The sequence below is a fragment of the Mus musculus genome, chromosome 11, assembly GCF_000001635.26.
Source record: "Mus musculus strain C57BL/6J chromosome 11, GRCm38.p6 C57BL/6J".
In the NCBI taxonomy this organism is placed as follows: Eukaryota; Metazoa; Chordata; class Mammalia; order Rodentia; family Muridae; genus Mus; species Mus musculus.
Window position 1 is genome coordinate 8,164,826 of NC_000077.6, and position 72,089 is coordinate 8,236,914.

Below are 72,089 nucleotides of genomic sequence, written 5' to 3' on the forward strand. Positions count from 1 at the left end.
CAAACAACATTGTGAATTAAAACTATTCAGAAAGAAGTAGTTGTCTCTGCACTGAATTGTTGTAGATATTTTCCTGTCACCATTCTCTGAGCAACCTATTTGTGTAGCATTACACCAAATTAGTATGACCAATAGTCTAGAGATGGTTTAGTGCATAATGGGATTATGTAGGTTCTATATAAACAGCTATTGTATACATAGGATTTGAGCAACCACAAATATTATTGTCCTATGGCAATGAGCTGCCTTATAATTGATTCCCAGAAAATACAACTCTATGAAAGAGGTGCACGAATATAAATCTATGGATACACTAGCATAAAAAAAAATCAGAAATGCCATGAGCCATGGAATCTTTTTTCCCTTTTATTGAAATTAGATTTATTTTCTTCTATAATGTATCCTAATTATGGTTTCCCCTTCTTCTCCTCTACCCAGCTTTCCCCAACTCCCCTCCCTGGATCCACCCTCCTTTCTGTCTCTTATTAGAAAACAAATAGGTTTATGAAGAATAATGATAAAATAAGATAGAACAAAAAATGACAAACAAAAGGAAAAGAGCCCAAGTAAAGGCACAAGAAACCAATTCTGATACAGAGACCACTTGAACACATACTCAGGATTTCCATAAAGAACAATAAACTGGAAACTATCATATAGGAGAGATATATGTCAAATATTTTAAACCTTTATTCTTCTCTCATACATTATATTCCAACCTCATTTTCCCTCCCTCTACTTCTCCCAGTCCCTGTTCCCACATTCTGCCTATTCTCCCTCTGCGCCAGACCCACTCCTCTTCTGTTTCTTTCTTTAAAAGAAAATAGAGCAGGCCACCCAGGAATATCCACCAAACATGGCCTAACACGGTACAGTAAGACTGGGTACAAACCCTCATATCAAGGCTGGACAAGGCAACCCAATAGGAGGGAAAGAGTCCTTTTTCATTTGCAGTGATTGTCAATTGAAGATAGCTAGGTTACGGTGTGTGTGCCCACTTCTCCTTTCAGCTGTAGGAGCCAATCTGGTGCAGACCCATTCAGGCCCAGTGCACACTGCATCAGGCTCTATGAGTTCATATGTGCTTTGATGATGTTGATTTTGAAGGACTTATTTTCTTGGTGTCCTGCACCACTTCTGGCCCTTAAACTCTCTGTCCTCTTCTGCAAGGTTCCCTGAGCCTTCAGGGGAGAGATTCGATGTATACATTCAGCTTAGGACTCAGTGTTTTATGATATCTCACTCTTTGCATATTTTCTAACTTTGGGTCTCTGCATTTGTTCCTGTTTACTGCAGGAGGAGAACTCTCTGGTGATGAGCTATGTGACTTTAACATATTATTTATCTTCTGCTAAAACTTAGCTTCCCCATTTAGATGGTGGGCAGGTGAGATAAGGATAGAGTCCATGTCGTATTCTAAACATTTGGTTTTCAGTACTTTCTGTCACTGTGACAGAATATCTGAAATTAACAATGAAGGTAGGAGAAATTTATTTTGGTACATGGTTTCAGAGGTTTCATAATGTCCCCATCATGGCAGGGAAGCCATGGAAGTCTTCATTTATAGCAGTATCAGGTGGCTACTACTTCTTCCATCATAGCAAACCAGGAAAGTCTGATCTTAGGCTGAAACAATAAGTGAGTCTAACACTCAAGGCCTGCCCCCCAGTGAGATACTTCAGCTATTCTGGCCCCACATTGCAGAGTTCTCATGACCTCCAAAAACACCACCACTGGCTGGAGGCCATGAAGTCACATACTGGATGATAATTCACATTTGAACCCCAGCATTCTAGGACTCACCTCCAGGGACTCACAGCTACCTCAGAACATAAATGTTTTAAATCTGATTTTAAGCATCCCCATAGTTTTAACAGTTTCAAGACTGCAAGAATCCAGTGGCCATAATCTTTTCTAAGGCTGAGGTAAATTCTGGAGGAAGTCGTGAAGGAAAGGCTGTGGCAAACAAGTCAACTTTTTAGAGATGATCCATCATTTTGTATGACTATAATTGATATGCTCTGAAGAAGTACATACCCCAGCGATTTTGTTCCAGGATTGTTTCTTGCAATCCTTGCCATGCTTGCTGCCATTTCTGTATTCCTTATTTTTTCTGACATGGTCTGATTGGGCAAAGAAAGACACTTTCTGCCTATAGTCAGTTATGATTGACTCCTGGAAATTAGCCCACTCTATTGGACAACTTTCCTGCAGATCAACATCATGATGAACACTCATGTATTAATGCTGTTTAGATTAATTAATGATCTTATAGAATTCATGATTTGATTCAAATAATTTTAGGACATTAAAATAATTGATAAAAAGTTCAAAGAGATGCTTTTAGTTGCTTTGCTAGAAAGATATAATAAAGCTAGAATCAAGAATAGAATGTGATCCCTCCTCATAGAATAGTAAATAAAAGCTGTGCAAAAATGAGTACAGTGATCTTTCTTGCACTACAAGCATATGAATTGCACTAGGAAGAGAAATAGGCTTGGGACTGATTTATGATCAAGGAAAAACATTCATTTTAGATCAGGTCCAAGAATGAGACCACAGGTGTACACCAGGATAAAGTAAGTCTGTGAACATATAAAACTATTGCTTTGAAGTTATAATGAGCTTATAAAAATGAAACAGATAAAATGACTGCTTTGAATTTATAATCAACATCCTGCTATAACTCCCTCTTTTGTAACATTTTATCTGTGAGGTAAATTTTTCTTACCTAGAACACATTTGTCTGAGAAGGTATAAAAATATTAGAACAAAAATAAAGGTCATTGAACACATACACCCTCTTTGCTTCATCCAGTGTGTGTGTGTGCGTGTGATGTTCTGCCCTTTTTTTCTTTCTTAATGTATCATTAAGAGCTAAGAGTTCAGATTTTCTTACCATACCGGCCCCAGCCCCAGATAATTAAGTTTGGCTCCCATCAGTACTACCTGTACTGATCCCATAAATTTCCTGCTGCTGCCAGCACCTTCTAGCCCCATCAGCTGCTATCAGCACCAACCCCAATTGTCAACTCCACACCTTGCTGCCTTCTTCAGTGTTCCTGTGGCCTACAACAGAACTCTAAGCTGTCAGCCCTTGTAAACCAAGTAATATATATATATATATATTTCCAATGAAGGAAAGGAAGTCTGACAACAATCAGGTAAGTGTTAATGTCTCCCCAACTCAGAATTTATGAAGAAAACAACTTATATAGTGGCTGAGGGTGTCTTGGACATGGGATCATTGTTTTCTGCTCTAAGACAGGTGTACTATGTACATAGGATAAATCCAATGTATTGTGACCTGGACAAGACATCAGTCACAACTCATCACACTGTTTTCTATAACTTTAGTAACCAAGAAACTCTGTACCTTAAAGTGTGCAGGAAGAAGATTGAGATTCTAACAGCTCATTGCACATACCCATAGAGAGATGGTAGAGGTGATGCTGGGTTAAAGAGTTGATAGGGAGAGACCAGATGGGACTCTGTGTTTGGACTTCAGCCACTAGTACTTTGCACTAGACTTGATAATGAAGTCTGGAATTTGGTATATTTTGTGTGTCAATTTCAAAGACAAACACAAAGTCAGGGAGCAGTGGCTTGTGGAACAGCAGAGTTTGCAGAATAACTGAGAGCTATGGATGCAAATTTGAGACACAATCAAACAGTGGTGCAGTGCTGGTTTTAAAACCTTTCTGTGGAAGGCCTGCTGAGGAAAAGAGGCTGATTTTAAGAGATTATACTCAAAAATAGAAGACTGTTACCGAGGAGCCAACTGAAAAACAAAAGTGTCGAAAAAGAAGAGAGTGGGAATCTCTCTTGCTGAGTAATGGAACTGACCAAAGATTGAGATGTGAAGTCCAACAACTTTGGGCAAATTATGCTAATTGGCAGAAAAAATCAGGATTGTTTTTCATCTTTTCTATTGCTTTTCTTGACTTTCAAATATTTTGAGTTGGAACTGGTAACTTTTCCTGTTTTGACTTTATGGCCCCGTTTAATTTTCAGAACATTTTCTAAATTTCAAAATATGCTAACCATTGATGGATCTTAACACTGAGCAATGAGAAAATAAGATGAAAAAATCATATACTCACTCTCTTAAATACATTATTTCACTGAGACAATTGTTTTGTTTTGTTTTTCCCCTACATGTGTAATGCATATCTGGATTAAAAGAACTTTGGTTAAGAATCTATTTGGTATTCCACAATTAGAATTCAGTTTTATACTGCATTCTGGAAACTCCTCATTGGCATTGCATGGATCATCATTCCCCAATGCCTTACTGGAGACTTACTCTAGGACTGTCTGTCCTTCCATCGGCTGACCTAACAGGATGCCTCAAGTCAGTTTTCCTTGGTGTTCCTGGATGTTGTTTCCTGCATTGTGACCTCCCCCAAAGCCATAAGGTGAAGATCTGAACTTCAAAACAATTATACCTGCTGACAGATTCAATGACAAAAGGCTATGATTGAAAAGGCTATGAGGTAGAGGTTGGACAAATGCCCATGTTAGAGTCACTGGGAATCCTACTCAACACTTACTCCTCACATTTATGTGCTATAAATCTCTGGCTGTCCTATCAAATCAGCCAACAGACATATAAATATCTATTTATTGTGCACATGCTTACATTTTAGAACATAACCAATGGGTTAGAAATAGAGAAGACACACAGTGACTTTCTCTAGAAACAGAATCCCAAACAAGGAGTGCAATTGCTAGTCCAGGCCACTTTCTCCCTCTCCCCCCATTCTGTGACTGGGGAATATATTTTTGCAAATATTTGCACTAAACTCCATCAGCAGAACCATATTTCATCATCTGTGACCCTCTGGCTACTTCTATTTTGCTTCTCAAATTTGGGCTACTCCCTTCCTACAGCCTGTGCCTTTTCAGAAAGAAAGCTGACAAGCAATGTGGTCTTGCATCCTCCTTCCAGTCCCTTGTAGCCAAAAGCAAGTGTAGCTCCCAGAGTACCAGATCAACAGCATCCTTTACTCTTTTGTCTCCTGCCTTCTGGACTTTGCGCTCCCTGAAAACAGGGGCATGGGACATACCCCTTGTCCAACTAAAACACAAAGAACTATAAAGGCAAGGGATCGCCATCTTGGCTATCTGTGGAAAGATGCTGTGACTTTCTACTTAAATTCAGCTGAAGAGGAATTTTTTCCAAGTCCTTTCTGCCAAGTACAAGATATCTCACTAATTACTGTTTTAAATACACACTTTTTACTCCCCTGTATTATCATCTGTAGCCTAATAAAAATCATTTCATGTTTTCTTTGGAACTAGTGTATAGAAAACTAAGGGGCAAACTGTTGTCACTAATCTAGATGACTATAAACATAAATATATGTGCACACATATACATATATATTTACATATATAGAGATGGATACATATGCATCATATATACATACACATATACATATGTTTGTGCATGTGTGTGTATCCATGTCTGAGAGTTTTTATTGTTGATGTTTTGTTTTTCTTTTAGATAATCAGAGAACTCAATGCTAAGTTTTAGAGTCATTTCTAGCAGGCTCCGTTTCATTATTCTCATTTTGCCTTAATTCTCTGTTTGGGTTTTAGCTTTCTGTGGTTAAGGTCTCCATTTCTACATATTGAAAGCAGCTGCATGTAGAACTTTGGATCCAGTAGTGTGACATCCATCTCAAGCAATGACAGTTAAGGAATAATCAGAGTGTTGGGTTGATAGAGTTGAAATATTCAGAATATTTTCTACATTATATTGTCTACCAATACTGATCATAAGGTGAAGAGAGCCAGGCTACACTATTATCTTCAGGCAACAGATAACAGCAGTATCCCTCATACTTTCAGATAGGCAGCAGATGAGAAATCATGCATTTCCACAGAGGAAGACAAAGAAAACAATCTCTCAAATAACCCATCCAATCTTCCTGATGGTTGGAAAAGCAGACTAATTTTTATTTGTCTCACTAGAGTCTTACCAACAAACTCAGCTGAACTACAGAAGTTGACAGGTATTAGGAAGTAGAGGGACCGAAGATAATGAAGAAATTTTAACTGGGAAGGGTCTTACTTTCTGGTTCAGAACTTTCAGAAGTTTTCTTCTTTGCTAAAGAGGCAGCAGCCAAGGCTCTAGTTTGACAGAAGCCAGCCAAGCATCACAGCAGCAGTAACTAAGGCTCCAACACTCATTGAAACAGTGCAACCCCAAGTTTATTGAAGTTGCCCTAGGGCAATGGTAAAGAAGGCTTCACCATGATCATGACTGAACCGGTTCTCTGTTGAATTACTAAGCCTGCCTATGCATGGCTGGTATGTCAGGGTAATATTAAGGATATTTCAAAAGGGTGATACTTGCTCCATTGGAATTGGTCTTTTCCCTTTTTAGAGACCCTTTGTTTGCTTTCCCAAGAGCCTTTTCTCTTGCCCAGAAGAGATATCCCACCAGTTAAGAGCAGTCAATAAAAGCTGACCTGCTAATAACTGTCTTTACAGAGGAAGGAACATATTTAGCTCCTTAAATTATAATAAAGGTAATGGTGGACAGCAAATCAGGTCAGGTCAATGTCTACAAGAGAATCCCTGATTGATTGTAGGTTGTGAACCATAAATGTGGATTATAAACTCAATAGTCTCTTCCTTTTACAATCCAAGTCTACTTGTAAGCTAGAGCTTGCAAACTAAGTTCTGGGCTCAAGGCTTCAGGTAAACTAGAATTGTGGAAGAGCATCTGAGAAAAGCAGACTTCCCCCTGCAAACCAGCTTCTCCTTTAGACCAAAACAATCCCTTTATTTCTGCAGACTGCACACACAGACATAGACACAGTAGGCTGAGCTGATCTGTGCCCGTGGCACCAACACATCTCTAAACAGTGGCATTTATTGTACTCCAATTTATAAAGAAAAATAGAGGTTTTCTTATTTTAGTTACTGAAGAGGGAAACAACTTTTTACCTCTTGAAAGTTCTCTGGGGCCCACTGGGGACTCTTGTGTGGGTGTGCTAGCTGCCTGCAGAAGATGTCTCCATTTCACAACCTATGCCTGAAGGGAAGCAGAAACTAGCAAAAATATTAAAAGCCTTTATGTGGTTTTTAGGCTCTACATTTTGTCCTTGGCTTTTCAGATCCACTTTAGGTATTGTAACCCATTATAAACTTTTGGGAGAATGGCCAATACAATTAAAATTGGGAAAGAGTTTCCACTATACGCTTCAATTTGAGCACACTTGAATTTTATAAATAATTCTTTTTTTGGTTGAAATTTTCCATCTTTAGTTTTTACCCAAAGGTGATTTCTGGTTTTGTTTGTTTTAGGAAAAAAATGAGGGTACTTAATTGTTTAAAGACCTGAACACACTTATTTTTGACTAATTTTGTGGCAAACTTTACTTAAATCACCCAAATTAAAAAATAGAGGTTCCTAAAATGAACCAATCATTAATGAGGAATGTTAAAATCTAAAGTAATGCCTGTGATGAACATTTTGTCTAAGAGTTAGAGAAGAGAAAATAAATGCAGGAAGAAATTAGCACAAATGAATTCCACTCCAGTCTCAGATTTGTAGCTTCAAAAACGGGAAAAACACGCCCCCTGGAGCTGCCTCAAACTTCTGAAGTAAAACACCCAATGATCAATCCTCCCCCACCAGTTCTAAGACCTGTTTATATTCAAGGAAAGAGCAATTCTGCCTCTGAGCAAAGGGAATCTAGCCAACCTGAGCATGGCAAATATGGCTCTGGCAGGCCTTGCCATACTCCCCCTGCCTTGTTAAAAGCCATTAGATTACATTCCTGAAGCTAGCCACCAAGGTCTAGTCCCTTATTTGGCCACTTCCTCCTCCTGAGGCTCACTACAAGGGTTCAACTATCAAAGAATTGAAGTCCAGCAGTCAAAAATCTCCTTGGTTCACCTAATTGACATGCCTAGTTCAAATTAAACACCTCATCCTAACACAGGGTTTTCCCTTTTCCCTTTATAAACTGCCATTTGCCTATGGACCACAGCTTTCTCATCTCTTTTCAGAGGCAGTCCTTTGTCTGGCTTCAAGGCAAATACTCCTCTTTTTCTTCCTTGTTCCCCCATTCTCACTCCTGTCTTCCTTATCCTCTCTCTCCTTCTGTCTTTACCTCTAATTCCCTTTCCTTTGTCCCTCTGGGGCAAATAAATCTTAGTGTTGAAACCTGGTCTTGGAGTGTTCTGAGCTGACACCAGGCCCTACACTTGGTGCATTAAACACTTAGTTTTAAAAGAAGAAAGCATTGGAGTGCTATACACCTGGACTCTTAGCACTCAGGAGGATGACAAAAGATCTTTGTCAGGCTCCAAATCCTAACAAACATTTGTTAGGACCTGTAATCCTAACCCTGGTGTTCTTATGGCCAATATTCAAGAAAGATCCCCTCATGGTTCTGAAAAGATAGATAGATAGATAGATAGATAGATAGATAGATAGATAGATAGAGATAGAGATAGAGATAGAGATAGAGATAGAGATAGAGATAGAGATAGAGATAGAGATAGAGATAGAGATAGAGATATATTGGTAAATAACCATATAGTGTCCTCCATAACAGCTTCCTCTCCAAGGTAAAAATAAAATAAAATGAACTTTGTGAGAGCCTCCTTGGAGGTACACAAGGAGTATCACCCCAAGCTAGAACTTGTGACCATCCCTGCCTCATTTAAATGGGAAAAAAGTATAAAGGTCACAGTCCAAGCATGTGGACAGATTAGAACACTATGACTTAGTTATGAGATACAGATCTTTTCCACCTCACTGACAGTGTTCTATCATGCTGAAAGGAGGGGCTGCTTAAAAGCTGATCTAGACTCTGAGTAGGAATGTGCCGGAAAGGTCACACACAAGAGTCAAAATAAGGATCAAGGAACTTACTGGCTTCTCCAGCTATTCTAGGGATTAAGCACATCCACAGCCAAGGCAAATCCATAGAAAGCTTCATCCGCTCTGCTAGGTACTAATTTCCCCTGTTATCATTCAAACAGAGGGGATGGCGTGAGGAAATACAGAGAGGCACACACACATGAGGAGACAGGTCAGAGCCAGATCCAAATATGTCAACAGTAATAGCACCAGTGGAAAAAGTCAGAGGATATGTGAGAGCATAGTACACTACAGACATAGAGATGAAAATGGTACAAAAATAAAAACTACTTAAAATATTAATCAAAATATCTTTGATGATTTCATTAATAAAGCAGATATGGTAAAGAAGTGAATAAATAACATTGAGTGTATAGTAGTTAATTTTCTGATCACGGTGGCAGAACCCATGACAGACCAACTTATGGGAGAAAGGATTTCTTTTGTCTCAATGTGTGGAGGAGAAGGTATTATGGCTTGGGTGGCTCTGTCCATGTCAGATGTCTTGTCAGATCAGAAAGCCAAAAGATCTAGGCTATCAAAACCAGCAAAGTGTATCACCTAAAAGGCCCGTACCCCATGGGAAGTTGACTTGTTAAGCCACACTCCCACAGCTTCCCAAATGTCCCAAAATATCACCAAGTGTTCAAACACACAAGCCTGTGGGGGACATTTCATATTCAAACCATAATAATACCTATTAATAGAAATTTCCCAAAACATAATTAAAAGAGGGAAGCTAATAAAAATAAAAAGAACACAAAGGGATAATTTGAAAATGTACAATCTGGGCATAATTAGAATACCAGAAGAAGGAAAAAGAGGAGAAACCATCAGGAAAAAATATTGAGACTACAACCTTCAAGAATATGCCAAGGTTAACAGTAGACACCAAACAGAGGCATACTTAACACACAAAGCTTCACCACAGTTAAGTACTGCTGGAATACCTTTGTCCCACTGTAACAACACATGGTAGAAGCAAGGCAAGGGTTGAAAGCCCAGCCTGACCCATAGTTTCAAAGGGTTTCAGTACACAGTGGTAGAGAATGCATGGCAGAGGGAGCAACTATCACTGAGGGCAGGCATATGAAACAACTGGTTGTTTGGGGGCAGGAGGGAACAGAGAGAACCCTGCTCAGTCATTAGCCTATTTATTAATTGGATGAGTAGGGTCTATTTATTTTCACAACTTTGAATATACTTTTAGGTATTAAATGTGGAATTAATTAGGTATTAATTCTGGAAAATGTTGCTTATGCCCCTTTTACTAATGAAAGGGCAACATAAACCCCATTTGTCTCCATTTAAGGACCAGGCCTGATTTTCAAAAGAATTCCGAAGGCACCAGCTCCAGGAACAAACCATAAGTCCCAGAAACTAGGCCATAAGACACCAGCTCTGGGAACAGACCATAAAATCCAGAACATGATCATAAAAAATCCTCCCAAAGAACAGCCTGGGGATAATCACAAAAATGGGGAAATATCTTATCTCAGCAGGGGTCATCTGTACTAGACAGCCTTATTTCATCCTATGGTTAAACCTTCAGACATAGGAATGCATACCACTGACCACCTGAGACCCCCTAGCACCCCACAATGAAATTTTAGATGACCTAATCCTTCTAGAGAGTTCCCTTGGTTCCCTATAAGGTGTGGGTGCCTTTGTCTAGGGTTACAATTTCAAAAATATGCTTGACCCCCTGCATGCTGGTTGTTTCTGCAGAATAAACGCTCTTTGTCTTCATATACTGAGTCTATCGTATTCCTTCAGTGATTTTTGGAACATTACACACCAAAATAACTGCAAGGAGTTTCTGTGCCTACTCTAGCCAATTTTAGCTCCCAAATAAAGACCTGAAGACCTGGTGCTTTTATTAAGAAGATACAAGCACTAAGATGAGCAGGTTCTGAGCATTCTAACCTGACTAGGCTGTTCCTACCCACCGATATGCCCCATTACTTTCCATCTGGTCTATCTGTCTCCTCATGGCTGCTCTCTCATTTCAACCTCATGGTGACTTTTCCTGGTTCATCTCCCTTTCTTTCTTCTCTCCTTCTCTGTTCACTTGACTCTCTTTTTGGGGCCCCTCACTGGGATCTGATCTTAGAAGTCCTGCCCTATTCTCTTCAGCTCAGCTAATTGACTGATCAGCACTTTATTAACCAATCAGAGGTAGTGGTAAATTTTTTTTTACATAACATTGAGACCGGAGGTGCTTGACCGTGCCGACATCCAGATTGCAACCAGATGTCTGGGCATAGAAATCAGCGTCTTTTTTTTTTTTAATTTTTTATTATTAGGTATTTTCCTCGTTTACATTTTCAATGCTATCCCAAAAGTCCCCCATACCCACCCCTCCAAACCCCTACCCACCCACTCCCCCTTTTTGGTCCTGGGGTTCCCCTGTACTGGGGCATATAAAGTTTGTAAGTCCAATGGGCCTCTCTTTGCAGTGATGGCCAACTAGGCCATCGTTTGATACATATGCAGCTAGAGACAAGAGCTCCAGGGTATTAGTTAGTTCATATTGTTGTTCCATCTATACGGTTGCAGTTCCCTTTAGCTCCTTGGGTAATTTTTCTAGCTCCTCCATTGGGGGCCGTGTGACCCATCCAATAGCTGACTGTGAGCATCCACTTCTGTGTTTGCTAGGCCCTGGCATAGTCTCACAAGAGACAGCTATATCTGGGTCCTTTCAGCAAAATCTTGCTAGTGTATGTAATGGTGTCAGCGTTTGGAAGCTGATTATGGGATGGATCCCTGCATATGGCAATGGTCCATCCTTTCGTCACAGCTCCAAATTTTGTCTCTGTAACTCCTTCCATGGGTGTTTTGTTCCCATTTCTAAGAAGGGGCAAAGTGTCCACACTTTGGTCTTCGTTCTTCTTGAATTTCATGCGTTTAGCAAATTGTATCTTATTATCTTGGGTATCCTAAGTTTCTGGGCTAATATCCACTTATCAGTGAGTACATATTGTGTGAGTTCCTTTGTGATTGGGTTACCTCACTCAGGATGATGTCCTCCAGATCCATCCATTTGCCTAGGAATTTCATAAATTCATTTTTTTAATAGCTGAGTAGTATTCCATTGTGTAAATGTACCACACTTTCTGTATCCATTCCTCTGTTGAGGGGCATCTGGGTTCTTTCCAGCTTCTGGCTATTATAAACAAGGCTGCTATGAACATAGTGGAGCATGTGTCCTTCTTACCGGTTGGGATATCTTCTGGATATATGCCCAGGAGAGGTATTGCGGGATCCTCCGGTAGTACTATGTCCAATTTTCTGAGGAACTGCCAGACTGATTTCCAGAGTGGTTGTACAAGCTTGCAATCCCACCAACAATGGAGGAGTGTTCCTCTTTCTCCACATCCTCGCCAGCATCTGCTGTCACCTGAATTTTTGATCTTAGACATTCTGACTGGAGTGAGGTGGAATCTCAGGGTTGTTTTGATTTGCATTTCCCTGATGATTAAGGATGTTGAACATTTTTTTAGGTGCTTCTCAGCCATTCGGTATTCCTCAGGTAAGAATTCTTTGTTCAGCTCTGAGCCCCATTTTTTAATGGGGTTATTCAAGGCCCATACCTAAACATGATAAAAGCAGTCTACAGTAAACCAGTAGCCAACATCAAAGTAAATGGTGAGAAGCTGGAAGCAATCCCACTAAAATCAGGGACTAGACAAGGCTATCCACTCTCACCCTACCTATTCAACATTGTACTTGAAGTCCTAGACAGAGCAATTAGACAACAAAAGGAGAGCAAGGGGATACAAATTGGAAAGGAAGAGGTCAAAATATCACTTTTTGCAGATGATATGATAGTATATATAAGTGACCCTAAAAATTCCACCAGAGAACTCCTAAGCCTGATAAACAGCTTCAATCAAGTAGCTGGATATAAAATTAACTCAAACAAGTCAATGACCTTTCTGTACACAAAGGATAAACAGGCTGAGAAAGAAATTAGGGAAACAACACCCTTCTCAATAGTCACAAATAATATAAAATACCTTGGCGTGACTCTCACTAAGGAAGTGAAAGATCTGTATGATAAGAACTTCAAGTCTCTAAAGAAAGAAATTAAAGAAGATCTCAGAAGATGGAAAGATCTCCCATGCTCATGGATTGGCAGGATCAACATTGTAAAAATGGCTATCTTGCCAAAAGCAATCTACAGATTAAATGCAATCCCCATCAAAATTCCAACTCAATTCTTCAACGAATTAGAAAGGGCAATTGGCAGATTCATCTGGAATAACAAAAAAACTAGGATAGCAAAAACTCTTCTCAAGGATAAAAGAACCTCTGGTGGAATCACCATGCCGGACCTAAAACTGTACTACAGAGCAATTGTGATAAAAACTGCATGGTACTGGTATAGTGACAGACAAGTAGACCAATGGAACAGAATTGAAGACCTAGAGATGAACCCACACACCTATGGTCACTTGATCTTTGATAAGGGAGCTAAAACCATCCAGTGGAAAAAAGACAGCATTTTCAACAAATGGTGCTGGCACAACTGGCGGTTATCATGTAGAAAAATGCGAATTGATCCATTCCTATCTCCTTGTACTAAGGTCAAATCTAAGTGGATTAAGAATCTCCACATAAAACCAGAGACACTGAAACTTATAGAGGAGAAAGTAGGGAAAAGCCTCGAAAATATGGGTACAGGGGAAAAATTCCTGAATAGATCAGCAATGGCTTGTGCTGTAAGATCGAGAATCGATAAATGGGACCTCATAAAATTGCAAAGCTTCTGCAAAGCAAAAGACACCGTCAATAAGACAAAAAGGCCACCAACAGATTGGGAAAGGATCTTTACCTATCCCAAATCGGATAGGGGACTAATATCCAATATATATAAAGAATTCAAGAAGCTGGACTCCAGAAATCAGCGTCTTAATGCACAGTACACAAAACCATCCCCCAACAATTAAGTTCTGTGTCTGAAGCATAGTTAGTAATATCTCCCTCCTCTGCAGGCTGTCTCTCCACCCTGCTGATTATTCCCTATGTTTTGCTAACGCTTTGAACTTTATGCATATGCTATTGGAGTAGTGTTCATAAAGTTCTTGCCTACGCTTCTGTATTGCAGCCCCTTACTCATGTTTTCTTCTGCGTGTTTTAGAGTCTCAGATGTCACATTGCAGTCCATAATCCAGGTTAAACTGATTTTTGTTCAGGGTTAGATGGACCTTTCTTCTCTCTACATGTGTGGATCCAGTTTGTATTTGTTGTCTTTCCCCCAATGTCAAAAGTTCGGTGCTAAAGCTGTATGAGTTTCTTTCTGGGTCTTTTATTCTATTCCATTGATTCATGTGTCTGTTTCTAATGTCAATTCCTGTGCTGTCTGTGTCACTATGGTTCTATGATATAATTTGAGATCAGATATCATGGTGCCTCCAGCATCGCTCCTTCTGCTAAAGACTGCTTTGACTATCTAGGGCCTTTTGTGCTTCTACAGAAATTTTGAGACTATATTTTTGTTTGTGAAAAGGATCTCATTGGGATTTTAATGTGGATTGTGTTGAACAGTAGTTGTTCTCTGTAGACAACTTTTGGTGAAATAACCATTTTCACAGTAATTTTTTTATAGCATGAAAAGTATTTCCACGACCTAGTACTTCTTCCTTTTCTTTTAAGGATGTCTATTACTTTTCTTCTCATAAACCTGAGTGGGATTTTTTTTTCTTATTTTGTTGTTGTTGTTGTTGTTGTTGTTGTTGTTGTTGTTCTTCTTCTTCTTCTTCTTCTTCTTCTTCTTCTTCTTCTTCTTCTTCTTCTTCTTCTTTTATCTCAGTGAGTTTGTGATTATTATAGAGAAATGCTACTGAATTTTGTATGTTTATTAGTATTATGCTATTTTGATGAAAGTGTTTATCTATTCTAAGACTTTTATGATAGAGCTTTTAGGGTCTTTCGTTGTCTGCAAATTGGGATACTTTGACATCTTTCCTTCATATTTATATCCCTTCCATTGTTTTATTTTTCTAGCTAAAATTTTGAGTACTATACTGAATAAGTGAAGTGAGTGAGATAAAACATTATATTAAAGGATTTGTAAGGAATCTTTCAGAGAGAAGGAAAATAACATGGATAATTAACTCTGACTTACATGAAGAAATGAAGAGCATTGACATAAAGAAGTAGAAAAAAGTTAAATTAATTAACCTGATAAACAATAATGCAGCATTGCATTTGATAAGGATAATTAAATGATATTTAAATATTCAAAAGCAGGACAGAATAGGAAAGCTTTGCTGCAAGCTTCTTACATCACTCATGAAGTAGGGCAGTACAATCTGAAGATGGGTTTGGTGTCTATGTACAAAATTATTGAACATACAAGGGGGGCACTAGAGGACTGTGGGGGATGAAGGACTGTAACCAATATAAAAACAGAGGGGAAACTAGACTAGTATAAAGTGCATAATTAATACTGCAGAAGGGGCTGAGGGGTGTGGCTTAGCCACAGGAAAAAATGTTCAATATACATGAAGCCCTAGTTTTGACTTGCAGCCAAACAAGCAAGGTAAATACATAAATAATATCAAAAAATTAGAAAGCAAATATAGAAACAAATAAAGAAGTAAAGAAGAATAATAGAAGGGGTAGCTTGTACTTGAAACAAATCAGTTGAGAACTAGTGATCAATGATATATATATAAGCCAATTAAAAGACATATCATTGGCCTTCTAGTTTCTGTCTGGCCCCAAACTGATCCTCTGCTACAGGACCCAATACCCAAATAGCACCAGGAGAGAGCTAGTCTCCTAGGAGTGCAGAAAAGCCTGTGAGCACAGGCAAGACCACCACTTCTGCTCAGAGGGACCTGCCCAGAACCCTAAATGCACAGGAACCTAGGAACAGTCTGGGACAGGAGACTTCTGGTTTCCATCTGTGCCTGGAGCTGATCTTGTGCCACAGCACTAAATATATAAATACCACCAGGGGAGAGCTAGTTTCCCAGGAGAGCCAACACACCTTCAAGCACAGGTAAGACCACCACTTCTGTTCAAATTCCTGGCCCAAAAGGGACCCTCCAGACCCACCAGGACACAGGAACAAGGAACAGCTGGGGACAGGATCCTTCTGGTTTCTTTCTGCACCCCAGAGCTGGCCCTGTACCATAGTACTTCATACCCGAGAACTGGTATCCCAGTAGTACTGACACAAAGGCTTGAAGCAGGGACAAGTCACAGTCAGAGACACCAAGAACAGATAACATCAGATATAACCAGATTGAGAAAGTCAAGGGCAGGAACATGAGCAATAAAAACCAAGGCTACTTAGCATCTTGAGAACTAGTTCTCCCAACACAGCAAGCCCTAGATACCCTAACACACCAGAAAAGCAAGACTCTGATTTAAAAATCATATCTCATGATGACTCTAGAGGACTTTAAGAAGAACATAACTCCCATAAAGAAATATAAGAGAACACAGAAAAATAGGTAAAAGCCCTTAAAGAGGAAACACAAAAATCCCTTTAAAAATTATATGATAATACAACCAAATAGGTGAAGGAATTGAATAAAACCTTCCAAGATCTAAAAATGGAAATAGAAACAATAAAGAAATCACAAAGAAAGACAACACTGGAGATAGAAAACCTAGGAAAGAAGTCAGGTGTCATAGATGCAAGCATAACCAACAGAACACAAGAGAGAGAAGAGAGAGAGTCTCAGGTACAGAATATACCATAAAAAAAGAAAATAGACACAAAAGTCAAAGAAAATGCAAAAAACTCCTAACCCAAAACATCCCGGAAATGCAGGACAATGAGAAGACCAAACCTAAGGATAATAGGTATAGAAGAGAGTGAAGATACCCAAATTAAAGGGCCAGTAAATATCTTCAACAAAATTATAGAAGAAAACTTCCCTAGGCTAAAGAAACAGATGACCAAAAACATACAAGAAGCCTATAGAACTCCAAACAAATTGAACCAGAAATAAAATTCATCCTGTCAAATAATAGTCAAAACACCAAATGCACAAAAGAAAGAAAGAATATTAAAAGCACTCCTGGAAAATGATCAAGTAACATATAAAGGCAGACCAGTTAGAATTACACCAGACTTCTCACCAGAGACTATGAAAGCCAGAAGATCCTCTCATACAGACCCTAATAGAACACAAATGCTGACCCAAACTGCTATACCTAGCAAAACTCTCAATTACCACAGATGGAGAAATCAAAATATTCCATGACAAAAGCAAATTTACACAATATCTTTTCACAAATCCAGCCCTATAAAAAATAAGAGATAGAAAACTCCAACATAAGGAGGGAAACCATACCTTAGAAAAGGCAAGAAAGTAATCTTCTTTCAACAACCCCAAAAGAAGATAGTCACACAAATATAAAAATGACATCAAAAATAACTGGAAGCAAAAATCACTATTACTTAATATCTCTTAATATCAATGAACTCAGACCCCTCCCCCCCCCCAAAAAAAAAAGACATAGACTAACAGATTGGATACATAAACAGGACCCAGCCCTGGAAATGAACTTCAGTGTCAAAGACAAACACTACCTCAGAGTAAAAGACTGGAAAACAATTTTCCAAGCAAATAGTCCCAAGAAACAAGCTGGAGGAGCCATTCTAATATTGAATAAAATTGACTTTCAACCAAAAGTCATCAAAAAAGATACTTCATACACATCAAAGGAAAAATCTATCAAGAAGAACTCTCAATTCTGAACATCTACACTCCAAATGCAAAGGCACCCACATTCATAAAAGAAACTTTACAAAAGCTCAAAGGACACATTGCACCTCACACAATAACAGTGGGAGACTTCAAAACCCCACTCTCATCCATGGGCAGACAATGGAAACCCAAACTAAACAGAGACACATTGAAACTAACAAGTTATGGACCAAATGGATTTAACAGATATCTATAGAACATTTTATCCTAAGTCAAAAGAATATAACTTCTTCTCAGAACCTCATCGTACCTTCTCCAAAACTGACCATATAATTTGGTCACAAATCAGACCTCAACAGATATAAGAAGAATGACATAATCCCATACCTCCTAACAGATCACTATGGATTAAGGCTGGTCTTCAATAGCAATGAAAACAGCAGAAAACCGACATATACATAGAAGCTGAACAATGCTCTGCTCAATGATAATTTGGTCAAGGAAGAAATAAGAAATTAAAGACTTTTTAGAATTTAATGAAAATGAAGGTACAACATACCCAAACTTATGGGATACAATGAAAGCAATACTAAGAAGAAAACACATAGCTCTGAGTGACTCCATAAAGAAACTGGAGAGAGCATACACTAGCAGCTTAAGAGCACACCTGAACGCTCTAGAACAAAAGGAAGCAAATTCACCCAAGAGGAGTAGACAGCAGGAAATCAAACTCAGGGCTGAAATCAATCAAGTGGAAACAAAAAGAACTATTCAATGAATCAACAAAATCAGGAGCTGGTTCTTTGAGAAAATCAACAAGATCGATAAACCCTTAGCCAGACTAACTAGAGGGCACAGAGACAGCATCCTAATTAACAAAATCAGAAACGAAAAGGGAGGTATAACAACTGAAACTGAGAAAATTCAAAAACTTACCAGATCCTATGAAGAAAGCCTATACTCAACACAACTGGAAAATCTGGATGAAATGGTCTAGACAGATACCAAATACCAAAGTTAAAGCAGGATCAGATAAACCATTTAAACACTCCTATAAGCCCTAAAGAAATAGAAGCAGTCATTAAAAATCTCCCATCCAAAAAATGTCCAGGACCAGATGGGTTTAGTACAGAATTCTATCAGACCATTAAAGAAGACCCAATTCCAATACTCTTCAAACTATTCCACAAAATAGAAACAGAAGGAACAATACCCAATTCATTCAATGAAGTCATAGTTCCGCTGATAACAAAGCCTCACAAAGACCCAACAATGAAAGATGACTTCAAACCAATTTCCATTATTAGTATCGATGCAAAAATACTGAATAAAATTCTCCAGAACTGAATCCAAGAACACATCACAATGATCATTCACCATGATCAAGTAGGCTTCATCCCAGGGATGCAGAGATGGTTCAATATATGGAAATCCATCAATGTAATCTGCGACATGAACAAACTCAAAAAATAAAAAAATAAATAAACCTCATGATCATTTCATTATATGCTGAAAAAGCATTTGACAAAATTCAACACCCCTTCATGTTGGAAAGATCAGGAATTCAAGGACCATACTTAAACATAGTAGAAGCAATATAGAGCAAACCAGTATCCAACATCAAATTGAATGGAGAGAAACTTGAAGCAATCCCACTAAAATCATGGACTAGACAAGGCTGCCTTCAATCTCACTATATATTCAATATAGTATTTAAAGTTCTAGCTAGAGCAATTAGACAGCAAAAGGACGTCAAAGAGATATACATTGAAAAGGAAGAAGTCAAAATATCACTATTTGCAGATGATATAATAGTATACTTAAGGGACCTCAAAAAATCCATCAGAGAATTCCAACAGCTGATAAACAACTTCAACAAAGTGGCTGGATATAAAATTAACTCAAACAAATCAATCGCCTTCCTATACTAAAAGGATAAAGAGGCTGAGAAAGAAATTAAGGAAATGACACCCTTCACAATAGCCACAAAGAATATAAAGTATCTTGGTGTTACTTTAACCAAAAAAGTGAATGATCTGTATGACAAGAACTTCAAGTCTCTGAAGAAGGAAATCAAAGACCTCAGAAGATGGAAAGATCTCCCATGCTCCTGGATTGGCAGGATTAATATAGTAAAAATAGCCATCTTTCCAAAAGCAATCTACAGATTCAATGTAATCCCCATCAAAATTCCAACTCAATTCTTCATAGAGTTAGAAAGAGTAACTCTCAAATTCATTTGGAATAACAAAATCCCAGTATATCAGAAACTATTCTCAACAATAAAAGAACTTCTGGGAGAATCACTATCCCTGACCTCAACCTGTACCACAGAGCAATTGTAGTAAAAACTGCATGATATTGGTAAGGTGACAGGTAGGTAGATCAATGGAATAGAGTTGAAGACCCAGAAATGAACCCACACACCTATGGTCACTTGATATTTGTCAAAGGAGCTAAAACCATCAAGTGGGAAAAGGACAGCATTTTCAACAAATGGTGCTGGTTCAACTGGTGGTCAACATGTAGAAGAGTGCAAATTGATCCATTCTTATCTTCCTGTACAAAGCTCTACTCCAAGTAGATCAAGGACCTCTACATAAAATCAGATACACTGAAACTAATAGAGAAGAGTGTGGAGGAAAGTTTCAAACACATGAGCACAGGGGGAAAGTTCCTGAAAAGAACACCAGTGGCTTATGCTTAAGACCAAGAATCAACAAATGGGACCTCATAAAATTGCAAAGTTTCTGTAAGGCAAAGGACACTGTTAATAGGACAAAACAGCAACCAACAGATTGGGAAATATCTTTACCAATCCTATATCCAATAGAGGACTAATATCTGATATATAAGAACTCAAGAAGTTAGACTCCAGAGAGTCAAATAGCCCTATTTAAAAACGGGGGACAAGGCTAACCAGAATTCTCAACTCAGGAAATTTGAACGGCTGAAAAGCACCTAAAGAAATGTTGAACATTCTTAGTCATCAGGGAAATGCAAATCAAAACAACTCTGAGATTCCACCTCACACTAGTCAGAATAGCTAAGATCAAAAACTCAGGTGACAGCAGATGCTGGCAAGGATGTGGAGAAAGAAGAACACTCTTCCATTGTTGGTGGGACTGCAAGCTGGTACAACCACTCTGGAAATCAGTTTGGTAGTTCCTCACAAAATTGGATATAGTATTACCTGAGGACCCAGCTATACCACTCCTGGGCATGTACCCAAAAGATTCTCCAAAAAATAAGAAGGACACATGCTCCACTATGTTCATAGCAGCCTTATTTATAATAGCCAGAAGCTGGAAAGAACCCAGTTGTCCTTCAACAGAGGAATGGATACAGAAAATGTGGTATATTTACACAATAGAGTAATTAAAAACAATGAATTTATGAAATTATTAGGCAAACGGATGGACCTATAAAATATCATCCTGAGTGAGATAATTCAATCACAAAAGAATACACATGGTATGCACTTACTGATAAGTGGACATTAGCCCAAAAGCTCTGAATACCCACGATACAATTCACAGACTACATGAAGCTCAAAAAGAAGGAAGACCAAAGTGTGGGTCCTTTCATCCTTCTTTGAAAGGGAAACAAAATACTCATGGGAGCAAATATGGAGACAAAGTACAGAGCAGAGACTGAAGGAAAGGCCATCCAGAGGTGGCCATCCCATCTGTGATTCATCCCAGATACAGTCACCAAACTCTGACACTACTGTGGATGCTAAGAAGTGCTTGCTGAAAGGAGCCTGATATAGCTGTCTCCTAAGCTGCCCTACCAGAGCCCTACAAATACAGTGTCAGATGCTCACAGCCAACCATTGCACTGAGTTCGAGGTCCCCAATGGACGAGTTAAAAAAAGGGTTGAAGGAGCTGAAGGGCTTTGCAACCCTATAGGAAGAACAACAATATCAACCAGCCAGACCTCCCAGAGCTCTCAAGGTCTAAACCACCAATCAATGAGTCCACATGGCTCCAGCTGCATGTGTAGCAGAGGATAAGTCTTGTCAGACATCAATAGAAGGAGAGGTTCTTGGTCCTATGAAGGCTGGATAGATACCCTAATGTAAGGGAATTGAGGGCAAGGAGGCAGGAGTAGGTGGGTGGGTGAAGGAATACCCTCATAGAAGCAGGGGGTGGGGGGAGAGAATAGGGAGTTTCCGGGAAGGGGGGAACAGAGTAAGGGAATAATAACACTTGAGATGTAAATAAATTTTAAAAAATAAAAAAATAAAGAATTAATTATCTTTTAAAAAGACAAATCATTAAAGTTCAGTAGAAAGACCCCACTGAATGCTGTCTAAAAGAAACTCACTTCAAATATAAAGAAATATACCAAATAAAATCAAAGGAATAGGTAAGGGTATACCATACCAATGTTAAGCAATTGTGTTTCAATCAACACCAGGAAGAATGCCACCTTGTTCTCCAGCCCATAGGGAATTCTAACAGACATAAAAAATATTCTTGATCGTGAAGCACACTATAGCACATTTTAAAGTTGAAAGCACAGTGAAGTTAAGCTGGAAATCAGCATCAGGAGGAGAGATGGAAACCCCCAAATACTTGAAAGTTAAACAGTACAGTTCTACGTGTCACATGGAACCAAGAACTCCCAAGAGTAAGTGAAAGATACTGTGAAATAAACAATCACTTAGTTATAGGCTGTGGATGCTGGTGGGAAGCGGCGTGGGAATAAGAGGTGGGGGTGGGGGAGGAGGAATTGGGGTGAAGGAAGGAGCTTAGTGAACTGAGTTCATCAACTGAAGAGAAGAGATCCAACGTTGAGAACGTCTCAAGTTTCTGACTTGGGAAACCAGAAAAAAAAAAAAAAAAGAAGTCAAAAAGGAAACAGTAAACATGAAAACAAATGTCAATGGAAGTAAGCAAGGTAGGCTACAGATAAATTCCACACATGCAAAAGATGATCCAATAAGAATGACAAGATTCTAGGCAAGGTAAGAAAAAGATGGAGAGAAGTCACAGGTTACTGCTATCAGGAGTGAAAACAAAGCCATCTCGATTTTTATGGCTGTTAAAGTGACAATAAAGTCAATGTAAGCAATTCTACACCAAGAATTTTGCATCTCTACATAAAAAAAAAAAACAAAAAAAAAACAAAAAAAAAACCTCTTGACAGAAACAAACCACCAGCTGTCTTCTACACAAAGAAAAGATCATTCAAATAGGTCTAAACATTAAAACTGAATCCATTTCAGCAAAGAATTAACAATATTGCTAAACTTCAGGCACAGATAATTTGTATTGATATTCACAAAATAAAGTTGAAAATAAATCCAATGAAGCATTTATAAGATCTAAATGAAGAATAGTAAAGAATTGATGAAAAACCAAAGGGGGGGAAAAAAACAGACAGACAAATAAAAGGAAATGTTCCAAATCCTGGATGGGAGGACTCAGTATTACCATGATGCCAGCCAGATATTCTGATTTTCACTTACAGATGTAGGACAATCCCAGGGAACTCCCAATATGTGGTCTTGAGGATATTAGCACATAGCTAGCACCACAATGAAGGAGAAAATGTCTAAGTGTAAAGTTCCAGTAACCCAGGCAGTTTGTAGTCAGTGAAATAAACATAGCAATAGACCAGCAGGACAAGACCGGAAAGCTGGAAATAGAGGCTGACAGAAATACAGTCTTAGAAGAACAGACAACACAATCACTGTGGATCACAAGCAGGAGAAGCACTTGCAGGAGAGCCACCCACTCCTGTGTACACACAAGAGCCTAGACAGGTTCCTCAGCCCACTTCAGAGGAAGCACTGAGTTCAATATAAATGCAAATTTTAAAGAAGCTGGAAGATCACACAGGAGAAAATATGAAGGCCATTGGGTTTGGATGATTTTTTATTTTTTTAGGGAGAACATAACTGGCATACTTTGGGAAGGAATAATTGTTAAGTTAGACTTAATTCATATATAAAAGTTCTCACCTGTATTTGTTCTCCGATGAGGTGTCTACTATTCAAATCTACTTGTATTTGTTTTAAATTGTTCATTTCTATTGGAAAGCTGAGTTTAAAATTTTTCTCCCCACAAGAAAGAGCAGACCAATTGGCTATCCAAAACCCAAGGATCAGTCCTGAAAACATACATACAACAAACTTTATACTTAACTGACCAGTTGTAGTTATGTACTTAGGAATATATATGGTACATTCACTTTGAAGACAATATTTTATAAAACTGAATCTAATTTTTGCATTTGGTCCAGTGATCCTATACCATAATGTGCACCCAAAAGTCTTAAACATTTGTGTTCATACAAAATTCTGCATGCAGGCTTTTATTATAGCACCTTTTTCAAAATTGCTCAGAATTGGAAGTAGTTCTATCAGTTACTTTTCTCATGTCCATGACCAAATACTCAACAAGAAGACAGCTTACAGTATGAAAGGTTTATTTAGTCTCATGGTTTGAAGGCTCAGCCCTTCGTGGCAGGGCGAGTAGATGTGACTGGACCTCCTTATAGGTTGGAGACCAGGAGGAGAATAAACTACTCTGATTGCTTTTTTCTTTTTCCCTTTTTGTTCAATCTGAGTTCTCTGCCTACTGGAATGGTGCCACCCACACTCAGGGCATGTCCTTCCCTTGTCAGTTAATCCTGTCTGGAAATGTTCTTACACACACACTCAAAGGTGCACTTCACTAATGCTGGGGCATCCCCTAATCCAGTCGGCTTAATCATCAGAATTAACTATCACAGCAACCTGGAAATCTTTTAATGGCAGAATGGATAAACTGTGGTAGGATAGAGCCAGTCGGTGGAATATTACACAGTGCTAAAAAGAAGTAAACTGTTAAGGCACAAAAAGATCTGAAATAACCTTAACTGTGGGTTACTGAGAGAAACAAGTCTGATTTCACACAGAATAATTCGATCAACTGAGTCTATAAAGACCACTCACGGATACAGTAACGATTCTTATTCTTACAAGGACCTTCATAACGGGGATGGGAGTAGTAAGTAGAGATGAGTGGAGCCATAAGAATGTTCTGCGTAATCCTACAGTAGTGAACACTTCTCTTAATGCATTATTTGTCAAACTCCAAGGGACTTGGCTTTGCAATGCAGTGATAGCAGGCAAGCTGGACTCAAGGCTAAGTACTTGTGATGCTGAACTGGAATTTCATTGCCATGAAAAACACAGGACCTGGCAGATTCCAGGAGAGGATGAGTGTGAACAACAAGGGAAGAACTCAGGTTCATCCTCATGGCTAAGGTCAGCCATTTGCACACTACCTGCAGATGCATGTTTCCCACTGTCTGCAGAGCTAGGTCTGTGAAGTCAGTCTAGGCCATCCAGGACCCTGCTGCCTCTCTAAGATCATACTGTCTGCCACTGTGATGTCTGGTGATGTATCATACAAGTAGCAACCAAGAAGAGGTAGTGGGGGTGACTACAACAAAACTTAAACTGAGTTTGGTGGAAGACCCAGAAGTCATTGGTGTGGAAGCTATGGCCAGGAGTCTGGAAACGATGGTTCTTTAGCAGAGTTAGTGTCTTCTGACATTGGATTGGGATGTTCCTTTGTATTTCCATACAAATCCCCTAAGCAGTGTCTAAGGTTCTATACACCCACACACTATAGTAAGCATCTTGCATCTGAGAACCACAAAGCCTTCATAGAAAGAGCAGCCCAGGTGGCTGTTAGAGTCACCCATTCCAAAGCCAGGACGAACTGCGCAGGCAGAGGAATAATTAGGCACCTCATGCACATGTTCTATTTGTACTTAAAGAAAACTACAAAAATTTAGTAAAAAAGTCGATTTTCAACTCATAATTTCAAATGACCGATCACTCTGTTCTAGCCCTTCTCTCATTCCACTACCCTCATCACGTGGTGCAATGTAATGTAAATATAAGAGCAATGCTTCGAGGCATCCCATAGCAGATTACTGGTACACAGAGTATCAATGGTTCGGTCTGGATTGGGTCACATGGTAAACTTGATATCTCAGTATGGATACACATAACTCAGTGTTGGGGGTTACAAAGCCTCTAGAAGAGGTCAGGCCTCCAGCAAGGTTTTCAGGTAAGTGGAATCATACCCTGGAAAAGAACTGTGAGTCCTCACCCCTTCATCTTTTCTCATTTTCTGGCCATGAGGAAAGAATTTCTCTCCATTAGGTGGGTCCTTCATCTGTAGCTGTATCTAACTAACGTTACTCAAATGATCCTGGAGGCACTGGCACACTCCTGCTACCCACACCAATGTTTTACATTTTTGAATGAGGGACATATACATAGCCTTTATATTTTGATATATCTAAAACAGCTCAATGGCTGGGCCACTTCCTAACCTCCACATGGCTAATCTCCACCTGCTGATAGTACCAAATTATTATTTACTAAAATCTATATTTTATCTTTACTGCTGTAGACCCAAACATGTAGCCCTCTTGGGCCATGATCCCCAACTCTTACATGATGACTATGCTCTCTGTTCTGCATCTCTCAGGTGTGGTGTCTCCTCTCCTTCCCTGGCCTGGCATCTCTCTCATCCTTTCTTCTTACTCTGTCCCTTGCCCAGGAATCCTAAAAGTCCCACCTCTGTCTCTCTGCCCGGCCATAGGTCACTAACTAATCAATCAATCAAAAACAACTGGGGACAGGGTTCCCTCAGTGTCTTAATCATGCAATTTTGGGGATTCAGATTAACATAATACAAGCATCATTAGACCAAACCTACAATATTCCACCTTTTGTCCATTTTAAAAGACTCTTTTCTCCCAGATATATGTTGAACATAATTATAACAATATGTAAATTGTAAGGTATGATATGGATTTATAACATTTAGTCTATCATATTTGACAATTTAGATAAATTAATTCATCATCTATCCTAACTTTAAATGTTTATAATTTTGTGCTTGAATTTTGTTGATTTTTAACTTGTATTACCAATTGAAAAGAATCTTTTTAAATCTAGATCATCTTTCTGAATGTCAAACAATTTAAGTTTGATTATGAGATTATAACTAGTCTTTGTCAGAGATCCAAAACAAATTAAATATTACCTTAATATAAAGAAAGCACAAAAACATAGTTCTAAAACTTAAACAATTTGCAGAGACAGAGGACTGTTTGGACAGTCTCCTATATTCCTCATAATGTTGGAGCATCTTTCTTCAGCCTTCTAGCCCAGAACCATTTGACAGACCTTAAGTGAAGTAGGACATATGAAGGACTAGTTTACTCTGTCCTGGCATTGCTAAGCTGTTGACTGTCTCATATTGTGTGTCTTTTTCTGGATAATAATTTTTGTCTGTAGATGAATTTGAGTAATGTTTGTCTAGTTGTACCTTGTCGTAGTTGGGGGAACTCCATATGGAGGTAGTGGAGTTTAATATCTCCTTTGAAGTATGATGGGGTACTGTTAGGAACAGACATGTCTCCTAGCCAAAAGATCTATTAATGACATGATTTTAAATGTTATATTTTGAGGGTATCTGATGCTTTAAAAACTATCTATCTATATATAGTATATTTGAACTGTTAAAGCTTGACTACTCTTAGTTAATTTTATTTGAATAATATTGAAAACATTTTAATACAATTAAATCAGAATCTAATATAACCACGAGTTTACTATTTGGCCCTTAACATGCATTACTTAATCATCCTAAACAGTTTGTAATAGTAGTTATTAGAAGGATTGGGCCTAAGCCTTGTATTTTTAAATGATTTGTGTAGAGTTATATGAGTTGCCTATCTAAGAGTAACAAAATTAATTTTAAATTTTGTATCAATATACAAAAATGTATACTAATTTTGGAGACTCAGATTACTATAATACAAAAAACATTAGACCAAACTTACAACACTCCATGGTTTTGCTACCTGGGCTCAGGCTCAAAGCAATGGACCATGGACTAAAGTCTACAAAACTAGGAATCAAAAACACACCTTCCCTTTTTATGAGTTGATTGTTTCTGGGACTTTAGTAGAAAGCTAGTCAACAACCATTTAGCTGGATATGTGGCTTCCAGTTGAAGGTCTTAGACATGATTTTGTCCTGTTGTTCCTTTTCCTTTGAAGCATGTAGTTTCCTTTGAATAGTTTGTCATTCTAAAACATGATAACTTTAAGTACTACAATTGAAAGAAGAGCCCTTGAGCCAGTCATCCACAGATCACATGCATGCTAAGCACTGTGGGTCCCTGTCTATAGTGTTGTCAGTCATGATTCTTCGCTGACTCTGCACCAATGTTATCCACATGTGGGCCGACTCTTACTGTGAAGACTTCCCTTCATAGAGAGAAACACAGCATGATGGCTATTCTCAGTTGTCAAGTTGTATATCTGGAATAAACTATAATCCATAAATGGGGGGCACACATGTGACCTGGATCTTGAGGCTGGAAGACACAAGCTTTTGATTTAGATCTTGAGGTGGGCACACATGAGCATGGCACACACTCTTAATCCTGATCAACACACACTTTTAATCCAGATCTTGAAGAACACCTTTAATCTGGACCATACCTTCTGCTGGAAGCCTACATAAGAACCATGAAAGAAGGAAGGCTCACTCTTCTTTGCCTGCTTGCAGTTACTTGCCAGCACATCTATTGGAGCCTATTTCTTCAGGATTCCAGCTTATAAAAAAGACCATCTGCATCCTGTAAGTCATTCCAATAAATTCCCATTAGGCATATAGATTCATTCCATAAGTTCTGTGACTTAGAGAACCCTGGATAATACATGTGGTAAAACATTGGGGAGTGAGCTCTTAACACAGGACCTCACAGTAGAGACTAGTGAACATCTTAGAGGAACATAGAATACTTTTGAAGTATGATGGAAAATGGAGCTGCTCTATGCATAAAGTTGGCTCTGTGTCTTCTGAGCCACTAAGTGTATTGCAGTTAGACTGAAGGTTCATTTCAATCAAAATATCTGATTAACATAGAAAACATGGTGAAACTTGGCCTCAATGGGTGGTTTTGCATTGCAGGCCCAGCTTCTACATCCTGTAACTCTCTGGGCATGCCAATGACACTCCAGGCTTAAAGTACAGAGAGCATTCATCCACTAGGGCAGGCTCTAATTGTCCAGGCAAGAAAGTAAAACTGTGAAAAAAGCAGAATACAGTGAGAAAAATGAACATTTCTATGAATATTCTAAGAAATGGACAACACAGAAGGCTAAAAGGCAGAATAGCCCCTGCACATAACATCAGTGAAACTGTCCCCCATAACCTTGCAGAAGTGGAAACATTTTAAACAGGGCACAAAGAGCAGTGCATGGAAAAAAAGCAATAAACTGGACCACATAAAATTAAGAACTTCTGCTCATTTAGACAATGAAAGGGGGATGAAAAAGCAAGCCAGAGTGAGAGGATATCCCTTTTGCCATAAAAGCAGCAAAGACAAGATATCTAGAATGCATAACAAACTATGCATCCATAGTAAAGTACACACAAGAAAAGATATATATGAAGCAAGAACATAAAATAACATAAAATAAATAGAAAATGAATTCAACATGTGCACAAACTTACTAGAAATTAGCAAAATCAAAATCAAATATTCCCGAGTTACAGCTTCATTCACAAAAATGACTAATTTAAAAGACTGACAAATCCAAATGTTCAAGGAATCAGTACAATAGAAACTTTTGTATAATGTTTAAGAGAATGCACTGTAGTGCACCTAACTTGAGAAGTCACTGACATCTGGTTTCATGAAAGACGTGCTTTGCTGTCTTTATTAGACTTCCAACTTCATGCTGGATAATGAAATTTTATGAGTTGTTTTGCTTCCTTACTTGAACATAAATGTAATAAATTTCAGTATGATGCTTGCTATAGACATTTTGTGAGCCATATTCTAAAAGTGTTGTGTTTGTATTTATTTTAAAGTCTTAGTTACACTTTTTAAAACATGAACTAGATGTTTATTTCTATTAGCAAAGCTTCTCTCTGGCTGGTAACTTATTACATAGAGCAGACTGGACTCTAAATCACAAAGATCCATCTGCCTTTGCTCTCTGCCCTCTGGCCTCTGGCCTCTGGCCTCTGGCCTCTGCCTCTGCCTCTGCCTCTGCCTCTGCCTCTGCCTCTGCCTCTGCCTCTGCCTCTGCCCCTGCCCCTGCCTCTTCCTCTACCTCAAGTGCTGGAATATATGCCATTACACCTGGATCTCTCTTCTTTATGTTGTGTACATTGCATTGTTATTAGTTTCTAAATGACAACCTCCATTCTTAGAATGACTTCACTATACATTTCAGTGGGTTTTATGTATGTTTTATTAATAATGTCATCCCTATCTATGGCATTTGCCTTGTCTTATCTGTGATTATTTTAGTAATATTTTATGGTTCTTAAACTATAATCTGAACAAGTTTGAAATGGTACCAAAATTTGGACTTTTATAGAGAAGCTCAAATGACTAAGTTATACATTGCCCTACCTCTTGGGATGGCTTTGCGTTTCTTTTTAGAAATGAACTGCACTAAAGATTGATGATGCCTGAACAGAAATCAGAGCCTGACTGTGAGTGCACATGGGCAAAAGCAGAGGGATTGCAAGTTGTGTTGAGCATGTGAGTGAGCTAGTGAGGTTTACAGAGCAACACAACTAATTTTCATCAGCACCAACTCAGAATGTTTGAAACTTATGCATATGCCTCATACTCTTCTAATATCTGGGAGTGGTTTCTTCCGGGATTTCAATTACAGGTCCACTAATCAGGTTTTTGTGGGGAAGAAGCTACTGTGAATCCTCATTACTCAATGTTGGTGCTTCAATCCCAATCTCTACTGTACAAGGCTACTGCTCTTGGAACATTACTGCTTCACATACTGGAGCCAGAACAAGCCCAACTCATAAAGTCTAGTAGAGTACTATCTTAGTCAGTGTTTGATAGCTGTGAAGAGACACCATAGTCATGACAACTCTTTAAAATAAAGAAGTTAACTGGGGCTGGCTTACAGGTTCATAGGTTATGTTTATTATCATCATAGCAGGGAGTACAGCAGCTGGAAGACAGACATGGTGTTGAAGAAGTATCTGAGAGTTCTACACTCAGATCCACAAAAGCAAGAAGAGTGGGACACTAAGTCTGTCTTGGACTTTGAAACCTCAAAGCCCACCCTCCAATGACACACTTCCTCCAATAAGGCCATACTTCTGAATCCTTCTCAAGTAGTGCCATTCCCTGATGACTAAGCATTCAAATATATGAGTCTATGTGGGCCATTCTCAGTCAAACCATCAGATCTCCCCATGGCTAAGATATTATAAAATAGTTCTGAAATAACGGAAGAACTATTGTTTCATGTTTGATGATTTCACATCCAAGAAAAGTAAGTTCAATCCTAGCCATACTGGGGAGAACTCTGTTACCTGAGAGGGTCATGACTGTGTCAGGGAGGAAGAAGAATTAGCATGGACAACAGTTGCCAGCATGAAATAAGCACTATAGTGGTTCCTCTGATGTCACACTATTCTCTGTGTGAGTTTCTTTTGTATCTGAAAGTGAGGCAAGTGCTCATGCCATCTTACTACAGTAGCAATCCCCACTAAGCTGTGTGAACTTGAACAGTGACTGGCATCCATCAGCCTTCCCTTTTTTCCCATGAGGGAAGCTGGACTAGGGGAGGAGACAACCCAGTCAGTATTCCTCTTTCCACATCAGTGAGAAATAAAGACCATGTGAGTCTCCATCTGCTTGTGGAAACCCTCACCCCACCCCCAATCACAACAAAGCCCAGAACAGCCTCCTTTCTTAGCTCTTTGGAGCCAGGTGACTCCAGGAGGCACCATTCTCCCCAGGGATCCCAATTATGCCAGTAATGGAACTTTCCATACCCTCAGTATAACATCTGTGGAGTCAAACAGGCCTCAGATGAATTTTGGGTAGAGTCTACCTGCCTTTGAAGGTAAACTATGCCATGTAAATTCATAGTTATAATTAGAAATGTTTCAGATGCTGACTTCAAAGAAGGGTATTAGAACTCAGAAGTGTGACTGCACATTTCCATGCATGTTTAAACTCAGCCCAATGTGCCTGTCATGATCACATGCTCCAGGATGCTGGGCTAGTAGCAGCATCACCAGCCAAGAGCATCTGTCAGTCAGACTGGTAAGGCTTCCACAATCAGACCATGGACTGAGATGTTCAGAAATACAATTCAGTGGGAACAAGTTTAAGAAAGCAAATGTGTTTATAAGTGGCGTTAAATTTTCAGGTGAATCTAGTACTATTAAATATTTACTATCAAAGATGAAAACTTCAAGGGTAACAAAATTTACATCAGTTAGATGCAAAGTAAGATTTATTCTAAAAGATTTTTTTAAAGAATTGCATTTTTAAATGTTTGAGCTAAGATATAAGTAGGATACTATTTTAAATCAAATATACACACCTCCCTACCCCCCAAAAAACCCAGCTCAATGGAAAAGAATGTCTTAAAAGATAAGAGGGGAGGAAAGAGAAGCTAAAGAGAGAAGCTAGAGAGATGGGAAAGGTGCTAGCTGGACAGTGTGAAGCAAGGCATATGTGTAACTAGAGGATGCAGGCATGGTCCTTTTGGAGTGGAGGAGGCTCCGAATATGATGAAGTAACCTGCAGCTTCATGCCCGGCAATGGGGTAGAAGCAGTGTTGGCGATGAATATATGGGGAAAGAGGACATTGGACCATCATTAGGATTTCTAGTAACCTTGGAGGCAGACTACACAAACACCTGGAAATGTTCAAGTCCTGGGCATAGAGAGGCAGGAGTTACTGATAAAAGATTCCAAAAGTGAAGTCCATAGAAACTGGTAGTCACATCAAAGTCCCTATGGATCCCTGATGACAAAATGTATACAGGGAACTCAGCAAAGCAGATGGCCAACCTATGCCAGAACGATGGTAAGTGTGAGCACCTAGCAATAAGAAGCACAGCCAGCTCACACAGATGTGTCCCATACCCAGCACCCTATCAATACCCTGCTGACATCTTTCAGAGAAAGAAGCAGCAATTCAAATGTCACTGGTGTGTCTAAGATTAGACTGAATTGGTAAAATTATCTTTGGGACTCTAGACACAAACTCAGGTTATCCATATGTCTTCTCTTCTCAACAGTCTGTCTATCTGTCTATCTGTCTGTCTGTCTATCTATCTATCTATCTATCTATCATGTTAGCTTGAGTTATCTACTTGATGAAGAACACAGTGTGCATCCATACATGTAAGCAAAATACTCATTCACATAAAATTATTTTTTAAAAAAACCACAGCTAATAATCATTATAAAATATATTCTCATGTTATTAAACTTGAAGAAGCATATCTTGCAACCGTATAAAACCTTTTAGTTTATAGTCAATGAAATTAAGTGGTATTAATCATACTTCAGAGAAATCATAGTCACTAAATAAAAGTATCTCATATACACTCCACTGCTGAGAATAAAACATAAACACAAATACCTGGCAGAGCTTTTGAGCCGAAGCAATATACCAGCAAGATGAGGGACAGTGTTGGTTTTATTAAAAATAAAAATGTATAATAAATTAGCCCTGGTGGAAGCACGGAAAGGAAAAAGAAGGTATTTTGTGTTGTCTTTCTGTCTTTCCTTGGAGAACTGGTCCTGAGGAAAAGGAAAACTGCCAGGCAGATGGAGCAGTCCAGAAGCCGCCTCTCCTAAGCCCTGCCCCGCCCCACCCCCCACACACCCCCACCACTGCCTCCAAAGGCGCAGAAACTCCTGCCCAGGGTGTCTTCGCACAGTGAGTTAACACTCAGCTGGCATCAGCAGGACCTCGATGCAGATGCTCGCACCCCCAGAGAGCCACACATACTGAGAAGAAACTGTTGATCCTCAGTTGTCTCATCTTCATGGTTGGGAACTTTCTCCAAAACTTTTTGCCATGAAAGCCCTCTAACCCTGAGAGGTTCGGTCCTCCTCTTTGCTCTTTGCTGATGCTCTATCCAGCAGTGGGTGGCCTATGGATGATCCCCTCACCTTATGCAGCACATCTGTACCATAAACACTGATCCCAATGTATATATCTGTTCTGATCCCAATGTATATATTCGTTCTTATTACATGTTCTTTCTTGAACTGGAACATGAGCCCAAGCCCAGTCTTCTCTACATACTACATTGTAGATTAGTGTATTCAGATTTATTTATTCAATGAAAGATAAGGAAGAATGGCAACTGGAGAAAGGACTTAGCTGTTAAGAGCCTTGCCACCTGGCAGGAAGTCTGGATTTAATTCCCGCCCCAACATGATGGCTCACAACCACCCTACAGTTTTAGTTCCAGGGACTCTGATACCTCCTTTTTATCTCTGCAAATGCCAAATATGTATGTGGTGCACATATATGAATGCAGGCAAAACACTCAGACACATAAATGGAAGGCTACAGAAAAGTCCCAAAAGAAGCTCTTGTAAGTGCTGGGGAAGAGGTCGTTAGACACCCTTACTTTTTAACTATGTTCCTACGAGTCTATATACTGGTTCCATTTACAATTTTAGTCTGCTTCTGTGAAGGAAGACTATTTATGCTCTATTTATGGAGGGAGAAGATCTGATTCAGCTGACCAGCAATCTCCAGGGTTTGCCCATAACATCTCCGTGCAGAGAGTCATGAACTGTCTTTCCTATTTAGAAACAGCTCAGATCTAGTTGGTCTTTGTTGCCTAGTGGCCTCCAGGATAAATAAAAAACCTGTTGATTACCCTGGGGAGTGCTCTTTCCAATTTCATCCCTTAGTGTTTGACTAAATAACTCGTGCAAATGAGGAACCTGCACCAGTTTTCCCAGCCAAGGCTGTATCTCATTACGAAGCACTTCAAACATAGAAATGGATGACACATGGTGCTCTATTGACTCAGAATTGAGACAATACTAATGGGTGTCAGTCCCTCATAGAGTAGAGCCCCTCCAAGGCTGGGGTGAAGGACAACCAAGTACAGAATGGAAAGAATATTCACTTTCCAGTGAGAGCAACTCACCACATTCAGCACTAAAACGCTTTACTGTCCATTTCACCGGGACTTTCTAAGTAACAATGACAGGAAGTCTGACAGCAAATCAAAGAACCAGAGCACACCGAGTCTGCGCAGAGGCCGGGGTGTGGCCTCTTCGGCTTGCTTCTTTCCCTTTTGTTTTATTCTTTAAAACGGAGGAAAACTGTCTCCAGCCTGAAACTTTATTAATAGTTACAGCTACATGACAAATCATGTCCCAGTTTTGAGGACAGAAACGAAATCTGAAGAAACAGGGATGACAGAGTGGGGGTCAACCCTCAGGGCATCATCTGAAAGGGTGGGGAGCTCCCTGGGGAGGCATGGTTTGCTCATGATGCAGCTAAAGAAGATAATTTGGATCATTTTACCTTTAAGGGTAGCTTAAGTGGAAAGTGAAATTACTTCAATTAGAGCAGGGATCAATGGCCCCTTCCTTGATCTCTCCTCACTGGTCCAGGCTGGACTGATCCGTGCAGTTCTCTCAGTGCCATGAGAACACCACATCCATAACAAGTTTGTGTGGTCAAAGCCAGACCAGCCTCCATGGGCTCTCAGCCACGATGACCAGAGGCAAGACTGTGCTGCACAGGGAGGAGCATATAGTCTTCAGCATCACCACGATGGGTTTCAGGCAGCTTAGCCGAAACCCTGGTTTTAGAACATGAAAAAAAATTATTTCACTCTGTAACATGTTTGTAAACACAGACAAAAGAGGGACATGCTATCATTTCTCCTTAATGTTCAAGAGCCTCTGTTTCTCTGGCAACAGAGGACTCGGTTTCTTACTTCACCTCTGAAGATGGATGCTATAAAAGAGACAATCAGTGCTTAGCAACTTTGAACTCTTTGCCCAGCTGCTGTGGTGGCCATTGCTCCTGAGGTTTGGGCTTCTCTTTCGATCTGTATTTTAGAGCCTGGTCACAAGCTTCTTCATTGTAGTGTGTAATGTTAGCACCCCTGTGTCCTGTCATCCGATATCAAGCATGCTCTATTTTGTCACCCAGAAGAGAAGGGTGAATAGATTTACATTAAATACAACATAAATTTCCCTTATAATGTATCCATTTTTCTTTTGATTGACACTTCCTTTCACCCATGCTGTAATCTCCTTGACTTGGAAATAAATGTTTCAAAGTAGTCTATATTTTCTCACCCATTTGACTGCTGCTGTTGTTGTAGTGCATACCAGATGCTTATGAGGACTATGAAAGTGATGTTTTAAGTAGAAATGGCTTCTTAAAATCTGCTTCTAGGGATTTTTGACTTTGGGATGTTATACTACACAATGTGGATCCCACATATATAAAAATGGACAAAAATATGTATTGATAAAATTTTTGTAATGCGAAAAGGCTATATAAAAGTAGGATAGCACCTTACAAAGAGTGCCAAATGAAACCCAGAGCCTTGGTCCTTCCCTCCTGAAGTTACAGACATCAGTAAGTTCAAACAAACAAACAAAATACCCTTATCCCTAATCAAGAAGCTATCTACAGTTGGTACCTACTGGAAGAGAAAGAATTAGTTTTCTCCAATAGAATCTCTCTGGTCACATTAACCACACCTTGATGTAGGCTCCATACCCAGGAGTAGTCAGCCTACACAATTTGAACTCAAAGGTAATATTTTCAACACTTTTGTCTATTGCTTTGTTTGGACATTTTTTGTCTTATTGGTCTTTTGCTTGTATATTTTGGCTTCCGTGTGTGTGTGTTTAGCTTTTGTTTTGTTTTGTTTTCAATGTGTGTTGCTTATTTCTTGTTTTGTTTTGTTAGAGAAAGAAATGGTATGGAGTTAGTTGAGTGGGTCAGTAGGAAGGACCTGGAAGAAATGGGAGAGGAGAAACTATAATATATTTTATGAAGAAAAATAATATTAAATAAATAAAGCAGAACACAATAAACAAAAGCAAACAGAAAATGAAATGAAATCACAACTCATGGTTAATTTTCTAAGTAATGGTATATTTGAACTTGGTCTGCCATCCAGAAAGGGAGTAGAGACGAGACAAATTCCTTGGCCATTAGAACACCCAGATTTCCCAACATGCTTTGATCCTTTCATCCCAAGACAGCCAAGTGGCATCCTGCTGTAGCACATTAGGAAGTGACCTTTGTAAATCAAGGCCAGGAACCTTTGTAAGAGTCTAGAATGAGTGATTTCATCCACTGTTCCTTAGCGATCCCACAGTGGTAGTGGGCACCAGGTGAGTCTATGCTTCGGTACATCAGTTCTAAATCTCCACAAAACTCTGGAAACTACTAATTAACATCCCTCCCCATTTTATGCATGTGGGAAACAGAGACATGGAGGGATCCAATGATGTGTGCAAAGTCACAAAGCAGGCTACCATGCAGTAGTGTGGGATGCTGTGGGGAGGGTTGTGCCACAGGCAGGCTTTTACATCTCCTACCCCTGCCTGGACAGGCTCTGGAGAGCCCTAGGGCTTGTTTATTGTGCCCTTAGCTCTGGCAGTGTGATGGTGACAAATACAAGAGCTTCCTGGTTGTCTTCCATGATGAGAATAGACATTGAAGCTGGACTTTGCTGTGAGGACAATTAACCTTCATGGGAAAGCCTGCCAGGTACGTGGAAGGTTCAAGAGCATGAGTTTAATAAAGAACACCTGCCAGCAGGACATTTCTCTCCACAGAAAGTTTCTAAAGGTCCTGTTGTGCCACCACCAGTTGAAGGACTAGCCCTGATTCCCAAGGTGGGGACCACAAAGCTACCACCAGCTCCATTAGAATCTGATGGCCCATCTAGCTTCTCTTGGCTGAGCCAATGGAAAATACATTTATATTTGGCAAATGCCAATATAATTGGGCTTTTTAAAATTCCAGAAGACTTTAATTGCAGAAAATCACTTAAATTTAAATCCTTTATTGTCTTTTTCTCCCTGCATCTTGAGGCTGAGCAATGAAATGAGACCAATCTAGAGTTTAATGAAAACTAATTCCCACCAGAATTCAGAGCGCATCTTTAAAGTGCTCTAAATATTCTGTTCATGAAACTTTGCCCAGCTGACTGCAGGGACCACTGTCTGTTTCTAATTTACACGTCTAACTCTATTCAGGAGACACAAGGAAAAAGAACCAGAAAATAATGCCTCTAGAATGGTCACAGTTCCTAATCTGTCCTGTACAATGGTTTGTCATCCTCTGTCATTCCTGGGAGAAGAGCAATTTCCCTCCCACAGAGGAACATTAACATCCCCAAAGACCTCTATAAGGATACAACATAGGCAGGCTCTGCCTTAGACCCCAGGACAACACTGATAAACACAAGCCAGCACCTCCTGTTACCAGGGAGCTGCTCTTCAGCCGAAGATGTCAAATGCAGTACAATATGCAGGTCAAGAAGTCAAGAAGTCAGGGGATGCAATATGTGTGTGTGTGTGTGTGTGTGTGTGTGTGTGTGTGTGTGTGTGTGTCTGTGTGTGTGTCTGTGTGTGTGTCTGTGTGTGTGTTAGTGTAAGTATGTTCCCAATATTGCATGGCCACTGGAAGATCTCACTGACAGTTAATTATCCCACCATGCTCACTGATAATGGCTACCCTACACTTTCACATGTGTTGGCTTTCTTATTCTTTTTCTCAAGTAGTTCCCAATTAGTGTTTTAATTAGGTTATATTTGTCACATGTATGGGAAATTGTGTTTCTGTTTAAGGGAAGGAGGAGGACGAGTGGGGTAAGGAAGAAGAAAAGAAATCAAAACCCTTCAGACGTTTTCTGCTTTTAACTTGGAATGTCCTACTATGTCAGATCATAAGACGGCAAAGGCATTTATCTGAGAACTGAAATGATGAAGAATTTCTAGAAAAGACATCTAATTAGATAGAAAGAAATCCTTCAGCGTGACATTTCATTTTCAATATGCACAGATTTTATCAACCACATTAGAACAGTTGATGCCATGCCATGTTTCTCCACTATTACCAGCACCAAGGAGACCTACAATAATTAGGTTCTGGTTATTTAGCTAAATGATAAGCTGGTGTATCTCCCTCTCCCAGAATCTCATCTTCCAGCTCTCATGCCATCTGGACATCTGCAGGCAACCAAAATTCAGGCACTATTTTGTGCAAAACTAATTCACTGATTCCATTTTTAAAAAACATTTACTTAAAGGTTTATCTCTATATACATGGAATATAAGTTCCTCATGAACCTAAAAGTCTTCTGGCTTCTTCAGGACCTGACTGGTGTCTTCACATCATGATGGGAGCCACAGCAGCCCTCAGATAGACCTTCCTCCTGGATGGGCTAATGATTCTCAGAGCCAGACTCAATGTAGGTGACAACAAGTGGGAGATTGAAACACTGCTTTTTGGCTGGAAGGTGGTTAGAGAAGAAAACATATGCTTGCTTTTATTCTTGAAGCTTCTAAGAACATGAGATATGGTATTCCATAGCATGCTCATGAGATTACTTCCAGTGAGGAAACATAGGTGAGCGAGCCAATCTAACATAGGAGTGGGGCCCACTATGATCACACTGTAATCTTTACTACTTACTTCAGGCTTGTGGTGTTTATTTGAAACTATCAAGCTACATTCTGATGGGAACAGAGAACTGGGAAAATAAAAATGTACCCAGGGCTCACCTCTCAATGATTTACCTATGAAACCCCTTGTAATCTCCTGGGAATCTCAGGCTATGTGGCTTTCTGGGAGGAAGACTCTAGGACATTTCTACCTCTGGAGAGGCTTATCGGGACCTCAGTCTCACATTAATTAAGCTGAGAAAACAGTGATGTAGTAAACACAAAATAACCTACCAACTTTTGTGATAACCTGGAAGCTGAATGATTCTAAAGGAGAGGAGAAGTCCAAAGGTCTTTTAAGGAATCCTTGAGGGTCCTCAGAGAGAGACCACAGGGGTGGGAGAGTCCCTGAGGACAGGCAGCAGACATGACCAAGCTCTGGCACTTTATGGACACATGCCCTTAGTATTGTCCTGCAATTTCTAGTATTCTGAGGTTGTAAACTATAGAATATTACTAGAAAATGTACAATGGGATCAACAGACCAGGAAACAACTGCCTTGAAGATAGACGATGTGTGTCCATTATTAAAAGAAGGGCCAATGCTGGCCACTCAAGGCCACTGGGGGATTCTAGCATCTAGTCAGGCAGCAGAGAGAGGGTAGCAGGTCTGAACAGTGCCCTTTCCTGTGGTTTCTACTGGAGGAAGAAGCTGAGGATTGCAGAGCATGATTTACATTTCTAGGGCCAGCCTGGTTACAGAGCTGGTTGTGACTGTGAGTATCTCAGGAAGAAGGACTCATTGCTATGTATTGGCCATTTAACTTGAAAAACTGTCCTCAAGGGTAACTTGTCCTTCTAGGTAATAGCCGTGCCTTTTAGGGTTAATCCCATATGTCACAGTGTATGAATACAGAAAATAAAACAAAAAGTTCACAAGAGGATATTGGCCTAAACTGTTCATGTTTGATTTACATCACCTTTTACCAGGTGGTGCGTGGTGACATGAAGTACAGATCCTAAGACCCTCTCTCTCCACAGGTCCACGTTTCCCGCTCCGAATTTCCCTGGTTCTGTCAAGTGAGAAGGAGAAAATAGGATACTGCAACACCATGCCCACAATATGGACAGGCGGCAGCCTCCCAGTTTACAGAGGACGCAGGTTGTCTTTTTCCCTGGGAGACTTCACCCTGCACCTAGGTCCTTTGATAAGGATGAAATAAGTTATACACTGCACTCCAGGAGGAAGGCTGGAAGCAAGGCTGTCTCTGAGTGAGGCAAGCTTCCCCCCATCCAGCGGTCAGTCAAAGAGAGGACCAGCTTTTGATCTGTCTGCTTACTTCTCTGTAATTCACTAGAATATCTAACAAGTCATTGTGAGGCCCCACATCAACAGAAACATGTGGCTTATTGTCTTGGGCTCCCCTGCCTTCAATTCACTAGTGAACACGCTCCATCAACCCAAGAAGAGAGCAGGTATTAGCATTCCTTTCCACCTTTACTGTCTGCATCTTCAAGAGGAGGAAACAACTAGTAAACCTAAAAAAGGGAGTAGAAGATGGCAAAAACTACAAGAGCAAAAACTCTAGTCAGAAAGCAAAGGACAGAGGGCATACCAGCCTCAATCTGGTATTCACTGCCAGGTCATGTTTACTGATTCTCAAGCTTGATGGATTGCTTACATTTCTGACACAGCAGAACAAATATTTCTTGCTTGGTTTTCAATATCAGTATAACTGTCGATTTATTCTTCCTATCTTTGAAAGATATATAATCAGAGTTACATGTTGGAGGCCATTTTAAGTATCCACACAAGTATAATTATTAAGAAAGTAAACCTCATTATTGGTAAAATGGAGAGTCTGCTGTGGGATGAACTTTTATGTTGAGGTCCAACTTCTTTGGACTTATAGAGTCTTGTCAGCAGTAATCAAACTAAAATATAGATTGGTTCTAATTCAATACAAAGGGGATTCTGACACAGAAGTGTGGGTAGTTGAAAGAGGATGTGAGGAAACACTAGGGAAGATGGCTGTCCACAAACCTGGGAGCAAGGCCTTGGAAAGAACCAACCTGCCCCTACTTTGGTCTGCCACTCCCAGCCTTCTGAAACAAGAGACAATCAAGTACGGTTGTTTAAGTCACGTGGTTCTGGTCCTATTACCTAGTTTATTAAAATCTTCAGTGCATTCACTGGAGAGGAGGAAGGGCACAGAGAAGAAACTGGAGACTGAAGTAGCTAAGTTTCTTATAATGTCACAAAGTTTACAGATTGGCATAATGGGCATCTAAATGAAAGCCCAGCAAGGCCCCTGTTACAGACTAGATCCCAAGGGCTTTGAAAGGCCCATGAATTAAAGACTTGTCCCCAGAATGGTGCTAATGAGGAGTGGCCAGACCTTTCAGAGATGTGGACTAGTGAGGTTTTTTGAAGTCAGTGTCATGTGTCTTTAAAGGGGATAACAAGACCTCAGGGTTCCTCCTCAATCTCTGTTCTCTCAAGCTTGAGACATGAATATTTTTGTTCCTCCTCCTTCTCCCATCTGCCCATAGCAACTCGATCAACTGATCATATATTAGATCCTCCAAAACTGTAAATCAAATAACCTTTTTTCTCTTTACAAATCAAAGTGGAAGATCTTGTTTATGTCATATGATGCAGATTCATGTGGTGTTTTGCTGAGGCAAGTTGCCTGAGAGGACATGTGATGTTTGGAGAGAATATAAATAGGACTCAACGGACAGTGACAGGGTGTTTGCATGGCTAGCCTTGCAATGCTTTATTGGTCTTGCATCTTCACTTCATTTCGAGAGGCAAGGCTGAGAATTCCTGGCATCTTGGCTGATTCTGGTCAAGTGGATGCCTGGCTGTTTCTGCTGCATTGTTCCACCACTGCGGATTCGTGTTTGGTATCCTGACACTAATGAACTGGACTGCTGGTATCCTGACAATGGAGATTGGAATCACTCCACAGAACTACTTCTAAATGGGTCCATATCTCTCTCCTACCTTTGGACCGTGGGCTAGAGGGTGGAGGGGGTAGGGCAGCGAAGCATTTGCGAACCCTTATTAAAGTAGGTTTTGAAAAAAATCTAAGCCTGCAACAAGTTGATGATCTCAGTTACTTTTTATGATATGGAAAACTAACAGACAATGTTGGAATTACAGTCACACTTTTTCACAATTATGAAGCTATTTTGATCCCTTCTTCCACTACAAAGGCAAAAATACACTAAAATAATAAAAGCTTAAGTGATATTCAAACACTAGAATATGAAGTCTATACTTACAGATTTGTATTCCAAGGATTTTAGCTGGTACTAAGAAGAATAACGTTTATAAGATATTCTAGGGCAGAAGTTCTCCTGAAAATATTTTCAAATAAAATGCCATATAAGGTGCTGCCAATCAAGCAGCTATGAAGTGTTTACAATAAAGGACTATGGATATTTCTGGAAGGAATACATGGGAACCATCTTCAAAGCCATAAAAAATAAAATATTAACCAGAAAAATATTTTAGAAGGTACAACCTACAGGTCTGAGGGTCTCTAGATAGGCAATACATTTGAAATCGAACCAGGTATATGCTGAGGTTTCACAATGCTTTTTGAAATCTAGGAAGATGGCTAGATATGGGGACAGAACACTGGTAGGTGGTTGAGATATGGGTGTTAGCATTAACCAGATGACAATATTCAGAGGCTGTCTTGATCACAGGTTCGTCCAAATCTTTAAGTTCTTTTACAACAATTTTGGCATTTGGAATAACAAGTAAACAAAATTGGTCAAGTTACATCAAAGTTCATAAAGATGATGATTAGAGCTGCCATTAGCATCCCAAGTAGGCAAGTTGAAAACAAACAACTGTGTGTGTGTGTGTGTGTGTGTGTGTGTGTGTGTGTGTGTGTGTGTGTGTGTGTGTTTTATCCATGGATTGAAGAAAAGCTGGTGGTTGGGGGCTGGTAGCGCAGCCCAATGATTGAGCTTCAGCAGGGTAGTGCAAAAATACATGTTACACCTTCCCAAAAGAGAAAAATCAGGTTTTCAAAGCAACTTGATATGTATCTTTGTGTGTATGTGTGTGTTGACTCGTTTCGTTTATTAATGTATGTACACTGAATAGAACAATGAGGTTTAAAATGTCATCTCCTTTTCAAAATATTCCTTTTTTATCACATAAGTCTTTTTTCTTTATTAGATATTTTCTTCATTTACATTTCATGCTATCCCCTTTCCTAGTTTCCTCTCTGAAAATCCCCTAACCCTCCTCCCTCCCCCTGCTCCTCAACCCACCCACTCCAACTTCCTTCCTCTGTACTTGGTCATATAATCTACTCAAGACCAAGAGCCTCTCCTCCCATTGATGGCCAACTAGGCCATCCTCTGCTGCATATGCAGCTAGAGACATGAGCTCTGGGGGTACTGGTTAGTTGATATTGTTGTTCCTCCTAATGGGTTACAGATTCATTTAGCTCCTTGGGTACTTTCTCTAGCTCCTTCATAGGAGACCCTGTGTTCCATCCAATAGCTGACTGTGAGCATCCACTTCTGTATTTGCCAGGCACTGGCATAGGCTCACAGAAAAAAGCTATATCAGGGTTCTGTCAACACAATATTGTTGGCATATGCAATAGTGTCTAGGTTTGGTGATTGTTTATGGGATGGATCCCCAGGTGGGGCAGTCTCTGTATGGTCCTCCCTTCAGTCTCTGCTCCGAACTTTGTCTCTGTAATTCCTTCCATGGGTATTTTGTTCCCCATTCTAAGAAGGAACACTTCGTTGATATGTATCTTAATCTTAACAAAGACATTCTGCAAATTCTTGTCTTCTGTTGTCTGTTGGAAGATTAGGCTATGCCCAACATCTCCCTGGTTAGTGATACAGCACCCCATGAAAGAATCCCTTAGGACCCCCACCCATCTTTGGGCAACTTGCAAATCATTTAACCTGGTGAATTAGCCCTTCAAAATCTTCTGAGCAAAGAGAAGAAATTTGAAATGGTTACAATGGATGAAGCTGACACTCAAACATGGGGATAGTAAAATTTCTGACCAAAAAATCAGAAAGCAGGGCCAGAAGTCTTTGTGATAGATAAAGAGGGCCCACCACTCTCTGGGATGCTGGACAGGTGTTAAGATAATTTTAATCTTAAAAACATTATTGACCAGAATGCTATGTTATTATAAGCACTCTTGGTTGTTTGCCTATAAATAAGCAAAGATGCTGTGCAATTGGGCAATCTGACTTCCCATTTCCCATTAGTAGTTCTTGGACTTCCCCTTCTAAAAGACTGTCAGTCAAACAGCTAGCCAGGCTACCCTGGTGCCAGAAACAGTCATCCTGAACACACTCCACAGAGCCCTTGAGAATAGCACAACAGTTGCAGCTGCCGAAGGCGCAGCCTGAGCCAGGCCTGTTTGAAACAGTTTGTACCAGACCTTTGGCTATTACAAGCCATGGTGAACTCTAGATGACTCTGTGCCATTTCCACCTAAGTCATAACCTAGCAGAGGGATGGTTTATCTGGTGTAAGGAGACAAGACTTTGATGGATCTGAACAACCCAGTCTCCAGCTATACAGGCAGGATGGCTAGCTCACTTGGTGACGCGGCTGAAAGATTCTCCCTGGTGCTGTGCCTCCTGGTAATGTGACATTAGGGCCCAAAAAGACAGTGTGTGCTGAGCTGCTCATATAAAGAAAGAAGCAACATAAGTAGGAAACACTGATTAGAGTAGATGCTAGAGAAGTCATAATAGCAAAAGCAATCAGCAAGCATGACTGTGAATAGACTGCTTGACAGCAAACAGATGCTTTAAAAGTAGCCAAGGCTGAAAGAAAGTGGACAGTAGAAGTAGAGAGATAGCAACTGAGGGTAAACAACTCAGGCACCAGGCCAAGAACTGTAGAGCTGGCCAGAGTTAAGGGCTAAGGAGTCCCAATTTCCAGGCTAATACAAAAGCTGTACCATGGTAGGGCTATGGATTCTGATGCCCAAGGCCTTCACAGACACTAGACATTGCAGGGTGTCACCTGCTGCTTCTTTTCCCTGCCTACTGCTGCTGCTCCCGGATACCAGACAGTGGAAGACGCAAAGGCTGACAAAGGAAGGTGCAGAAGAGCACAACCACCCACTGTTTTCCACCCTGGGAAACACAGACTGAGGACCCCATTGCATACGGCGTTCTGCCTCCTGTGAGTGCCATGCCAGAACCCCTGGTACCCCAGTGGCAAGGCAATCATGCAGTCTGGCAACAAGTACGTTTCCCACAAGACCATGCTTCCACTCACACACATAGACCATCTTTATCTTGCAAACAGATTTTACTCTCTGAGAAAACTTGAAGCAAAATGATGGATAGATCAAATCTACATTTTAAGAAACCATTCATTTTCACCTGTGCCTTAGTTAGGGTTTCTATTGCGGTGAGGGTTTCTATTGCCGTGATAAAACACCTTGACTAAAAGCAACTTGAGAAGGAAAGGGTTTATTTCATTTTACAGGTCCACATTCATCACTGAGGGAAGTCAGAGCCGGAACTCAAACAGGGCAGGAATCTGGAGACAGGAAGTGATGCAGATGCCATGGAGGAGTACTGCTTACTGGCTTGCCAGGAGGTGGCACTGCCTTTGTGGGTTGGGCCCTCTCACATCAATTATTAATCAAAAATGCCTGGCCCCACCCCACACTGCTAGAGGCATTTTCCCAAATGCCTCCCTTTCCCAAAGAGCCTGTAGTCTGTGTCAACCTGGTGGAACACTCACTAGTACACCTGTGTTCCCTTGCTCAGCACTGTGAGAGCTGGATTCACCAGATCAAAAGGGTTGTCAGTTTAACTGTAAGAAAATGGCTTCCACGAAACAAGGGACTGCTTAGCTTGAAGATCGAGTTTCTGTTCTAAAGTATTCTGATCTTGCAGCTCTTTCTGCCACATCATGGGGGGCTGAGAAAGGAACCCTAAAACTCTGCTCCTCAGCTCCATTACTCTGGAGAATTTAAAGCTTTTTTTTTAATTCAAAACTTTGTTTACCAAAAATTCAGAAGTCCTTAGTGAGAGGAAGAACTCCCATACACATGTGTATGTATTCACTAAAGGGGGTTGGCCAAGTCCAGTGCCTTGTTTGGGTCTATGGGGAACATGGCTTTATCTATTTGTCTGTACCCACAGCCCTCTCTCTGAACAAGACTGAACCATCTAGGTCTTCCCCTTTAGAAAGCTAGGAGTCCTAGAGTCTTCCTCCACACAGTGAGACCTTGACATATCAGCATTCAAAGACACATTTTCCATTCTAAGGCACAGCCAAGTCTGACAACATGCCCATCGTCTTGATAATACAGAGGGGATGCTTCCTGCTCATGTATTTTCCACGTCCTTGACCTTGTTCCTGGAACAAAGCATGCAGATGCTTGAGTGTTCCCCTCATGTAACACAGACCAATGTCTGTTTCTGTCTCATGCCTCTGGCTTTGACCATTGCAAGTGGTAGCCCTGCATCAGCTCCTATGCTGAGACAGGCTTCTTCCTGCAACCAGGAAGGTCTTTCTTGGCTAACAAGCAGACTTTATTCAATTCTAACCGTAAGCTAATTCAAAGCAATTCCGAATAAGACAAAACAGCATCCCTACACTTTCCTGTGTGGCACAGACATTTGGGAATCACAGCTAGTCCTAACCTCACCTCTCTGTACTTCTGTTCCTCTTCCTTATATAGGGTAAAATGAGGCATCCCTTAGGAGTCTCCACCATCAAACACTGTGTCTTCTGGCATTCACCTCAGTCTTCATATGATTCTTTTACTTTCTTTTTCTACCTGGATTTCTCTTCCCCTTCTATGGAACCAAATAAACATGGAAATGCATGAGAGAATATTGCAAGGGGCCAGGTCTTGAAAATTATACCAGGAGGGTTCTCTCCTTCAGGCTTACCCTGTGTGCTAGGAAGGAGCTGAGCACAAACTACTTAATAGTGTATACACACTGCATACTACTTTCTATTGGCTGCCTGTGACACTGGTACCCTTTGGCCTCTGAGGCACAGAAGCACACTGATCATGAGTTAAGCACGTGCATGCAGTTCATGATCTTCTTTCTCCATGGGAAAGTTTGCAGTTTGAGAGTGAGGTGGTAATATTGGGTTGGATGAGATTCTCGTTTTCCTCTATAAACTCGGAATAATGGCACATTTTTCTGAGATGTAGTGGCATTTGATGTTTGCTAACCACAATCACCGCCTGGAGCAAAAATAAACTCACTTGCACTGTTAGTGAGTGGTCATGGTCAGGGGCTCTGTGTCAGAGCACAGTTGTAGAAACAGAGGTCTTCTGATATAGCTGTCTCTTGTGAGACTATGCCAGTGCCTGGCAAATACAGAAGTGGATGCTTACAGTCAGCTATTGGATGGAGCACAGGGCCCCCAATGGAGGAGCTAGAGAAAGCACCCAAGGAGCTGAAGGGGTCTGCAACCCTAGAGGAGGAACAACAATAGAACTAACCAGTACCCCGGAGCTCTTGTCTCTAGCTGCATATGTCGCAGAAGATGGCCTAGTCGGCCATCACTGGGAAGAGAGGCCCCTTGGTCTTGCAAACTTTATATGCCCCAGTACAGGGGAACACCAGGGCCAGGAAGTGGGAGTGGGTGGGTAGGGGAGCAGGTTAGGGGGAGGGTATAGGGGACTTTCAGGATAGAATTTGAAATGTAAGTGAAGAAATTATCTAATAAAAAAATTGAAGAAAAAAAAGAAGCAGGGGTCTTTGACATTTACTAGCTATATGACCCTAGAAAATTCAACCTTTAAGATTCAATTTCCTGATCCATTAAAGGAGATGGTTACATTTCCCTTATGGGATACTCCATTTTAAAAATGCTGCACTTATAAAATACTTTGGACCAGAAAGTAGTGCATAAGAAGGGTCACAGCTATGGAGTGAACAGTGGTATAGGTGCTACTATGCATTATGCAGCAGAAACAGCAGCAGCGGCTCCTCATCACTACCCTCCCACCTCGGCTTCTGTCTGGCTACTTTTGCCTTCTCATTTTTATTCCTCGCCTCATTACTGAGCCTTTGCTAATGTATTCACAGGCCACATGGGATATGGCCCTTTGTCCTGCAGGCTTGATAAGAACAAATGGAAGTGCTCTTGTCTCTACAGCACAGTTAATGAGAGCTCTTCGTTGAATCAAGACAGCAGTTTGAACATATCTTCAGACCCTTGAAAAATGCCAGATGTTAAAGAGAATTGATGCTATGGTCAAAGAAGTAGAGTTTACCCTCCAGATTAAACCTTTGCCATTAGATAAAATGAATCATTCTATTATATTAAAGCATTGAGAGACACCACAATAAAGAAACATATCTGTCTAGTTAATCCAGTTAATTAATGTGAATGGATCCAATTATGTAATCTACTGATCTGTACAAGTGTGTTATGAAAATGAAGGGCGGTGATGCTCGCCTTATTCTTTCTATGTAGTGTGTGTCTGTCTCTGTGTGTGTGTGTGTGTGTGTGTGTGTGTGTGTGTGTGTGTGTGTGTGTTCTAAGACACATGAAGAGTATTACAAGTCTTTCCCCCCTTTTCTGTATATGCTTCGGAGATAGGGAAGGTGTACTGTAGTACATGAATTCTCTTTAAACTTTCTGCCAATCTCACCTTCTTCCCGTCTGAGCTTGGAGCCTCTGTCCTTTCCTAACTATTTACTACTCTGTAAGGAGTTTTGTTTCTCCTGGACCTTTGCATCTTTTACTTCTAACTCATATGAGAAATCCCTGTGGCATTATATCTAGTTATTTTTCTTCTCCCCATGTCTACTCTGTTGACTGCTCTCATTATGAACTCCCTTGCTTTGCTCAAAAATCTAATCATCCCATCCCGTTTTGCACCTTTATCCTATTAACACTTCTTCTGGGGGCTGATACCCTCTGCCATAGTGTTTCGGGCTTAGAGAAGTCATGACTCCAAATGTCTCCCTTTCATACTTAGTTCCTAAGATGTGTGATACATCTTTTATTCCATGAAATCCTTACATCTTCACACCACACACATACATACACACACCACCATACCACCCCACACACATGCACATGTTCTTGAATATGTGAACTACAGAGCACACACTGAAAAAGTGTATCTAACGGACAGGAGAGTCCCTAAATCCTCAACACCAGCATAAGTCCTGGGACACAGTTAGGTGTCCTATAAACATTTATGGGATAAACAAATAAACTGGATCTCAGCAGAGGTCTAGTTCTTTTCCAACTATCTAATGTTTTGTTTTATTTTGTTTTATTAGAAACTTGTTTAACAGGCAGAACAAATTTGCCTCATGGGCATGGGTATATTTATGGTTATTTTCTATTTGCTTCTTTAAGATGTATTTATTTTCCTTGTAACTGTAGAAATGCAACCCCTGCCATTTAGCTCAATTAATCCAGTCATAAAGATTGTGCAGCAATTTAGTGCAGGATATTTAGACAAGGTGAGGAAGGATAGCTAAAATGCAATCTTCCACCATGAGGCAATGTCCATCTGCCTTGAATAAGAAGCTTATCCTGAAGGTAGCCTTGCTGTAAAGTACAAAGAGAAGCAGTATGAATCAGCTATGAGCCCGAGTTTAGCATGCTTAAATCCCTGGGCTGCAATCTCCAAAATCTAGGTCAAGAGTTGGGTAAGATGGACAAGTGCCATATTTTCCTTAGGACTTACTGTTTAGCTCACAATGGGAAAATAGTCTAGAAAGAACACAAATAGAAAAACACCATTCCACTATTTTGAGAGAATCTCGTGAAATTCTTTCCTGTACTGAGAACAAAGGGATTCAAATTTGGGTTTCTGTGAGAAGAGAGAACCTGAAAGAAATGCAGAAGAAATTTAAGAAATTTGGAGATGGAATTGAAGCTGTAAGTGGCACTGCCAACATCAGAGTGGATAGGAAGTGGCCTGGAAGTGGCCTAGATGTTGTTCCTAATGAAGATTTGTGTGTGTGTGTGTGTGTGTGTGTGTGTGTGTGTGTGTGTGTGTGTGTTTCATGCATACAGCATTTACAGTTTCAACCCAGGGACCCATGAAGTCTTGTGGGATTTTATCTTTTATTTTCTTTACTGACACTCTCTCCTCCCCTCCCCTCCCCTCCCCTCCCCTCCCCTCCCCTCCCCTCCCCTCCCCTCCCCTCCCCTCCCCTCCCCTTCCCTTCCCTTCCCTTCCCTTCCCTTCGCTCCTCCCATCTTTCTTGAAGCATCACAGCAAATAGATAACAAGCCCTCTCCCATCCAAGTGATACCTCTTCCCATAAAGACAATTTATGTCCATGAAGATTTAGGCTATGGAGAACGTGATGACCACACATCTCACACTGCTGTGGGAGGTTTCTGCAATATTTGGCTTTGGTTGTTAACTTGATGAGAATTAGAAGTATGTGGGCAATTTAGGGCTCACTCTGGGTGCCCAGCTAACTCTATACATCTATGTACTCTATGCATTGAAGTGGAAACTTTATTGCTACTATCAGTGGCACTGGGGCATCTGAAAGTTCCAGTTGCTTTTAATAAAAGGAAGAAAGAAAGGAAGGAAGGGAGAAAGGACAAAGCCCTTGGGCAATGAGATTTTAAGTATAGTAATATATCATTAAAATGCTCAGCAAGCATCTTAGTGTCCTGTACTTTTCTCTAGGTATAGGTGCCCCTGCTCTATTCCAGTGGCTCTCATAAGGGGCCCTAGACAACAATGCAAACATCAGGACCATGTTCAAACAACAGCAAAAATGTTGTCCAACATTAGAAGCATTGGGTTTTAATGATTTTTAGTATTCGATTCCTGTAGCCAAATCATACTTGCTGGGTTAGCTTTCAGAACTTAGAACAAATTGTCATCTAGTAACTTCTAATGATCTCAGCTTGAATGCGTTTCCTGCTCTTAGTGAACTTGGAATGTTCTGGGCTGCGTGTCAAGTGCATTCTCATTGTGTGACTGCCAGAGGGGAAAATGCCCATTGTCGTGGCGATTGCTATTTTTATTTAAATCGCGTTCCAACTTTTAGAAAGTCTTAAGGGTCATAAATGTGCAATGGTGGATAAAGTAGTTTTTTTAGAGTACATTGTTTTCCTTTTTAAAAAAGCAATACATGATCATAAAAGCAAATTTTGAAGACAAAATTTAGAAATGAACAAAATTAATTCCACACAGACATTTTGTTTAGTAAATACAATTCCCATACTCACTTTGGTGACTTTGGAACTCAGTCATGTAGACAAATATGTAGCTTGACAACAGATAAATTCATTGAGTATATATGGGGAGTCACCTTGTACATATCACATTGATATATATATATGTCATATTCATAAAGTCTATCTATACATGAATTGCTTTGTAGAACTACAGATATGGACATATGTACTGCCAGTGTAACACATGTACGTAAATACCAAAGATGATATTGGGAGATATAAATGTATAGCTTTATGCAATGAAATTTTAGGAATCTGCTTTTCCAAGTCTAAAATTCTAGAAAACATGCGTTTCATTTTTCATAATGCTTTTTATCATTATCAATTGAATGAAACTTCAAAAATGACCAAAGCAATGACTAATATTTCATCATTTGGAAAACAGATGTAAGGATATTCTCACTATAATTGACTGCCATGATGAAGTTGTTTCCTGATGAAGACTTGTATTTGGATAATATGAAAACAATCTTCTGTTACAGGAATTATGTGTTTCCCTTGTTAGGATATATATTTTAGAACATGAATTGTTCATTCAAAGAGCATGATCACTTGTTGAGAAATTCTAAATGCATAAAAAGAAAATTATTGTTTATAAGATTGTTTGGTTGACATTCTACACTCTACTCTTTATTCTCTATGAAGAAAACACTACAGTTCTTAGAAAAGAATGTGTTAACATATGTGTGTATATCTTTCTTAATAATAGGTGCTTACTAGGGTTTGGAATTTACCAGAGAGTTAGACAGACCCTGCTGGGCTCTTCAACTATACAATTTCACACAAGCCATATTTGTAGATCAAGAATGAGCCCTAACCCAAGTCCCAACCTTCTGCCTGTGCCCAGAAGATGACAACAACCTTACCAGAGAAGAGAGCCACATGTGGATACCCCCTTTCCCACAAAAGAATGCTGGAAGTACTTGTCAGAGTCAAGTGATTTCAAGTCCCTACAAAGGACTGGACTACAAAGGTAGTTTTACAAAGGCCAGATACTTTGACAGGGATAGTAGCAGCCTCCCCACAAACCAAGGGTCATGAGCTACATCTAAAAGCTTTATAAAGTTCAGGATGGGTACCTGGGTGACTGTCATGCCCACAGGAGGATGGGGAATAATATTCTGGTCTATATGAAACACAAAAGGGTGTGTTGTGTCAATGTCCCAAGGTGCTACCTGGGAACCATGAGACATGGGTCTCAGGTCACAGTGCCAGGGGATATGAGAACAGTGGCCTGACTAGGGGTTATGTGAAGAGTTCTAAGAGCCTGAGAGCATATGGCCAGGTAGAATATGTGATGGAGAGTCAGTGAGTTTGGCAGTCACATACCCAGGACAGGGAAAAGAATTCCCTAAGACACTTGCCTTCCTCCTCTTCCTTAATCCCTCCAGCTATACCTTCAATGTGGGCTGAAACTCATGAAGAATCCCAGAAAGTGACAGTTTAACCTCTCCCACTTACCTCATTGCCACCTGACCCAAGACAGAAAATCTCTGCTGTAGACGCTGGAAACTGGCTTGTCACAAGTACTAGTTTCCAGAGTCAAGCAACTTTCTGTTTCTTGCTCAGATTCTTCATCTGGGGAAAGAGGATTTGGGAGCGCGTTGTACAACGTCATAGTAAACATTAGCAAAGAAAGCTACAGATGCCCCAGGGGTACATAATTTAAAGTGTGACATGAAGGCCACTTTTATGTTTCACAGACATCTGTGTCATCATAGCAGCAGGAAATCCACAGCCTTGCACCACCACACTCTGGGATGAGTACTTAAACGTGGCCTGAGAAAAGAAGCCAGGCAGTTGCTTCTCTCCTGACCCACTCTCCCATGTTGCTACGTGATGCTCAGTGTCTCCCAGCCTCCTCAGAAGTGGCTCAGTGCTCACCTCCTGTGCCTGTGAAGCGAGCCCTTGCCAGAAAACGTGTTGACAACCCAAGGGATGCCATGATTACTCAGAGAGCCCTCTAGGAAGAAGCAGATGAGAGTGCCCTATGGTACAATGCACCAAAGTGTAAGGAAGACTCCAACACTCCCACCTATGGCCTTCTAGGAGCCCTGACAGTGGATAGCCACTAATTACCAATAGGTACATGCCCAGGTATGGAGATTAACCGCAAATGTAATGAAATTTATGAAGAACAGGCAGAATCATGAATGTCTATTTCTACTAACACCAATAAATTCTCCATTGCCATCATGATGGTACCTATGTGAACCAAAAGTACCCTGCATACACAACACTGGTATGATTTCCTGCACACCTGCTCCCCATAGTGTGGCAGTGTTCAACTACTAACGAGGGCTCTCAATCCTTCTAAATAGGCACATGGATGGGTCATCAACCCTGACAGCCTTCCCTGAGAAAAACTTGAGGACAGAGTGCATGAGTCACTTTCTGGGCTTTGCAAGAGAGGATACATGAGTATGTAGAGAACAGTGAGATACAACCTCTAGCCATTCAAAAGTAGCAAAAGGAATAGTCTATGGTCACAAAACTTATCTGCCCTGTGGGGACCATGTTGCCTTTGAATAGAATCAAGGCTAACAAGAAACCAAAATGGTGACATGGGAAATTAAGAGGAATCAGCAGATTCAACCATTTCTTAAATATACATATGTGTTTGTGCACTCAAATAGACATGTGTACATCACACATGTTTATGCCTACAAATATGGGTAAAATTATCATCATGATTACAAATATACACAGGAAAATAGGCATACACACACAAGTCCACACGCCTGCACACATACACACACACACACACACGTATGGTTTAGTCTATGGTTTTCCTCAAACCAGTCAGCTTATTCTTTATTTTGTCTGCAAATGCAACCAAAAAGGTCAAGAAAGACAGAAATTTGCATTAACACTTACAAATATTACAAAGGAAAATGACCCAACAACCAGTGGGACAATCAGCTATTCCAGAGCAGGGAGCCGGGTAAGTGGCCTGCTAATGTCCTTTTCTCCCAAGAGTCAGGATGGTCAGGGCTACTTAGAGGAAAGCCAGGGTCTGATCATAGTTGTGCACTTTGATGTATTGACAGAGTGATCTTTCCACAACCGAGTTTTGCTGCAGGTCCTACATTCAGCTGTGACACCATCACATGAGCTGCAAAGCCCACGCTATTGGTTTTCCTCAGACCCTTGATTGCCTTCTGAGCTGCTTCTATGCTGTAAATTTTGCATGAAAAATAGAGGCGCTATCTTTGCCTGACTCCTGCAAGCCCACCCACTGGAGAGAGCAGAAAGCAGTTAGTCAGATCACCAAATAAGACCTAGTGGTTTTGAACAAGTATTATTTTGTGGTTATTGAATGTATCAATGTGTATTGGACATGTGTGCACCAAGATGGTATTTGTGACTTTTATTTAAAAGAAACTACAAAAAGAAATAATACAATAATATGTGACATATATAAAACAAAAGAAGGGCAGAATGGGTGTGTGTGTGTGTGTGTGTGTGTGTGTGTGGTATGTTTGTATGTATGTATGTATGTATGTATGTATTTGGTTTTGCTTTATCAACAAGGTCTCATTTTCTTGGTTATATAGCAGACAGAAATTCTGCAACTAGAAAAGAAAGCTTGGTGCACAATTAGGATGAAACTGAGTTCTACAGCCTTGTGCCTTTTGACACAAGGGCCAGGATCTTTTGAGTAGGCTCCCAGCTTTCTGCTTCTCAGAAACCACACTGGGAGGGAAGATAGGGAAGGTCATAGAAAAACATATGAGAAAATAAACACAGCAAGTTTCCCTGCCAGGCCCTGGCAACTGGTCTTGCAGCCATCTCAGCTCCGAGACATTCATTTAAAGAAAAAAAAAAGGAACAGTTTCCACCAAATCCTGATCTTTCTGTTCCCTTTCCTCCCATTTCAGGAGAAACAAACCCAAACTGAATGTTCAAATGAGGCGTCCTATGAGGAGCCACTGTACACACGCAGCATCCTAGGACTTCCATCCACGTGTCTCAGGACACAGGGCTCTGCTACACAGAAGCTCTCTATGTGCTTGTTAATGGTTAGTGGAATTGAAGACAGAATTCAGGCTGTCCAGCTCCCCGAGCACAGGTCTAAGTCCAGCTTTGGAGTCTGGATCCTGGATACCCTTTCTCACTTGTCCCCTGCAGTTATTTGACCATCCATGCTTGTTTCCTCACTTGCAAAATGAGGGTCGTAACTATAGTACCATAAAAGTACCTGGGCCTCGACACCATTTGTGTGCCAGATGTCCCTAACTGAGCTCCACACTGACTGCCTAGGGAAGATGCAATTAATAGGCAAGCTTAGACAGCAGAGAAATCCAAGCAACTCCTACATGGGACAAGGGTGAGAGCCTGAGCTCATAGCAGAGGCTTCGATGGAGGGAGATGTAGACACCCAGTGAGAATTTCACTGGCACCAGGAACATGGTTGTTCAGTGAACCCACAGAATATCAGACACTGATTCAGGTTTAAAGGCAGTGTGAGAATGTACCTTCTCCTTTAACCTGCTTCCACCTGTACTTGATCCATGGCAATTAACTTTCTGGCTAGAAAATGTTGGTAAAAGGTTCATAATGAGAAAGGAGACAGTATGCCAAAGCCCGTGCTCTGGGAACATCTCAGATCATCTGGCACTGGGAAGAGGGGGGTGGGATCCTCAAGGAAGACAAACTGGCTTTGCTAATAAGAAAACAGCAGCTGTTGAGTACACGACACTAAATAAGTCAGATGATCTCTTCAGGATACTGCCCAGATTGGATGGCTCTACTGATTGCTTTCAGAGCCTATATTTGACAAATTCTTGCACACTTGGGTGACAAAAGAGAAGAACAGTCAGAGCCAAGATTGTTGGGCAAGAAGAGGCACAGTGGTCAAGTCCCACGCAGAAGCAGGGAAAGTATCAAACCAATTTTAAACACATTCAAACAAGTAAGTCCTAAGAGCAAAGTAGAAATTTGTGCTTCTGGAGGTGGAGAACAGCAGACTAAGGTTAGAGTCCCAGACACTAGAGTGTCAAGTGTGGGGAAGTCAGCCACATAGTCAAAAATATGCAGGCACTCTGGTGTGTGTGTGTGTGTGTGTGTGTGTGTGTGTATGTGTGCTGGGGTCTTGTGTGAATATGTGTGTTTATGTGTGTATGTGTGTGTGTGCACATGCATGGGTGCACATGAGTGTGCACTGTGGACTTGTGAGTATGTGTGATATTGTGATTTTTAACTCAGTAAATGTTCAGTTCTTGCAGATTTCAAGGGGGGTGCTTCCTGTACTGTGAAGTAGAGAATCAACGCTCAAGGAAGTTATGGTGCCTTCCTATAATCTCAGTAAGATCCAGACCCCCTCAGAACAAGGACTCAGCATCCGGTATCCTCTAGAAGCACAAAAAAAACTTGTGTTAGCTTAAGAGACTGACAGTCAAGCTACAGATGCTGAGCAACTCCAGGTGTGGGCTCAAAACAGACAGCAGACCACAAACACCTGTGTTTCATGCCCATGGTGACGTGTCCCAGTGCCAAGCCCAAGAACAAACACTCAAGTACCTATATCAAGTCTTTAAAAAGAGCACAATCTTCCTTAGAGGTAGGCTGCACTGGAAACAAGGGTTTCAGAGTGTGCTCTGAGAATGAAGAAGAGGGTCCCTTCTGCAGAGCTAAGGACAGCAGAGCATTTCTGCCACTTCAGCCTGTGCTCATCCAAAAAAACAGCTGCAGAGGCTTGCTCCACCCGCACTGAGCTGATCAGAGATTGCTGCCAGAAATTTAATGAGATACTTACACCCATCCCACAGGGGAACCTAAACAAGGAGGTTAGGCAAATGATTTATTTAGCTTTCTGGACTTAACCCCAAGAGAGCACATTGCCCATGATAATGAGAAGCTAAAAGATCACGAATTCTTGCAAAATTGAAAGGTTGTTGAACCACTTTGTCAAGATTTCGCTCTGAAGATGGTTGCCTCTAGTGAAAGGCAACCCCAACTTTACTCTTCAAAAGCGGTCCCAAGAAAGTGAACACGGGGTGCCCCCTTAAGGCACAAGTAGCTTCCCATTAGAGAAAACTCCTTATAGACAGTGAGTTTCACAGGCCTCTGATCAGCCTTGATCAGGGCTCTTCTTGGCAGGGCTATCGAATCGCTGGTTTCATTCTTTGTGAGACACATTTTAAGTCCTCACTTAAAGAAATGTCTGACTGGTTTTTTTTTTTTTTTAGAATAACTAGCTCAAATTTTCAAGGATACTGTTGTTTGTCCCTCCCAAAAAAGAGCAGCTTTCTGTTCCCGTTCCGGACCAAAACTCCTGAAAGATAAAGGATGAAGAGTAGGGATGAAGTATCTTAGGATACTCAGGCTCAGCTAAGGCAGCTGGGCAGCAGCTCAGGAGGCCACAGAAAGCCAGGAGAGTATGTTGTCCTTTGGGAGCAACATAGGGAAATAGACGTTGACAGTAGAAGAAATCTGAGGTGCTCTTCAGCCCAGGGCATGCACGCAGTGGGGTGCTGGAGGCTGATGGATCCTCAATTCCCACTGATGCGCTTGTTAGAGACAAGGCAGTTGCATAGTGGCAGTCTATGCAGCCTCCTGTTATCTGCCTGTCACCATATCTGTCTTCTTCCTGTCTGGGACACACAATGACTGATTTGTCGCCCTAGTGACTGCATCCTTCCCCCTTTGCAGGGTCCTCACCATGTCTCCTCACTCATGCCCAACTCTCCTTCATGTCTACCTTGGATTCATGGTCATACCAGACCTCAGAAACTCACACTGACAATCCTGTTGCCCACAGTGTGCTAACAAGAAGCTTTAGCAAGCAGGGTACTAAATGCTTCCCAGGCTTGAACCATGGCTCTCAGCAATCAACTACCTTTTCATGGAGCTGTGTGATTTGCTGTGACATCACAGATTTGAATTAAACATGTTAAAAGGCAATATAGGGAGAGAATCTGGCATACAGTACAGAAGCATAGAGCCCTGAAGAGCTGTCCCAGCTTCCTCTACTCTTCATCTTTAAGAAGAAAGCCTGTTCAAGTAGGCATGAGCCACTCCACACTCCCCATCTACTGACTGGCTCTGGATATGTTCAGGGACCCAGAGAGTCCCTGGGCCATAGGCACAGCAGCAGTGCCTTGAGTTGTATAAAGGAACATCTGAAATATGCACCAGGTTGTGATCTTACTAAAATGATGAGTAATGTTATGAGGAAGTCATCTTCAAATCTGTGCCTACTCTAACTAATAGAAATTCCCAGACCTCACACCCTAACAGTGAAGTTGGGACACACATGCGAGGGACCTAAAGCATCATTCCTAACAACAAGGAGCAGATTGTTGCCACATCTGTGTCTAATGATCAGGGGAGCCACACCTGCGGATTTCACAAGGCTGTCACCCACAGGATTATGTGTCTTACCTGTTACAATAATATAGAAGAGGCAATGGGGCGGTCAATTAAGCAGTCTGCCCAAGGAGGCAAAGGTAGTAAGTCCTAGAGCCTGAAATGGGCCCTAAGCATATTGTCTCTATGTCATGGATGATAGCCTGTTCTTATAGAATATTCGTAGATTAAAATCTGTAACTAATATTTGGGGATGTTGAGTAAAGGTTAAAAAAAAAATCTGCTAGTAAATCCAGAAGAAGAAAAAAGCCTGGTTTCTATCCTTGCCCCTGACATTCAATAGCTGTACAAGTTCAAAGAAATCATTTCTCCAATTATAGTTTTTATGTAAAATAAGTGTAGTCATGGAACATGGTATATTTCATGAGTTCTAAGGGTGAAATGTAGGCTAAAGTTGTCTGCAATAGAACCAGTAAAGACTGCACTGAGAGTTGACAGAAAACATTTAACTTAGCACTTCAAATCATGTCATGTTTCAGACATTACTCCCAAAAGTCACCCTGTGCATAGCTATTGTCACTAGAAAAGCCAAGAGTTAGACTTAAACATGCCCATGTGTGCACACACGTACATACACATGCACACATCAAAAACTTTCAAATATACTTTCAAAATTGCTTTCAAAGATAACAAAATCTATATTATTTTAAGCCTCTGTTAAGAAAATGAAGGCCTCATTGGACACGCAAACTTTATATGCCCCAGTACAGGGGAATGCCAGGGCCAAAAAATGGGAATGGGTGGGTAGGGAAGTTGGGGGGAGGGTATGGGGGACTTTTGGGATAGCATTGGAAATGTAATTGAGGAAAATACGTAATAAAAAATATTTTAAAAAAGAAATGTAAATGAAATAAATACCTAGTAAAAAACAAAATTAAAAAAAAAAACAAAAAAAAAAAAACCAAAAAACAAAAACAAAAAAAAGAAAATGAAGGCCTTTTATATATACTTAAAAATGTCAGGCAGGCTTTCCCAGATCTTACATGAAAAACAGGTGTGGTGGGTGTGAGAGGGGCATATGCTGATCTCAGAAGGAAGAGGAAGAGGGAAACCAAGGTCTCTCCTCAGCTAAGGGGTGGGGGAGGGGCTGACTTGAGGAGCTACAAAGATATAAGGTGCAGTAAGAGTGAGAGATTGTCATACCACAGGTTTCCTTGTCACAGCTTCACTCCTGAAACAAATGTCTCCCCTGGGAGCACACAATGGGAAACAGAGAGCAAGTTCTCACGCATGTCTTCCAGGAGCCAAAAGCTATAGGGGAAAAAAATGAAAAAAAAAGCAAACTCAAAACTGTCAGGTTGGGCTTAGTGACACTGAGACCCACATCCTCTGAACATGTCATCCTGGAAAACCACACAAGTCAAGAAATCACCTCCTCCATTTTTGTATCCCCAGGAAATACCTCACTGGAATTGAACACCCTACCCTGAGAAGTTTCAGCTCTGGAGGCTGCAAAGAAGCTGCCCTCTGCTTTTTAACATGGCTCAGAGAAAAATCTCAAAACTAAACTAAAACTCATTTTCAAATTATCCTGTGTTCTTAATTTCCACATACTCTTTTCAGAGAATGATATTTCAGTTTGGAGACTCACATGACTTTAGCACATTAGCACGTACTGTATCTAAAGAATACAGTTTCATTTATATTTTAAGTGATTTTAATTACACTTATTTGTGTGTGTGTGTGTGTGTGTGCGTGTAGTGTGTACACATCTGTGCACATGTGGAGGTCAGAGGTCAACTTGCAGTAATTGCATCTCCCCTCCCTTCATGTTGGTCCTGAGACCGAATTCAGGCTACCAGTCTTTAAAGCAAGCACCTTTACCTACTGAGTCATCTTTCTGGCCTGAGAATAAGGTTTATAGTTTAAAAAGGATTCCTCAGTGCAGATAAAAATGAACCACCGTGAACAAGAGCCAATGGAAACTTCCTCTGAGAATCAGAACAGGGGCAATAAACAAGGCAGGTTTACAATTTTTAGACCCACAACATAAAATAACTATGCTGATTTACTAAACTAAATAATGAGTATTTAAAGTATAGTGATGACCTGAGACAAACAAGATGAGGCAATTGTTTTTAGAAAGACAAACTATATTCTCTATTGTTGCATTGATATAAAATACAACAGTTACAATGTATGCTACTACAATTTAGGATCTTGCTTACTATTGAAAGTTGATGGAATAGATAGTGACTAGAAATGTATGCTTTGGAACTTAGACTCTTAGTTTGGGTTTGGGTGGTGGTTACCTTAATGGACTCACATTGCAAATTCTGTAAATCTGTACACTCTAGTGAACTTTTCTGAATAAATTTTACAATCCCTCTGAAAAATAAAATACTGAGGCACTGTGCTGCAAGGACTGAAGACGTCAGTAACGAGCTAGAAGGGCTCACACTGCCTAAATTCTAAAGTGAATTTGCAAACTAATTGAGAAGAAACCAAGGGCTTTTGTGAGGAGTAAGTAATGTCAAAAAAACATGGAACATGACAAGCTCGTGAGTATTAATTTTGACACCAATGTGATGGATTTCAGATTTGTTTGACAGAATCACCAGTGTAGAAAAATGAGTGATGCATTATCCCTTTCCAATGACCTTTTATATTCCTTATCGAGAGGATAATTATCAAGTGTAGTATGAATAAGCACCACATGCCAGGACTACCAAGTGAATATAAAGAAAGCTAAGAGCAAAAAATTGCATCCACATGGTGACAAAGAAGAGGCATTTTTTCTAAAATAGCAGTAGATTTAAAAACTAAATATACTTCAAGCCACTGATGCCCTTTCTTTCATGTTTTGTTAAGTTCATTTCATTATATTATTTAATTCATCCTACCACTACTCACTTTATGATCAAAGGAAGTGTGCTGTCTGGGAGCACACTCTGACTGGGAGTTGACTGCATTGCCTGAGTACTGACAGTGCTTTCCTGGGTCCAATCTGCCACACTGTCACTTGTCCCTCCTAATAAACTCTGACCAGGCTTTTGTGCCTCTGGTTCTACAAGATAGGCTCTAGCCAAGGCCAACAAGGACCTCCATGCTTCTAACCCCGGAGGAATAATTTCTCATCCCTCTTGGCAGAATCGATTAGTCATTCAAGCCCTTGGTTAGTGGTGGTCATTTCACTACATACGTACGCATCTTTCTAAGCCTTATTTTGTGTTCCTTAGAAATGTGCATTAAAGTATTCTTTTCCAAATAAATGTTTCTACCACTCAACTGTTTGACCAAAATGAAATAAACAGTCATCAACCTTGATAGCTCTTAGTGCCAGTCAATTACCCTTCAATTCCTGGTTTTTCCATTCCCACCATTATGGTTTGAGCCCTTTAATGACGTCTTGCTCAGCCTGTCCGAGCCCCAACATCATCTTGCTTCCATCTTCATATTGCTACAGCGCAGTCTCTGCTCAGCAGCTCATGTAATCTTAGCAAACATTTCAGGAGCCTCGTAATTGTCTTCTGAGGGCAGAGCAGTGAGTGCCGACTGAATCTGAATCCAGAGCCCCCAGATAATAACTCTACTTCTGCCCCTCTCACCTTCTTTCTTTGCCTCAGTTCTCATCTCTTCTCTCTTCCCTTTGAAAGGCACACTTTTATGAAGCCCAGTTTCCTCATGAAGCACATTCTTCATCAGCACTTCTGACCAGGGGTGGGTTTGCATGCACTCATCCTCAGAAGTGACTCCTCTCTGACCCATTCTCATCTGGGAATTTGAGTTCTAGAGGACATTGCAGTCCAACATATGAAGTACATTGGGTACCTCACTAGGAGCACACATGTAAGTTAATTCCTTTTAGAATATTAGCATGCTTAACTAGAAACAAAACTACCATGACTTGTTTTTAATTGTGGCATAGAATAATTTAATCTAGAAAATAATTAATAGAGAAAAAGCTAAGACTAGCATGAACCTTTGAAGATATGTCTAGGGTCTGGTGGGATGACTCAGGTGACAGACTTGCTGCCCAAGCGTGTGGCCCTGAGTTTGGATTTGTGTAAAAGGCAGCAGTGCTGTGTAGGCTTGTAACCCCAGCACTTCAGAGATCAGGCCCAGTCAGATTCCAGAGGCTTACTGGCAAGCCAGGGTCAGAGAATCACTCAATGAAAGGGTTTGTCTCAAATAATGATTGCAATAAATATGTGAACCATACATTAGACATTGGCCTCTGTTATCCACCTGCACACACACACACACACACACACACACACACACACACAGGTGAGCACACATACATGTATACACACACACATACAACACACACACACTTTCTCCTAGATTCTCTATGATACAAGAAACCATTTCACTCATAATTCACACATTAATACAAATCTGTCAGTCTCCTCTGAGTGAGTCAAATGGGAGAAAAAAAAATCCTTGCACAGCCCAGGACCTCCCAGCATATGTGTCTTGCTGTGTAAATAAACCCCAAGCAGCCCACATACCAGCACTAGAGCCTTTGTTCATCCCACAATAAGCTGAGTGTACAACTTAGTTTATACTCCACATAGAAACCGTATCCAGGACACAGCTAACAGACGGCAAGAACCAAACCATAAAGTCTCCAAGCATTTAAGAATTACAGGAACTCCCCAAGAGAGAAGCAAAATCGCTGGAGTTGTTTTACTGAGTGAGTCAACACGGTGAGCTTTTAATCCCGCAGGCACTGCTCAAATCCTGAGGGCAGCAGAGTGGTCAATGTTGAGGGAAGACATCCTGCAGAGTGCAGCCCACCTTCCGCTGTCTGAATCCTCATAAGCATGGGAAAGAGACATAGGAGAAGTGCATTGTGCTGGGGGTTTGCTGCAGGAAGGCTGCAAAGGGGCCCTGGGCAAGCAAAGAGAACCTTGTCAGTCCTGTTGCAGCATCTGAGTCCCTAAGAAGAGAAGAGCAGGGGTATGGGGTCTAACGAGCAGGCACAGGCCCGGAGCACTGTGCTCTGGTTTTATTCCTCACTAGGGGAGCAACCACACCCTGCCTCCTGTACACTTGTTTTGGGGAGTGATCTTGAAAAGCACTTCATGAGACAGTGTCATCATTTACTCAGTGAAGTCCTACTGGGAACACAGTAAGGCTACTGGGTACAAGTTCACACAGCTGGGGTAGCAGATGAGAAAATGACTCCACGAAGCTATGGACTGTGTGTCTGTGCATCCCTAAATTCCCATATTGAAATCCTCATCCCAAGATATATTCTTGTGGATGAAATTTACCCAGAAGAGATGAGTAAGTCATAATGGTAAAGCAATAGTTAATGGGATTAGATACCCTAGCAAAGAGACTCCCAAAGCTCCTTGGACTCTTTCTGCTGCACAAGGACAATAAGAAAGTAGTCTTCAGAAATCATGAAAAAGTCCTCACATAGCCCAACCATGTTTTCATCTTTGTCTTGGACATTCTTCCTACACCAAGAAGCATAAAGATAAATTACTTTTCTTTCAAAACCACCAGCCTGTGTTACTTAGTTATAGTAGCTCAAAAGTACTCAGATGGTCAGATTTCAAGTTCTGTGTGCATTACCCTGTCATATTAACAAGTCATGGATTATAATATTTGGACAAGTGGCAGGAGACATTGGGAAAGACTTCAGAATCCCCAGTATTGTGAAATGCTGTCCTGTGGGTATAGTATGGTCATTCCCTCTTGAGCACTCTGTAGCTGTAACTACCTACATGAGACCTGTAATAGAATGGACCCATGCCTCATGGATGGAATGGGATGGAGGTTATAAGCTCCCCACCCCAACCCTGAAGGTTATAGTCACCTACCAGAGTCCATGCTGCTCCTTTATGTAACTCCTTTTTGACACAGTAGACTGGACTTGGGTGGTGGTGTTTCCTTGTTCTATCTATCACTGGTACTATATTGGGGTGAGTAGATATTTACTCGCATCTCATGGAAAGTTAAGACAACTCCCAGGAATGCCTCTTGGTTTAATGGACCAGCAGTCCTGAGGTCAGAATTAAGCAGCACGGGTGGTCTGATTAGCAGACAGCCCCCTCTGCATCACAGACAAGCACTGGATCCTATGTCATTCTGAAGTAGCTCCTGCCTTCCTCTAGACCTGGACGTGGAGGCCCATAATCAGACAAAAATGGGCTTTGAGAAAACAATGAGTTTCTCCACAGAAGCTATGAGCAGTTGGAAGAGCTACAAGCAGTCAAGAAGAGTGATCTTAATGCTTTTCTATGGCTATTAAAAACTAGAATACAGTGGAGAAAGTCAGTCAGAAGAAACCTAGAAAAAGATACAGGGAGAACTTCTGGTTTGGGGGGTAGATTGGGAATTTTGGGAATGGAACTGCAGCCGCATATCTGGGAAATAGGCCACCTGGTTCTGAAGCCTCAGACACAACAAACACTTGGGAGGATGCAGGCAATCAAAAGAAACTGGAGCAGGCTATTCACAGGGAAGGAGTCAGGAGCTGCGCTCTGGGTGGCAACGTCAGGAAAGCATTCTGCATGGCTGGAGCTGGCTTGGAAGGGAAACTCACCATGGCTGAGAATGTACTGTTCTCTGAGCCGTTTCCTTTAACAACTTGGAAGGGATAATAATTAATATAAACAGTAGTCACCAGACTTGGCAGCAGGAGAAGAATCTTTGAAGAGCACAGGCTTTGCCGCCAGGCTCAAGTGCCGCTTCTCCTCGGCTGTTTGGTGTGACCCAGGAGACATTAGAGAGACACTCAGAGCCTTGCTCTTCTCATCTGTAACATTAGCAGATGCCTACTTGCACGGCTATTAACATGCTGGCTTGCCTTGTGAGTGCAGAGAGTGTCTGTGATTCCTATTCATCTTGGAATAATTTTATGACCTATAGTGTGGTGGTTTGAGACGACCTAGAGGAAGTAACAACCAAAACTGATGCAAGATTCCAGGGAAAACTCTACCTTTCAAGGAACTTAAAGCTACAAGGAGTTCCTTCTGAAATAAAAAACAAAAACAAAAACAAAACAAAAACAAAAACCCTTCCAGAAGACATTAAAGGATGAACAAATAGCTCATTTATTTTACTAAGCAAGCTTCATTCTGATTTCAAAATAAAATCACTATAAGCCACAAAAGTAAATAGCAGAACCCGTCTTACAGAACGACAATTGAAATTCATAAAATCTAGTTCAAAGGGGATGGAAAGAAGGCTCAGTAGTTAAAAACACCTGCAGCTCTCCTGGAGTACCAGGGGCTGATTCCCAGCACTCATGTGATAGCTCACAAGTGTCTTGACTCGATTTCCAGAGGCTCCAATGCCACCTTTTGGACTCCTAGGGCATCAGGCATGCATACATGCGATACACATATATACATGCAGGCAAAGCACCCAAACACATAAAAACTCTTTAAATTGTTCATAAGTAGAATTCTAACACCAAGACTGAAGGGGTTGGCATGTCCGTAACACGAGGAGCCGTTCTCATTCCCTTGATCTCTGACACATCACATGGTTCTTGGGAAGATTATATAGGAGAGGGAGGGAGGGGAAGAAGGGGAACAAAGGAGAAAACATCTCAGCATCACAATGGTTCAATATTCTAAGGAGACCACTGTCAGAGCCTCACAAAATATGAATAGTGTACTGGAAAAAGCAGAAATTGGTTTATTTGCATATTTGATTATATAGGATAAAAGCTGAAAGCAATGAATTGAGGTGACACTCTTTTCTTACTCAGACAAAATTATACAGCATCTTAGGGAGGTGGGGTGGCTTCTGCCTGCCTATCCTACAGAAGTATTTTTATAAGGATGGGCTAACGCCGTAAAAGAGAGTCCTCATTCCACACTCTGCAACTCTTGCACGTAGGCCCAGATTTGTGTACAAAGTGTGTCTTCAGCATTCTACAACACGCCTGATGGACTGCTTCCCCCAGCTAGGCAGGAGCTTCCCCAAAATGCAGGAGCCCTGGGTAGATGCTTTCCCAGCAGGCCAGAGACTCTGCTGATACAGGAGCCCTAAGGCCACCACTAATGTCCAAGCCAGTGAATCCACCAAGTCTTTAGTGTCTCCCTTTGATTTTGAAGCATCCCCATTATTCCAACCCCCGTGACTGCACCCATAGTTACTACAGGTTGTATATTCTCTATACAGGGATATTCTAGCCCTAATTATTATTAGAATGCTTTGGAGAATCTCTCTTTGATTATTTAGATTAAAAACAAATAAAAATCCAAAGAGAGGAAGTAAGAAAGATATTGGAGCAGTTGAGAAGATAGCAACACTAGCAAGGAGTTCCTTTTTTAAAAAAAAGATATTTTCTTTATTTACATTTCAAATACTATCCCCTTTCCTAGTTTCCCCTCCAAAAATCCCCTATCTCCTCCCCCTCCCCCTGCTCCACAACCCACTCACTCCCACTTCCTGGCCCTGGCATTCCCCTATACTGGGGCCTAGAACTTTCCTTCACAGGACCAAGGACCTCCTCTCCCATTGATGACCAACTAGGCCATCCTCTGCTACATATGCAGCTAGAGACGTAAGTCCCACCATATGTTTTCTTTGATAGGTGGTTTAGTCCCAGGGAACTCTGGGGTACTGGTTAGTTCATATTGTTGTTCCTCCTATGGGGCAAGGAGTTCTTAATTTCTAAAATTATATGTAGAAAAATGTGCCACAGCACCACAGTTGCAGGTGGGACTAGGTAAACCTCATATAGAGGTAGAAAGTTTATTACATCACTCAAAATTCAGGCATCGGGACCCATCCTTCCTACTGTAATCAGCAGAGCTGTGCTCCAGCAGATTCTGTGGTTCAGACCCTTCGCTCCTCAGGAGGCCTCTGCTGCTATGGGCACAGTCTTTCTCATGCCTCAAAATTTGGGGTTTACCTAACCCTGCCCATAAATTATCCAAATCCATTAGATGTCTTCTTGAAGAATAATGGGAGCATGGATTTGCTAGCTCAGAGAAGGACCCAAAAGTAGCATAGAAGGGAAAATAAGAAACAAGTGACTTTAGAGTAAGGAGAGAATGCCTCACATACTGTGAGAAAAAACAAATATCTTGACCATGAAAAGACCCTCTAAATAGCAAATGTTATAGCCTGAGTTTTGTTAGACAACTTCAGTTATCTGAGGGCTCACGGGCTACTTTTCTCATTCTCCAGTTCATTTACAAGTGACTGCATCAAAGGAACCGTGGATAACAAGGTAGTGGTCTCAAGAAAGAAAGTACACATACAAAAGCCCCTTTAAGTGACGTTACTTCTACGTTAAGCTTGGATTGCACTGTTTTAAATCATTTTTTTCCTTGCAGGCTACATGCAGAAGAGTTTGTATGCGGGATGAAACCCTTCAATGCAGGAGTGGCCCATTCCTAAGGGCATTTGCGAGCAACTTGAGATCTTCCTAAGCATTCTTTTCTTTTCAGTCCCTCAGGTCTGTTTTTCTGGGGCTTTGGTTGAGTTATTGAGGTTGACTTCAAATCTCTAACATATGTTTATAGTATCGAGTTTAACTGCCTACTTAGAGCTACTTAATCCTCTAGCAAAGATGGGAAGGATTTAATGTGTGCAGGAATTGCTCACGCTAGTTCATTCCATCTGTCTCTGCACACCTCCTGCTACCATCTGTGTCCTAGCACTCCTCTATGAACCGGAAGACACTCAGCAAAACAGCCCATATCCCCGGTAATTAAACTTGATTTTAAAGTGAGCTGTAATCAAAGGGATTATGAGATTCGCCACACTGTTTTATTTCTCAACACACTCCAGTGAAGAAAGACGTTATGTTGTTTCATATCAGAAGTGAATTAACTACCACACTGGCCACCGTGCCCCAGCTCAGGCCTGGGATACATTCTCAGACTGCATTGAGCATCACTATGATAGGGAAGGCCAAGATGTATACTTTGTCCCTCTGCTCTCATGCAGATCTCAGAAAACACAGATGCTGATATATCATAGAGCCTGCCCTGGAAGAAATATGCTAAGCCAGTGTGAATCCCCTGAACTTGTAGTTCTATAGGATAGATTCTGCATGGGATATTTCTGTAGGCTAGATCCCTACATTTGATATTTCTATAGGCTAGGCCTTTGATAAATAGCTTATAGTATCAACAGATACTATATTGATGGTATCTGTATTGACTTTTGTCACTTCCTGGCTGCTTATACTATTTAGCTTCAACCTGCTATTTTTATCAGGAATTTTACAGGATTTTTATCAACACAAGATGATTCTTCTTGCACACACAGCAGACATGGGTCTAGCCTTGGATTAGTGATTCTTTCCTTCTTCCACTTACTACTATTCTACTACCTACCTATCTACGGCATTCGGGTATTTTCAATGTTTTTCATTGTTGTTCTGTTTTTGACTTTTGGAACACTAAGGAATGAACCCAGGTCTTCTAGTATAACAGGTAAGTGCTCTACCACTGAGCTATAGTCTCAGCCAGCTTTCCAGATTTTAATGAAGAGTTTTGGGGAGCATAATGCACAATAAGACAACACTAAGCAACACAGAAGGAGAACAGAAAGGAAGAGGGGGGGCAGGAACATGAGGATAGATGGGGCGAAGGAGAAGAATATGCATAGCAGTAGTAGATGTCACCTTTCTGCAGTCCTGACCTCCAAGACAGACTCCCCACAGTCTGCCTCTTCTGTCCACTTCATTGCTGACCGTCTCGACATTTACTTCTACTCCTTATTCAAGTCTGGAAATACAGGTGAATTTAGATACAGCGATTTACTTGACTTTCTCTTTCTAGACTGTGCCCCAGGGATTTGCTCTTCATTTTAAAAGTGGATTATCAAAAACACTTAATGAATATGCACCCATGTCTTTATACTTTGAAATCCAAGGACAGAGCACATGTAATCACTTGCATGTGAAATACATGTTGTTCTAGCTCCAATGAGCTACATAGCAGCTATTAGCTATATAGTACCTTGCCCAGGACCCAGGTCCAGGAAGAGGAAAAAACAGAGCCTGGGTCCACATCTTCCTACCTTCAGTGCAGACCTCCTGACAATTACACTTGCCTTCCAGAATGCTCATGTCTGAAGGAGTGAGCACCAGGCCAAGTTGACAAATCACACAGAAACCTGTTGCTGATAGCCCTGGGGCTAATTATATTTGGTGTTAATTTTGTTCTCCTGTGAGGGGCTGCGAACAAGGAATGAGTCAGCACTCAGGTGATTTCCTGTGAACCTGCTTCTCACCTTAATTTGTAAAATAAAGGAGAGCTGATGACTGGGCAGATAAAGGGAAGGTGGCTCAGAAGTTTGGGAGAGAAGAAGGAGAAAATAGGAGAGAGAGGGGGGGAGAGGGAGAGGGAGAGGGAGAGGGAGAGGGAGAGGGAGAGGGAGAGGGAGAGGGAGAGGGAGAGGGAGAGGGAGAGGGAGAGGGAGAGGGAGAGGATGCAGAGGAGGAGGAGGAAGAAAAGCAGAACAGAACCCCGTGGCCTGGAGAAACTGCAAGTTCTAAGGGGTCTCATAGATGAGGAAGATGGTAGTGTAGTGGTAGATCTGCCCAATCTAGGCGCACAGCATGTATTCATATTAATTGAGTTGTGTTTTCACTGCCAAGGTATATTTGGGTTGGAGGTTTACCGCAACAGAAACCAATGCAAAACTGCAGTTACAATATCTGAGTACACACAGAGCAAGCATGCAGAGGACTTGAGCAGTAAACCGATCGTGGTGAGATAAAGAAAAGCTAATGAAAGGCAGCCAAAACATGTTCATGGAATGGAGGAGTCAGCAAAAGAAAGATGAGGAACCCCTGCCAAATCAGTCTTAGTAAAACCATTATCAAAATCTCAGCAACATTTTTAGACATAAACAAGTTTATTCTAAAATGTATATGGACAAGTCACAGAACCTACAACTAACAAGCTTGGGGAGACATTACTTTCTGTTACAAACTTGAGGCATAGTTAGATAATCAAGTCAATTGGCTTATGATTATACACACACATATGTATGTATAATCAATATTAGTATATTGATTATATATATAATTAATATACTAATACATGTTACATATCAATGTGTGTATTATTTATTTCTCAATTGCTGTGATAAAAGTATGATTGATGCAACTAATAGGATAAAAAAATTATTTTGGCTTATAGTTCCAAAAGTTTAGAGTCTGTAATAAGTCAGTATGGCTACAACAGCAGGCAGAGTTATGAGATCAGGGAGCTGGGAGTTGAGAGAATACAAAGCATCATGAGGCTTTTAGTCTCAAAGCCCACTCCTAGTGACATTCTTCCTTCAACAATGCCATACCACCTAAATGCCTCCAAACAGTGCCACCAACTAAGACCCAAGAGTCCAAATGCCCAAGACTGTGGGGACTTTTCTCATTCAAACCACCACAGTAAGTTAATACAGACATTAACCGAACATGATCTGCAACCTCATCAGTATTTGGAGGATTGTAAATCACAACTAGACACCACTTCACATCGATAAAAACAAACAAACAACAAACAGATAATAAATGTTGGTTGGGATGGAAAGAGAGTAGAGTTCTCAAACATTGGTGTTAGGATTTCACAGCTCAGAATTCACAGAAATCAAGTAAAATACACTAAAATTTCATGCCTAAAATGGTTAAAAATTTAGAATAGAAAAATCTATCTCAATCAAACTGTTCCTTTAAAAACTACAGATGGTGTGTTTTCTGCTCCAGAGGTAATGAAGAAGGGAATCTCTCTAATGCTCAGAAGGGCTAGCGAAAACCCCAGCCTGGGAGCTGAAGAACTAAATGATTACCCAACATATTGCAAGGGCCCTGCTGGCCCTGTGCCACCCTGTGAGAATACTTAAGGCAAGGGCAGACAAACCAGGATATTTAGGCTAGTAATGGCCTGGAAAGGTTTACACAGTTTATTTTGGCATGGACAAAACTGATAGGCACAAAGAGCAATATAAATCGGCAGATCCTGGTAACCTGATGTTCCTAAATGATTGCCAGGACATCTGATATGCAAATGTGAGCACCCACCAGACTTGCCTTAAATTTTCTTTATGATAGTTCTCTAGACATTCAGGCCTAGGACACACAAATGAACTTCCTTCTGTCATCACTAGCTATGTGACCTTTGGGGTATTTTTAATCTGATTGTAAGATGAGAATGAACTGAGTATTTGTGAATAGGCTATCTGAAAAATAGCTAGTCTGATTTAAATTTTACAATTTACCAGACTTGCCTTAAATTTTCTTTATGATAGTTCTCTAGACATTCAGGCCTAGGACACACAAATGAACTTCCTTCTGTCATCACTAGCTATGTGACCTTTGGGGTATTTTTAATCTGATTGTAAGATGAGAATGAACTGAGTATTTGTGAATAGGCTATCTGAAAAATAGCTAGTCTGATTTAAATTTTACAATTTACACAGCTAGAAATTCCTCTCCTGTGTCCATCACCAGCAGGGTGATCCTGAGCAATGTTGACGTGGAAGTTAGTGATTCCTCTAG